The following is a 72,089-nucleotide window of genomic DNA, read 5'->3' on the forward strand; positions in this document are numbered from 1 at the left end:
CTGACCCTGAGACCTGCTGATCTAGGAGAATGCCATTGTGACTGCGCTCCATGATGTCACCATTGCCAAGCACTGCTCCTTCCATATTCTACAGCAGTAAGAGGCCACTCGTGTGTCAGGTGACTGGCTGAGCTGGAGTTTGTTTTCTAGGCAGCAAGCAAGTTCAGGACACGTGGATGGATTCAGGTCCAGGTGAGTGGGACTTCCTCTCTTCATGTCATGATGATTTGGGGACAGGTTGTCCCAGCTGTGTGGGCCTGGCCTCTCCTGGCTACTGCAAAGGGCCATGCTGTCTGAGTCTCTCTCTCTCTCTCTCTCTCTCTCTCTCTCTCTAGCATGTTTTCCAGCTTAAAAACATGAAAAATTTGATTCACTCTCTGAATACTAACAATGGGGATGTAGAACCTGAAATTAACTATACCACTTTCATATAATCTGTATAATGTAAAATATGTATAATATTGTACATTCCGAATAACAAAATACTGATTTTAAAAAAAGGTGAATTACATCTAAAGAACTGGAAACCATACTGTGCCCATGGATTACAGGATAAATGTAATAAAGGTGCTGGTTTCCCCAAAATAGTAAATAACTCTAATGCAATTCCATCACTATCTCAGCAAGATTTTTGTAGGTCTAGGTGCTCTTATTCTAGAATTCATACGGATAGTTAAGACAGTCTTGGGAGAGTGGGAAGAACAAAGTGGGAAGATTCACTGCAGTCAATGTCAAGTCTCACTGAGTAGATACAGTTATCAAGAATTGGTGACACTGGGAAAAGGACATAGACAAACAGAACAGAGAACCCAAATAGACACACAAATATGCTCAATTGAATTTTTACTCAGTATCACAGGGAATTCCAAAAAAGAAAGGATAACTTATTCAAAAAGTGGAGTTTCCCGCCTCTGTTACACATCAGAGTGCCTGTGTTTGATGCCCGGCTCTGCTCCTGACTCCAGCCTCCTGCTACTGCAGACCCTGGAAGGCAACGCCAAGGGCTCAAGTAATTGGGTTTCTGCCACCCACATGGGAGACCTGGAATGAGGCCCTGGCTCGCTGCTCTAGCCTGGCCCTTCCCCATCTGTTGCAAGAATTTCTGGAGTCTATCAGTGGATGGAACATATCTCTGTCTCTCCCTACTGTGATGTCACTCTGCTTTTCCAATAAATATATAGATCTTTAAAATATCTTTTAAAAAGGAAAATACAGGACTGCAAGCTGAATTTTCACAACAGGTGACCAATGCATAATTTGTGAGTTATTTAACATTCTATGCAATATTTAGATGCATTTGCATTTGTGATCAACCCAGATCAATTCACATGTCAGATGAATGGAAAAAAACCATAACAAATATATTTCATTCCATGGAACATTTGGGCTATGATACACTAAGGGGTCATTCAATGTTTATCTAGAATGCAAATGGAACTGGGCATTTGGGTGTTATTGTTTCTGGTACTTCTGTTTTTTTCTTGGCTAAATCTGGCAGCCCTATCAGGCTAAACTTGGATGCAGGGCCTTCTGTATGCCAATTTCACCTATGGCAAGTGTCAGACTGTCTTTTTTCCCTCTCTGTAAAATGGGGGTGGTGACTTTTATTTTGCAAGGCTGCAAGCTTGCCAAATCACACAGCTCCTCTAGCTGTTGTTGGTGGTGAATGCTTAGCAATCAACATGCATATCTAGGGATGATAGTTGGATCACTGAATCTTTTTTTAAAAAGATTATTTAAAATGGAGAGAGAGGGAGAAAGAAGGAGATGAGGGGAGAGAGAGAGAGAGAGAGAGCGTACGAGAGAGAGAGAGATCTTCCACTTGTTGGTTCACTCCTCAAATGGCTAAAACAGGGCTGAACTAGGTCTGGAGCCAGGAACTTCACTGGGGTTTCCCATGTGGGTGGTAGGGAGCCACGCACTCAGGCCATACTCCATTGCTCTCCCAGATACGCCAGCTGGACCAGACATGGAGCATCAGAACTTGAACCAGTGCTCTGACACGGGATGCTGGCATCACATGTGGTGCTTTAACATGCTACATCACAACACAAGTCCCTAATTAAACACATCTTGCTTGGTACTGTATCCCTGGGTTAAAGCAAGTGCCTACTAGCAATATTATGGGCAAATTTATATTTCACTTACATTTTGCATGTAGGCATTTATTTGAACAGCAGAGAGACAGCAAGCTTTCATCTGATGGTTCACTCTCCAAATACCCACCACGACCAGAGCTCGGCCAGGCCAAAGCCAGGAGCCAACAACTCTGTTCAAGGATCCAATCACTTGAGCCATCACTGTTGGTTCCCAGGCTGTGTATTGGCAGGAAGCTGGAGTCAAGAGCCAATTGCAGGACTTTACTCAAGCACTCCAGAGTGGAACATGGGCTTCTTAAACTCCAATTAAACACCTGCCCCATAGGTAAACCTAAATGGCCTGTGGAGTTGACAGGGCCAGTGTGGTTACACCATGTGTGACATGACAAGTGATAGAAGTGGAGGAGGAAGCTCCAACATCCTGGCTTTGCCTTCACTTTAACCACCCAGCTGGCTTTTCTGGGCTCAACTGTGTGCTCATTTCCTCCACTCACTGAGCTGGGACGTTTCCCAGAAGCCTCCAGGCTGGTTTTAGAAGAGATGACAATGTAAGCATAGGTGTCATTGCCTGTATCTGTGGTAACTGTTTGCTGAATTTCTAGGAATGAACTTTTGCCAACACCTGCTCAGTGTCAGGGTTTAGGCTTTTTATTATGTTATTCATTTATTATTATAATTATAACTATTATTATAAGAAAGAGAGACATAGATATCTTCCAACTGCTGGCTCAATCTCCAATGCCTGTAAGAGCCAGGCCATGACAGGCAACACCCTGGAGCCTGGAACTCTATCTGGGTCTCCCACATCGCTGAGCCATCATCTGCTGCTTGCCCGGGGTGTGCACTAGCAGAAACCTAGGATTTGAGGCAGAGCCAGGCTTCAAACCAAGGACTCCAATATGGGACATGCATGTCCCAAGGAGCGTCTTAATCTCTAAGCCAAATGCCCACCCCCAAGTGTGTATCTTACACCACTATAATGAGAATCAGAGAAGGGAAGTGCAAAGGAAAAAGCCTGTGTTTAGCGTGAGATGGGCCCAGGTTCTCAGTTTTGCTTCACTGGTAGCAGCATCTTACTTTGTCAACTCTCTTCACCACTGGGCCTCAATATTCCCATTAAATTAGGTAGAAAACCTATTGGAGGGCACCTTGTTCATAGAGTTTGTTCCTGCTTGTATGATTTACATGTTTCAGGTGCCACACAGAACATTCTAGGTTCATTCATGGCCTGAATTGTGTAGGCAGGCTCTTAGATAGCCACTGTTGATCCCCACCTCCTGGTACAATCTGTTTTTTAAAAATATTTGTTGTTATTTATATGAAAGACAGAGTCTCTCTCTCTCTCTCTCTCTCTCTCTCTCTCTCTCTCTCTCTCTCTTTCTCTCCCTCTCTCTCTTTAACACACACACACACACACAAACACATTTTCCAATCACTGGTTCACTCCCCACATGGACACAATGGCTCAAGCTTGGCCAAGATGAAGCTAAGATCCCAGAATTCAATCTGTCTTTCCTATGTGGTAGGGTCCCAAAATCTTTGGCCATCACCTGCTACCTTCCCAGGGTGTGGTTAAATAGGGAACTGCGTAGGAAGTGGAGTAGCCAGAACTTGAACTGGCCGTCTGATATGGGATCCTTCTGTTGCAGACAGAACCTTAACCCTGAAGTAGGGTCTAATTGTATTCCAGGTCTTTGCCTTCTACCTAGAGAAGCATTTGAAGCACAGAAACATGTACAGTACACAAAACGATAACATTTATTTAAGGTATCATAAAGGAAACATGAGCATGGGTGGGGAGTGGGCCAGGAGAAAACGGATGTAAGAGGAGAATTGGAGAGAGAGCACCTCAGCATCCGTCTCCCAAGAGCAGGACACACTTCTTCCAGTGCTGGCTGCTTTTGAGGTAGAAGTGTGGTGGCTATTCACATGGCACGTGCCCCACCCAGAAGGAAAGATGCCCCAGGAAGGGGCAGTTTATTGGACAAGTAGGATAGAATTACATGGGAGCAAGGGCTTGTGACTTTGGACTTCCAGCTCTGTGGCCCTAACCTAGCTACCTGCCTTATCCCATCTCATCCCCCCACAGAGATTTCCGACCCTTCATCTTAAGGGGGTGCTGAAGGATGATGATCCGTCTTCTGTAGCTACTTCCTGCTGGCCAGGGGCGTTGTCCCTACCTATCCAGGGTTCGGAAACCTCTTCTTAGCTCATCTAATCGATCCATCTCATGAGCTGGGAAATTTTCATCTGTCACGGCCAATCGCTGTTGCCCCTGCAAGGTCATCATCATTTTGAGAAGCTGTTGAATTCTGAAACAGAAAAGTTTGTCAATCAGGATGAGCATAATTGGAAAACAGATAAATTGCAAGCTGAATCCCCTTCAAGATAGGAGGAGTATATTTCACTGTTTCCCAAAACATGGGCATTGATAGATTGTCTTTGCCCAGATTATAAAACCATCTAGCGTAGCCATAAAGACTGGTAGTATCCTTTTCAGTGAATATACAACTGTTAGAGTAGGTGCCGTAGATTCCGTTAATCACTGCACACACTCCTGGTTTTGCCAGTATGCATTTTACGGCCAGCTAGTTGTCCATGACTGTCTTAGAGCACCCACAGACTCAAGTAATTGCTGTAAAATCTGGCCTGAAGTGTAGGCTCTAGTTTGGCCCACACAATAAACAGATTTTTAAATGGTTTTCTATGGCTTAGCAGGATCTCCTACTATCATACTACAAGAACTATGGAGTTTTCCTCACAACAGCAGCCTCCTGAGAGAATAAAAGATAGGCAAAATATGTGTGCCACTAAGTGTAGCAGGTGCAATATGATAAAAGGAAAGACTTTACTCACCCCTTTGCCCTTTGAAGATGTATTCGAGATGTTGGATGCATTCACAAGAGTGAGCAGACTTGTTCTCTGTGTGCACCTGTGAAAACTAAAGAGGTAGAACTGAGATCCTTGACAAATGTACCCAGCTTGGGATGCCCTGAATTTGACTTCAGTAGGAGTGCTGAGTAGCACCTGGTAGGATCCCTTTCATCTAGGCTGCAATTGATCAGAGGAAGAGTCTTTGCTCCAAGTGTCTCTTAAGCCTTGGTCTCCTGGGGACAGGCTGTTCATGACGTTTGGAACCTGGCACTGTGAGAATTTTATTACCACAGTCCATTAGCCTCTTGTATAGTAAAAAGATTAATAATAAACTTTTATCTGATCCTGTATCCCTGAGTGAAAGAAGGTGTCAGAGGTGAAGAAGACCTTTTTATATAGCATTTTAGTCAGGCAGTTTTAAAGCAGCCTTAGGTGCCACTTTGATCCTGAGGGCAATAGGTAAGAATTTAAGCCATGTTTCTGAGGTCTCTTGGCAAAGCTTCGCCAGGACTTTCTTAAGAATATGATTAGCTTTTTGACTTTGATGACTAAGGTCTCCAAGGGGTATGGAGATAAGAAAAACCTAAAGCAGTCACCACATGCTGAGGTACTTTCTTTATGACAGTATTCAGCCTGTACCCTCCAAATACCCAAGGAACTTCTGGCATTAAACCTTCTCTTCCAAAAGAGTGAGAGTCATATATTAATAATCCTCCAATCAGCGCATAGGCTTATGACTGAATGCCCACCTCCACTGCATCCTTCATGTAGCCTGGTTGAGATCATTCTGTGACAGGGCGCGGGTAGTGAGGATATTTAGTGACCAAAAAGCTCAGGTAGCAAAGCCATTTCTAGAACCTGCTCTGTAGCAGCGACTTTTGCTGCCTTATCTGCTAGCACATTTCCCTGAATAGCATGGTTATCTGTCTTCTTGTGTCCCCTGCAGTGGATGACATCTAAAGACTCCAGTGCTCCTGAAGGAGAGCTAACATCTCTTCTTATTTAATGGGAGAGTTCTTTGCAGTCAGGAGGGCTCTTCTTTTCCGAATTGCTCCATGTGCATGGAACTCAAGGAAAACAAACTGGAGTCTGGACATATTAACTCAGCTCTTCCCCATTGCAAGGCTCTAGTTAACGCAGTAAGTTTGGCCTTTTGCAATCAAGTGCTAGTTGGCAATGTCTGAGATTCTATCACCTGAGTAAGACCCACCATGGCATAACCTGCCTTTTTAACTCCATACTTCATGTAACTACTGCCGTCTATAAACCACTCAGTATCTCGATTTTCTAGAGTTTTTTAAACTGTACCCTTAGGAGTCAGTCCACAGGGACAAATGAAGAGTCATACACAGCTGAAGTTTCTGTAGAACCTGAGAAGACAAAAGTGATATGGCTCTCCACAAACCCCGTTATGCTTATACATGTGATTCAGATCTCTTGTGTTAGTTGTATTGGATACATTACAAAGTTTTTATACCCCAATTTGAGGTTCTCAGTTTTAAGCAACCTGCCTCCAGGGCTCCCTGTGGGTTGATCTATATCTAAGGGCATCTTCATTACCCAATGCCCCTATTAAAATGTCTTAATGAACATGTCTTACATAACCTGGCCATTGGAAGAGTGCTGCTGCTTTTGCAAAGGTGCCAACAACTGGGGAGCAAATGCATGTATAATTGGGGCATTTTTCCAGCATCCAACTTGAGCTTATGGGATGTCATCTCTGCAAGAAATGATCTCTAGTGGGGCACTGTTCCTCACACCAGGAGGAAAAGCTCCTGGGTTGTAAAAATAACACAGCCTATGCCTGAAGATCAGCTGCTAGAGTTTGTAAGCCCTGAAGCTTCTGAGCCCTGAACATTCTCTGGGGCTAGGACCAGCATATCTAGAGCTTGTGACCTCAGGTAGCATTGAAACTCATACCTGGGTGTGTATTCCAGGGCAGCAGAAACCAGCATAAAGCTAAGATAAATTGTAGTGCTGCTGACTAGGTACATGGCTAGCACTAGCTAAGGGGTCCACCATGGTCAGGTAGGGTCCACTTCCATCATCCACTGAAAAGCTGAAGTCACACTTGAGGCTTCCAGGGTTGGGCAAAGTCTCTCCCTCAGCTCCTGTTGAGGAACTCCTGCCATGTTAGGAAGTACCACCTGCTGACAGGGTTGTGGCACATATACAATGCACAAATGTTTTGAGGACCACTCCAGTCAGATGAAGAGAAGTTTGCTAGCAAAAGGCGAGTGCTTGGCCCATCTGCCCATCTTAATAAGGAACACACCATGATTCAAAATCTCAACACAGAGCTTTTTAGCCAGGTGTATTGCATCCAGTAGAAACTAAATGCCAAGCTCCAGGTTTTTCAGCAGCAAGAATGAATTTTAAAAACACACTACAAACTAGAAACAAAGGTTTTGGGCACAAGGCCACAAACTGGCCAACTCTCTTCCCATTTCTCTGTCCAGATCTTCCTTACAAAGACATCTCATAGTCGCCTTTCCTCCCCTATAGCTATAACTCAGGAACAAGGTCCCCACAACTGCATCTCAACAGATCTGCCTGAGATCAAGAGCAGTGAGACTGAGGAAGACACTTTTGAATTTTCACAAGAAGGTAAAAGCTTAGTATAGCTGAGACAGAAACAAATTGAATTCCACTTACCACTGTTGCTTTTTTGGTTCCCTGTTGGGCTTTCTCAGACACCTGGCTGGCTCACCCATAAGAAGTGAAGCAAGTGGGGCAGCTGAATGTGTATTCCAGGTGTGTGCCTTCTACTCAGGGAGGCATTCTAAGTACAGGCACATATACACTGTCCAGAATGATGAAGTTTATTAAAAAGGTGAGAAAACACACATGCATGGGCATAGGTGGGGAGTGGCCAGCAGCATAAATAGCTGGGGGAGGGGAATAGGAGAGGCAGCACCTCCTTCTGTCCTGGTCTCCAGCTGAAGAGCTTGCTTTTCCTGGAATCTAGACTAAGTTAAGGTCCCCATTCCATCTTTCTGCTCGTGTGCACCTTGGAAGGCAGCAGGTGATGGCTCAAATACCTGAGTTCTTTCCACTCCCTTGGGAGACCAGGATGGAGCTCCAAGTTCTGGGCTTCAGCCTGGCCCAGCCATGGCTGTTGTGAGCATTTGGGGAGTGAAGCAGAAGATGGAAGATACATCTCTCTCTCTCTCACTCTCTCTGTCTCTCTTTCAATCTCTGCTTCTGCCTCTGTAAATTTGCCTTTCAAATTAATAAATATTTTTTAAAATTAAAAATAAATATAAAGCTATTTCCTTATAACAAAAAAAAGATTTATTGATTTGGAAGGCAAAGTCTGTGGCAGGGAGTGGGAGGAGAGAGACAGAGACAGAGACAGAGAGAGACTCCTCCATCTACTGCTTCACCTCCCAAATGACCAGAACAGACAAGCTGGGCCAGGCCAGAGGCAGGAACTTCTTCTGGGTTTCCCATGTAGGTGGCAGTGACCCAAGTACTTGCGCCAACCTTCATGTCTTTCCCAGATGCATTAGCGGGGAGCTGGATTGGAAGTAGAGCAGCTGGAACATGAACTGACTCCAATATGGAGTGTGGGTGTTCCAAGTGGTGGCTTAACCACAAAATAGAACTGCCACCCAAATTTTTAAACAATGAATTGTCAAGTAGTCCATCTAGGTATATATACATCTAAGTATATATATATATATATATATCTAGGTATATGACTCCAAGAATTGGAAACGGGGGTGGGTGTTGTGGTGCAGCCAATTAACCTGCCACTTGGGAGGTCCACATCCCATACTGGAGTGTCTGGTTCCAGTCTTTGTTAATTTGCTTTCAATTCAGCTTCCTGCTAATACTCATGGGAAGGTAACAGATTATGGCTCCAGTTCTTGGGCCTCTGTCAACTATGTGGGAGACCTAGATGGAGTGCAGGGCTCCCGGCTTTATCCTGGCCTGCCTTCACTGTTGTGGCCATCTGGGGATTGAGGCAGAGCTCTCTCTCAGTCACGGTGTCTTTCAAATACATGAGTACATACATAATAAAAGAATTGAAAACAGGGTCTCAAGGAGTAATTTGTACCCATGTTCACAGTAGCATTATTCACATTACCCTGATATGCAAACAACCCATAGGACCATCAAAAGAAAATGAGTGTGGGAAAACAATGTGGTCCAACTGAACCATGGAGTATTATTCAGCCTCACTAAGGCAGGATATTCTGACACTTGCTACTGCAGGCATGAATCCTGAGGACTGGATACTACAAACCAGCCACAGAAAGACAAACACCAAGGACAGGCAGTTAAGATGCCTGTGTACCATGTCAGAATTATTGGGTTTCACTCTCAGCTCTGGCTCCTGACTCCAACTTTCTCTGTTGCAGACAGGAAAGTAGCAGCTGATGGCTCATGTGGTTGGGTTCATTTCATGCACATGAGAAGCCTGAATTGAGTTCCCAGCTCCTGGCTTCAGCTCAGTCCAGTACTTGCCATTACAGGCCTGCAAGGAGTGAACCAGCTGATAGGAGCTCTGCCTGTCTCTCTGCCTCTCAAAGAGCAAATACAATGAAATTTAAAAGAGAGAGCAAATACTGCATAATGCTTGAGACAGAGTTGTCCCATTCATTGAGACAGGAGTAGACCTGGGGGTGCCAGAGGCTGGGAAAGGGGGTTGGGAGTGTTTCATGTGGAGTAGAGGAGTGGCAGTGATGTCCACACAACCCTGTGAATGCTCTTCATGCCACTACTGCATACTTAAAAAGGGTTAAAATAGTAACATTTGTGTTTTGTACTATTAGCATAATTTAAAAGGTAAAAGAATTCCCCCACCCCAATATCTATCAATGCAGACCAAAGTTACTCAATTTGACTATAGCTGCCAATACTAGGCTGGGCTTGACAGTGACCCCAGACATCACATACCTAAGTGGGCCACTGGGGACAGCAGCTGCCAGTCATCCCCCAAGCAGCCAGTGGCCCCTGCACACAGCCCAAAACAGGATGGGAGACTATTTGAGTATAACCTGAGAGCCCAGTACATTCATGCTAGAAGGAAGGCTTATCTTCCACATGTACCTGGGCATGGATGCATCCAAGCAGGGTTTCCTTGAGCAAGCACATGGCTGGATTTGTCATCCCAGAAACTCCAGACCTCACTGTGTCACAAGGAATTTCAGAGCCTCCTCCCCAACTTTTTAGTGGTAACCAGAGCTCAGAATATGAGAGGTACTTGCCCAGTACTACACACCTTGTAGACGTGAAGGCAAGGTTTGTACAGCTCTTGGAAGTCCCAGGGCCTGGTCTCTTTGTTCCTTTTTTCTACTTTTTATGGAATCAAGGAGATGTTTATGCATATGGTTCTGTAAATTCTGTTGAATGCACAGAGTGTGGCTCTGTCCTCAGAATCCAGATAGACAAAGGCCCCTGAGGCTGGCACTGTGCCCCAGTATGTTATGCCTCTTCTAAAGGAGCTTCTATAATAAGTCCTTATAAATGGATACATTCACTACAGCATTTCAATGTCAGATGTCTGTTTCTCTGGTGCCTAGCAAATGGTCATGGATGCTAACCAATAAAAATGCTATTCTGCTGTCTACTTGAACCATGGGACAACCGAGAAATGTCACTGACCTGACCACTGAAGTGAGGTTATGCTCACCGGATCAGCTGCTAATCACATGAGACACAGGATCTGGTGGTGTGGTCTGGTCTGACGCCTGATCCTAGTTCCTCCTATGAGACCCATTGCCTTCACTCCCTGCCTGTTATTTCTTACTGCCTCCCCACAATCCCTCCTCCCAGACAGGGATCATAACTTCCTCTTGGGCATTTCCAGTGAATGAAGCTATGGGGCCACCTTTCTCCTCTGAATTCAGAGGTCTTCCTCTGGGTCTGGCAGGATACAACACACCCCCAGAAGGCAGTTCACGATCCTCCTGCAGACCCCCCAGCAGCCCTTGCTCTTGGCAGCTTTAACAGGTGAGGTCCCCGCCTCCTCATCCTGTTGGTTTTCTGGGAGGCTCTCGTCCTCTGCCACTCCCTGGGAACAGCTCCTGTCTGCTAAGTGGCCCTCACTGCTGCTGGAGCTGAGAGTGGATATGGAGGACACAGGGCTGTTGTACTTGAGGACTGGCCAGGGAATGTAGGTCTTCCTCCTTATCCCAGGTTGGGGACCATCTGTCCTCTCAGCCTCACTGCTGGTGATGCTGATAGTGGCTATGGAGGACAAGGAGCTGTTGTAGCTGAGGACTGGCCCAGGAATGTAGGTCCTCCTCCTTATGACAGGGTGGGGACTCTCTGACCTGCGGTCCTCACTGTTGCTGGTGTTGAGAGTGGACACAGAGGACACGGGGTTGTTGTACCTCAGGACTGGGTGAGGAGTGTGGATCATCATCACACCAGGTGGGGAACTGTCCATCCTGTGGGCTCCATGGCAGGCATTTAGCCCTGATGACTGGTTACCTTCGGGCAGCACTGGGGACATGGCGCTGGCTTGCAGACTGGGTGTCAGGGAGGCTGCTTTATGGCTCAGCTGAAAACCCAGCTCCACCAGGTAGCTTTGGGCCTCAGCATCCTGGGGAGATGCTAGAAGCTCCACTTCAGTGAGCTCAGGTCTTGCTGCTCCACTGAAGCCCTCCTGGGATTTCCCCCAGCTCAGAGCAGGGCACCAGCAGCCATCCTCCTCCTCACGGCCCAGCTGGAAGAGGAGGCCTGAGGGGTATTTTGGACCTTCAGTAGCATGCAAAGGACCTGGGAACCCCATGTACATTTCATTTCCTCCTCCTCTGAGGTAAGCCTTTAGCTGGGCTTGTCCCCACAGGGGGCCATCCTGTTCTCTGAGGCCCTCCTGAGAGCTCAGGCTCTCCACACTTCCACTGATGTCCTCGTCTTCAGTTGAACTCAGAGACTGTTCGGCTGCGTCTTCACTCAGTTTGGGCCCTTTCTGCTCCATGCGGAGCCACTTGTGGCCCATAGCATCTGCCACCATGGGCCTCTCAGCAGGGTCACAGGTCATCAGCCAGTCCAGGAGCTGCTCCAGTTCCCCACTTATAGAGGAGGGGATTAGGTAAGACCCAGCCAGGATGGCTTCCTTCAAGTACGCAAAGCTCTCCCCTTCAAAGGGCAGCCACCCTTTCACCATGGTGTATAGGAGCACACCCAGGCTCCACACATCAGCCTTGTACCCATCGAATTCCTTACCTAGGAATTCTTCCGGGGCACAATATTCGAGGCTGCCACACAATGAATTGAGTTGTTCGCCTTCAGTCAGCCTCTTGCTTAAGCCAAAGTCAATTAGTTTAATACACATGTTTCTGTCCACAAGGAGATTTTCTAATTTTATATCTCTGTGGACAACATGCTGCTTATGGCAGTATTCCACTGCTTCTAGGGTCTGACTGAAATAGTAACACGCTTCTCCTTCCTTAAGGTGGCCACGCACTGCAACTAACTTTCCAAGGTCCCCCATGCTAATATATTCCATAAACAGGTAGGCTCTCTCTGCCGTGTAGTCTACCTGCATTAGCTTTACAATATTAGGGTGATGCAGAGAATTCATAATCTCTGCTTCCACCCTTGCTTGTGGGAACTCAGAGGAATCCCTGTGCCCTCTGGCAATGATCTTCACAGCGAACACGGTCCCACTTTCAGTATGGCGGGCCAGCTTCACCTTGCTGAAGCTGCCCTTGCCAAGGGTTCTGAGGACATCATATCCCCGGAACACCTCCTCTGTGTGGGAGGATCTGTCACCACTCATTGCGGGGATATCTTGGTATCTAGTGTACTGGGAGTAACACTGGCTAGTCTCCTATAGCACCTATGGTGACCTGGCAATCCAATGAGAAAGAAACAAATGAATAAGTCAATATGTTAATACTACTAACAGGTAACACTACATTTACTATACTACAGACTAATTCTATTCACTATACTCATGTTACTAATATAACAAGAAAAAGAGAAAAAGAAAATATATTTAAATTAAATACACAGAGATAAAAAGAGAAAAAAAATTGAGTTGGGGAAGAAAACTAAGAATAAAAAATAAAAAATAAGCTCTTAAAGAACAAATAGACAAAATAAACTGCATATGATCTTCACTGTACTAATCAATAAGACGAATTCTAATTCACTATGTGATATTATGAACACAACAAGAGAAATCAAAAAAGGAATGAGATTTTTAAATAAAATATACACAGATAAAAAGCAAAAATTTGAGGGTGAGAAAAGAGAAAAAAACAGGACAAAATAAAGAGCACTGAAAAGAATAGACAAAACAACAATATATAACTACACTAATTATTAAGATTAATGCTGTTCACTATGCTAATATTTTGAACAAACAGTATATATGAATTACACTCTACTAATCATTAATTCAAACAAAATAATCAAGCGACAAAACAAAAACATGAAAAACCATAACTGAAAGTAAAACACCAACTCTTATAACTAAACTTACAATACTAATCCTCCTATGTAAAGTTATTACAGATGAGAAAAAAATGAAAAAGTTGAGATACACAAGAATAAACAATTAGAAAATGAAAAAAGAAAATAAATAGAAGAAATGACAAGAGATATCAAAAAGAAATGAGATTTTTAAATAAAATACACACAGATAAAATGCAAAAATTGGTGGGGGAGAAAAGAAGAAAAACAAAAAAACAACAAAATAAACAGCACTAAAAAGAACAGACAAAACAACAGAATATGAAGTACACTAATTATCAAGATTAATTCTATTCACTATGCTAATATTTTGAACATACACTATATATGAATTACACTATACTAATCAGTGATTCAAACAAAATAATCAAAAGTGACAAAACAAAAACAAATGAATGAAATAAACATGATAATAAATAAATAAATAAATAAATAAAATGACAGAAACAAATGAATAAGTCAACTAACAGGTAACACTACATTTACTATACTACAGACTAATTCTATTCACTATATTACTAATATAACAAGAAAAAGAGAAAAAGAAAAGATATTTAAATTAAATACATAGAGCTAAAAAGAAAAAAATTGAGCGGGGGAAGAAAACTAACAATAAAAAATAAAAAAATAAAGCTCTTAAAGAACAAATAGACAAAAAATAACTGTATATGAACTTCACTGTACTAATCAATAAGACGAATTCTAATTCACTATGTGATTTTATGAACACAACAAGAGAAATCAAAAAACAAATGAAATTTTTAAATAAAGTACACACAGATAAAAACCAAAATTTGTGGGGAATGGGGAAGAAAAGAGGGAAAACAAAATTAAAAAAAAAAAGAATAAAAGAAACAGCACTAAAAAGAACAGACAAAGCTGAAGAGCCAAAGTGACTCTATTTTGTTTCTTTTTTTTTAGTTTTTTTTTTTTTTTTTGACAGGAAGAGTGGATAGTGAGAGAGACAGAGAGAAAGGTCTTCCTTTTTGCCATTGGTTCACCCTCCAATGGCTGCCATGGCCAGTGCACCGCACTGTTCCAATGGCAGAAGCCAGGTGCTTCTCCTGGTCTCCCATGGGGTGCAGGGCCCAAGCACTTGGGCCATCCTCCACTGCCTTCCTGGGCCACAGCAGAGAGCTGGCCTGGAAGAGGGGCAACTGGGATAGAATCCGGCGCCCCAACTGGACTAGAACCTGGTGTGCCGGCGCCGCAAGGCAGAGGATTAGCCTGTTAAGCCACGGCGCCGGCCATGACACTATTTTGAAACAATAAAAATCAGCCTCTGTTTCCCATAGCAGACCCAAGACCTTGTATGAGCAGGCATTCAGGCATTCCGGAGGTATCAAAGCTTAGCAAGGACAGCTAGGCCTCAGCAGACCAAGGGCAGCTCAGTAGAGACTACCAAATGAGGTAACTTCCTGAACCCAAGCCAAATGGAGACTCCCCCACCCTGCCCAATCACAAAAGGCCCCTTACCTTAAGCCCTTCCTGATGTTCTCCCCTTTAAAAGTGTCCCCAAACAAAGACCTGGGCCTTTCCTTCTTCCTTGCTGCGCCGGTTGGTTGGATGAGGTCCCTGTCGCGGCTTGTACCTTTTAATAAAAACCTTGCTTTTGGATTTCACTGTGATTGCGTCGCTGATAGGTTCTTGGGGAATCTACTCATCTGGGCATAACAAAAACAACAGTATATGAAGTACACTACTTATTAAGATTAATTCTATTCACTATGCTAATATTTTGAACAAACACTATATATGAATTACACTATATTAATCAGTGATTCAAACAAAATAATCAAAAGTGACAAAACAGAAACATGGAAAACTGTAACAGAAAGTAAAACACCAATTCTTATACCTAAACTTACAATACTAATCCTCCTATGTAAAGAAAGTGATTACAGATGAGAAAAAGAAGGTGAGATACACAAGAATTCAAAAATTAGAAAATGAAAATGGAAAAGAAATAGAAGAAATGACAAGAGAAATCAAAAGAGAAATGAGGAGATATTTAAATAAAATAAAAATGCACAGATAATAAGTAAAAGATTGTGGGGGAAGGGAGAGGACAAAATGAACAGAACAATAAAAGAACAAAATAACACACTAACAAGAAATAGACAAAAGAGCAAAAACAACAAAATATGGAAAAACACGTAGCTTTGTCCAAGTCTCACTGGTCAGCATCCAACTGCTTCCTGGAAAAAACGGACAAAATCCTCTGCCCAGCCAGGGATTCCAACAGGCAGTTGGAATGACATCACAGTGTTCCTTCCCACGTCAGAGCAAGAAATGGACCAATCACGGTTGGTGATACTCTACGGCAGTTTCCAGAAGTATCTGTCCATTTGATTAAAGAGAAAGTACCCCCAAAAGATCTTTGCTTAGGTTAGTGATAGAAATTGATATTTATTTTTTTGCAAAATTAGCACATGTAGAATGTCCCAATTGCCTCTTAAAGTCTATACCCCAAATAGCCTTTCCTTTCTCTGTAACATCGGAGTGATAGGTCTCAACATGATGGGACCACTTTCCTGGCATCACAAAATGTTCTGTTGCCCGTGACAGCTCAGATGCGTTGCTCATATCTGTAGAGCTGAGAGGGAGGTATCTTCCATCATTTCCTCTATGTTCATGAGCAGATTGCTCATTGGAATCCCTGGAGGACCACAAGGCAGTGGGCTGATGTGGTGTAGTGCAGAAGGCCAAAAAAAAAAAAGTGCAAACTGAGGAATCTGTAGCCCACAAAGCTATGCTTCAAATTGTAGGGAGAAAAGCAAGACATTCCTAGAGATTTCAGTGCTTTTTTTGCTATTGTAACAAGACCTTGTCTTGGGTATTTGAAAATTTTCACACTGTAATCAAGGCTTGGAGAGTAAAATTGAGGACCAGCAGATCTAGTAACTTGAAAGGGCTCACCTTCTGCTTCTCTGTTGGTGCCATCATCAAAAAGTTGGTAATGAAATGGAAGGATGGAGGCCTGCTATTTACCATACATGTCAGAGTTGAAAGGGAGCATTGCACCCCTTTAAATACACGAGTATGACTGAGTTCAACATCCAAACATTAGGAAAATATGGCCCCTTTTTGAAGTGTCCTCACAAGGTGGAAGAAGTGAATGGACCCCTCCAAAGTCCTTGCAGAAAGTCCCTCATCCTGGGTCTCGTGTTGAGGTGCACTGGGTTAAGCTGCACTCTGCATGCCAGCATCCCTCTATGTGCACCATGTTAAGCTGCTGCTGGCATCTCTCTATGTGCACTTTAAGGATTCAATAAGTTGGGGGGCTAGGGAATGATACAATGAAGTTTGTGGTTTAGGAAAATTCCTCTTGGGATGTTAATACAGAACCTATAGGTAAAACCTCTTCAAGACTGGAGCCACTAAGAGGCCCTGAAGTGATAAAGATCTAGAGTCTAGGTCACAGACCCAACTGATTGAACAGAGGGAATGAGAGAGTTGGAAGCCTCCAAGATGACTCTTCTAAAATGACTGAAAAACACATAAGTGCACCTTAGAGAACTGTTTTTGAGAATGAATATTTATGAATATCCATAAAGAAAAAGAAACTCAAGGATCTAAATAACAAAAAATTATCTGATTATAAAATGGGCAAATAACCTGTACAGATATTCTCAAAATAGGATTTACAGCAACCTACAAGTATATGGAAAAATGTACAATGTCACTAGTCATCAGGGAACTGCAAATCAAAATCACCATCTTATTCCAGTTAGAACAGTTTGATCAAAAGATAAAAGTAATAAATGCTGGTAAGGGTGTAGGGAAAGGGGATCTCTTTGTAGGAATGGAATTGACTGTCGTTGTTTTGGAAAACAATGTGGCCAATCCTGAGAAACCTAGAAACAGAACTGCTATATACCTCAGCTATCCTACTACCGGGCGCATATCTATGAGTTGAAAGTATGTTGAAGAGATGTGTGCACTCATGTGTAGCATTGTACTATTCACAGTAACCATGATGTAGAATCAGGTGCCCATCAACTGGAGAATGGATAATGAAAATGTGGTATACACATGCAAAGGAATGCCAACAGAGTGGGAGACCAAGGCAACTTTGGCTTGCTGACAAGGACATAACAGAAGGTCTGTTCTAGCAAGGCATGAGAACAACAGCTGTGGTCCTCTTGGTGGTCTTAGGTTTATTGGGATCTACACTCTGCATAAGAAAGCCAGACCTTCCTGGTGGTTCCATTAATGATTGTTATATTTCTAATTTTAGGGAAGAACACATAGTCTCATGATCCCCAAAATGTCCATTGCTTTGTAGAATTTTAATCAAGCAGAATGTTAGTATAGGAGAAGAGGTTAATGCTTTATGCAAGTTTGATCTGTTTGTAGAAAAGAATTACAAGGTAACAGGCTCCTTGGTATATTCTTCCCACTAGAAAAAAGATAAATGTTATTAAAACTTTAATTTAATATATGCAACAAATACAACAATGGTTAGGATGTCAAAACTGTGGAATAGATCTAAGGGGACCTTTAGATAAGTACAAGAAAGAAATTAAAGAGTTACAGAAAGAACTGCAAAAGAGGGGATACATTGAAAAAAGGGCCTTCTCTGAACATTGGGGCTTCTAGTAAAGATTTGATTAGGAAGGTAATATTCTAGCTTGTGTAGCCAATTTCTGCATAGCTAGACTGCACTCCAGGCCTTGGTTTGTGTTGGCAGCCTGTTATCTCGCACCTGTCTGTGATAGTAACCCGTGCTCTGAACATGCCTTTGAAAATTGTTGTCTCACACCTGTGATTGTAACCCATGCTCTGAGTATGTCCTTGAAAATCAAAGAAATTGTGACTAGATAAAAATGAACAACAAACTTGCTATAGTAAGGAGAAAGAATCATTATGTGACTTATATAAAGAAACAACCTGGTACTCCAGAGACAGAGCCATGCCATCAGCCTTGCTGTGAGTGTGTCTCTCATTTCTTCCTGTGCCAACACCTCCCACACCTTCAGGAGCCCCTGGACCTGCTGGAGCTGGATTCCACCATTTACTTCAATTTTTATTGGTTGGAAAATTTAGACGTATAATTCATGTGCACTCATACTTCTTGCAGACTGCTGCTCTCTTTTCATACATAATCATTCTAAAATTCATGTTTTTGTCTTTTCCACCACTCTTTCCTCTCCCTCTATTAAATAAAGTAAATAAATACATCTTTTAACATGGCAGGGATTTGATGAAGCAATTGCAATGCCACTTGGAACACTCACATCCAATGTCAGAGTGCCTGGGGTTGAGTCCAAGTTCTGCTTCTGAGTTCAAGTTCCTGTTAATGTGCATCCTGGGAGAGAACAGGTGATGGTAAAGGTACTTACATCCCTGCTAACTACATGGGAGATGTGGATTTAGTTCCAAGCTCCTGGAATTAGCCTGGTCAAGTTCCTGGCTGTGGGCCGGCACCGTGGCTTAACAGGCTAATCCTCCGCCTTGCAGTGCCGGCACACTGGGTTCTAGTCCCGGTCGGGGCACCGATCCTGTCCCGGTTGTCCCTCTTCCAGGCCAGCTCTCTGCTGTGGCCAGGGAGTGCAGTCGAGGATGGCCCAAGTGCTTGGGCCCTGCACCCCATGGGAGACCAGGAGAAGCACCTGGCTCCTGCCATCGGAACAGCACGGTGCGCCGGCCGCAGCGTGCCTACCGCGGCGGCCATTGGAGGGTGAACCAATGGCAAAAAGGAAGACCTTTCTCTCTGTCTCCCTCTACTGCCCACTCTGCCTGTCAAAAAAAAAAGTTCCTGGCTGTGGCAGGTAATCGGGTGGTGAGCCAGTGTTTGGGATTTCTCTGTCTCCAAAATGAATAAATAAATATATTGACATATTTTTAAAAGATTTATTTATTTATCCAAAAGTCAGAGTTACACACAGAGAGGAGAGGCAGAGGGAGCAAGAGAGAGAGAGAGAGAGCGAGCCATGGTACAGTATGTGAAGTGTGTATTTTGAAGGGAGGTTTTATTTACTATTTTCAAATATGATTTTGAGGATATTTTGCATAGTTATTGAAAACTTATTTTTTTGCAAAATGTCCATTCAAATCTTTACTGATTTTAAAAGGCTTTTTTTGTTCTTTTAATTTTATTTGTTAGAGTTAATTTTAAAATTAGAGTCACATTTTTCTTAATTTTCTTTCTATGTATTTTTTGCTATTTTGAATAGTATCTTGTACTTTTTTAAACATACGTTTACTTATTTGAAAGGCAGAGTGACAGGGTTAGAAAAAGAAGCAGGGTGTTGGGAAGATGGTGATAGAGCAGCAGAACGTTCCAAGTTGCATAGGATAGTTAGTGAGCAGAGAGGATACAAGCCAGTGGCAGAATAGCCAGAAATTCATGGAGTGGCCCAGAACTCCACCAGAGACTGCTCAGGTCTACACTGGGGGAGCAAAGAGGAGGGGGAGGTGGTGGATGTGCAGCAAAGGAGCTGCAGAGGGAACAAGCAAAGAGGTGCTGCCCCCACCATCAGCGAACCATGGGGAGAGGTTGTGAGTCCACAGAGCTGTGAATAGTGGCAGGCAGGAAATCTTGATTAACTATGTTTGAAGCTCCAAGCAGGAAGAAGGAGAAATTGTAGGAGAACATGCAGAGAAATTGGGCTACCATGGTCTGTCTGTGTCTCCCCTCTACCCACAACTGGACTTACAACCAGTGGAGAGAAGCCGTATTGATAATTAACATTTTTGAGCGTAAGCAGAGGGCTTCTCAGATCTAGAAAATATGATGCTGAAATTCATATGGAGGCACAGGAGAGCTCGAATAGCTAAAGCAATCTTGTACAACAAAAACAAAACCGGAGGCATCACAATACCAGGTTTCAAGACATACTACAGGCCAGTGCCGTGGCTTAACAGGCTAATCCTCTGCCGTGTGGTGCTGGCACACCGGGTTCTAGTTCCAGTTGGGGTGCCAGATTCTATCCCGGTTGCCCCTCTTCCAGGCCAGCTCTCTGCTATGGCCCAGGAAGGCAGTGGAGGATGGCCCAGGTCCTTGGGCCCTGCACCCACATGGGAAACCAGGAGAAGCACATGACTCCTGGCTTCAGATCAGTGTGAAGCACTGGCCACAGTGGCCATTGGAGGATGAACCAACTGCAAAAAAGAAGACCTTTCTCTCTGTCTCTCTCTCACTATCCACTCTGCCTGTCAAAAAAAAAGACATACTACAAGGCAGTTACAATCAAAAAATCTGGGCACTGGTAGAAAAATAGATGGATAGACCAGTGGAACAGAACAGAAACCCCATAATTCAATCCAAAAAACTGCGACCAACTTATATTTGACCAAGGATCTATAACCAATCTCTGGAGCAATGACAGTCTCTTCAACAAATCGTGCTGGGAAAATTGGATGTCCACATTCAAAAGTATGAAGCAAGACCAGTACCTTTCACCTTATACAAAAATCCACTCAATATTGATTAAAGATCAAAGATCTTAATCTACAACCTGACACTATAAAATTGATTGAGAACATTGGGGAAACCCTACAAGACATTGGCACAGGCAAAGAATTCCTGGAAAAGACCCAAGACACACAGGGGGTCAAAGCCAAAATTAACAAAAGGGATTACTTCAAATTGAGAAGCTTCTGTAAGGCAAAGGAAATAAGAAAATGAAGAGGCAACCAACAGAATGAGAGAAAATATTTACAAATTATGCAACTGATAAAGGATTAATAACGAGAATATACAAAGAGATGAAGAAACTCCACAACAATGAAACAAAAAATCCAGTTAAGAGACGGGCCAAGGACTTAAACAGACACTTTTCAAAAGAGGAAATCCAAATGGCCAACAGACATGAAAAAATGTTCAGGATCACTAGCAATCAGGGAAATGCAAATAAAAACCACAATGAGGTTTCACCTCAGTCTGGTCAGCATGGCTCTCATACAGAAATTAACAAAGAACAAATGCTGGAGAGGATGTGGGTAAAAAGGTACCCTAATTCACTGTTGATGGGAATGCAAACTGGTAAAGCCACTATGGAAGACAGTTTGGAAAGACCTATAAAATCTGATAATAGGCCTACTATATGACCCAGCCAGTCCACTGCTGGGAATTTACCCAAGGGAAATGAAATCAGCAAACAAGAGTTGTCTGCACCTCCATGTTTATTTCAACTCAATTCACAATAGCTAAGACATGGAATCAACCTAAGTGCACATCAACCAAAGACTGGATGAAGAAATTATGAGATATATAAATTATACACAGCTGTAAAAAATAAATGAAATCCCATGATTTACAACAAAATAGATTAGTTTGGAAAACTTCGTCTTAGTGAAATAAGCCAGTCCCAAAGGGAGAAATACCATATGTTCTCCCAAATCTGTAAGAACTAATAGAACTCCTAAAACAAAAGCTGTAGAAGTGAAATTGACACTTTGAGAAACAACAACTTGAACAGCCCTCATCTTGATTGTCGAGGAACAGTTATTTTTATTTTTTATTTATTTTTAATTTTTCTTTTCTTCATGCTATATGTTGAACACTTAACATAGGGTTAATCTCATATATATATATATATATATATATATATATATATATATATCTCAATTGAAACTAGATCTCAGTAAAAGATAAGAGGAGGAATAAGAGAGGGAGGAGGGAGTTTGTAACTGTTAAGATGTATAGTTATGCATACAGTCCTATGGACTTACTTCTTTTTTAAGATTTATTTTATTTATTTGAAAGAGTTATAGAGAGATGTAGAGACAGGGAGAGAGAGAGACAGAGAGACAGAGAGACAGAGAGAGAGAGAGAGTCTTCCATCTGTTGGATCACTCCCCAAGTGACCACAATGGCTGGAGCTATGCCAATCAGGAGCCAGGAGCTTCTTCCAGATCTCCCACATGGGTGAAGAGGCCCAAGGACTTAGGCCATCTTCTACTGCTTTCCTAGGCATAGCAGAAAGCTGCATCAGAAGATGAGCAGCTGGGACTAGAACCAGTTCCCATATGGGATGCTGGTGCTTCATTCCAGTGCTTTAACCCACTGTGCCACAGCGCAAGCCCCCAGGCATACTTCTAAGGGTACGGTTTAAAAAGTTTTCATGGGACTCCAAATCCAATTAAAATAGGTGGTAAAATGCCATATTAATTGTTCAAGTGGGGGCCAGTGCTATGGTGCATTAGGTTAAAGCCGTTGCCTGCAGTGCTGTCATCCCATATGGGCACCAGTTCCAGTCCCAGCTGCTCCACTTCCAAACCAGCTCTCTGCTATGGCCTGGGAAATCAGTAGATGGCCCAAGTGCTTGGGTTCTCGCACATGCATGGGAGACCCATAAGAAGCTGCTGGCTCCTGGCTTTGGATCAGCTCATCTTTGGCCATTGCGGTCATTTGGGAAGTGAACCAGCAGATTGAAGACCTCTCTCTCTCTCTTTCTCTGGCTCTACCTCACTCTGTAACTCTTTCAAATAAATAAAATAAATTTTAAAAATGTTAAAGGAACATATGCATTAAAGTGAGCATATAGATATGATTAAGTGTTTGTCTAAATCTTAACTGAAAAATGATCCCGGTTAAATATAAGAATGAGAAAAGGAGAGGGAGGAGATGTATAATAGGGGACATGCTCAATTGGATTTGCCCCAAATGATGAAGTTAGAAAAGTTCCAGGGGATTCCGATACAATCTCATCAAGGTGGAACCTACCAATGCCATCTCACCAGCCCAGGTGATGAATTTCAGTTCACAACTGATCACACTGATAGGCCTAAGAGTCAAAGGAATCACACAAACAAGATTAATGTCTGCTAATACTAACTGATAAAAAAAAGGGGGAGAGAAGGATCCAACATGGGAAGCAGGATACACAGCAGACTCATAGAATGACAGATGTCCTAAATAGCACTCTGGCCTCAGAATCAACCCTTAAGGCATTTGGATCTGGCTCAGGAGCCTATGAGAGTATTTTAGGCATGGAATGCCAAGATACACTGGGGGAAAAAAAGATGAAGAAGAAGACCTAAATGAAGGATCTCAGCGAGTGTGATCCCAGTGGAAAGAATGGGGCCATCAAAGTAGGAGGTAACTTTCTCTGAAGGGAGGAGAGAACTTCCACTTTGACTATGGCCTTGTCGGAATAGGATCGAAATCGGCGAACCCTAAAGGCTTCCATAGCCTCAGCAACTCATGGCTAGAGCCTAGGGAGATTACTGATGCCATAAACAAGAGTGTTAAATTATTAAATCAACATCAGGAGTCACTGTGTACTTGCGTCCCATGTGGGACCTGTCCTTAATAGGTTGTCAAAGGTGAAGTAATGATATAACTAGTACTGAAACAGTATTTTTACACTTTGTGGTTATGTGTGGGTGCAAACTGATGAAATCTTTGCTTAATATATACTGAAGCAATGTTCTGTATATAAAGATAATTGAAAATGAAAAAAAAAAAAAACCTTGGTTTTAAATTGGAAATTACATAGAAAAATAATCAATCTTTTTTTAAAAAAATATCTTGCAGAATCTCGGTCATTAATGTGATGTACACTGTTATTTAATGCTATAACTAGTACTCAAACAGTATTTTTTCACTTTGTGTTGCTATGGGAGGACAAACTGTTGAAATCTATATATATACTAAACTGATTTTCTATATATGTAAAAAGAATTGAAAATGAATCTTGAGGGGAATGGAAGGGGAGAGCGAGTGGGAGGGGGGAGGGTTGTGGGTGGGGGCGAAGTTGTTTGGGGGGGAGCCTTTGTAATCCATGAGCTGTACTTTGGAAATTTATATTCACTAAATTAAAAAAAATAAAAAATAAAAAAAGAAATCATATAAATAGCACCAAGTGCCTGGTAATAATAATAGAATTAAAAAGGAGGGAATGTCCAACATGGGAAGCAGTCCACATAGCTGACTTACAGAATGATAGTCTCTTTAAGTAACACTCTGACCTCAGAATCAGTCCTTAAGGAATTCGGATGTGGCTAAAAAGTCCGTGAGAACATTTTGGGCATGGAAAGCCAAGGCACTGTGTCAAAAAATATCCAACATGAAGGATCTCTGTGACTGTGACCCCAGTAGAAATAAGGAGCCATAAAAAATGATGTACTTTTCTCTGAAGTGAGGAGAGAACTTCCACTTTGTTTATGGACTTGTCTAAATTCTGACAGAGGTTGTGGTATTAAAAGCCTTCCATAGCCTTGGCAGCTCATGGCAAGAGCCTTGGGTAATCACTGATGTCAAAAATAAGAGTGTGAACTGTAAAATTAACAACAGAAGTCTCTGCATTTACTCTCAATGTAGGACCTCTGTCCTTAATGAGTTGTACTATGAGAATTAACTGCCAAACTTGATCTGAAACAGTATTTTATATGTTGTGTGGGGGGGGATGCAAACTGTTGAAATCTTTACGTAGTATAGAGTTGATCTTCTGTATATAAAGCTAATTAAAATAAGAAAAGAAAAAGTAAGAGATAGAGGAAATAGGAGAGCACGAAGGGGAGGTGGAGGTGGAGAGAGATACCCTTTATGCTACTTTAATCCCCAAATACCCATAACAGCTGGGCTGGGCCAGGCCAAGGCCAGGAGTTGAACTCTATCTGTGTCTCACATGTGGGAGTCAGGAACCCAACTCTAGGCCATCATCTGCTGCATCCCAGGCACATTAGCAGGAAGCTGGATCAGAATATTTTAACATTCCATCCTAGGCACTCCAGTATGGGATGTGGTCATCCCAAGGGCAGCTTAACCCCTGCAAAATGCCCAGCTCTGAATGGTATCAGTACATTCTTAAGCACTGTACAGAATATTCATTATACTTTGTATAGAAATAGAATTTATTTTATACTAATCTCACACACTGCAACTTTGTAGAATTTATTAATTGGAACGGATTTTTTTTTGACAGGCAGAGTGGACAGTGAGAGAGAGAGAGAGAGAGAGAGAGAGAAAGGTCTTCCTTTTGCTGTTGGTTCACCCCTGAATGGCCGCCGCAGTAGGCGTACTGCGGCCGGCGCACCGCGCTGATCCGATGGCAGGAGCCAGGTTCTTATCCTGGTCTCCCATGGGGTGCAGGGCCCAAGCACTTGGGCCATCCTCCACTGCCTTCCCTGGCCACAGCAGAGAGCTGGCCTGGAAGAGGGGCAACCGGGAAAGGATCGGTGCCCCGACCGGGACTAGAACCTGGTGTGCCGGTGCTGCAAGGCGGAGGATTAGCCTAGTGAGCCGCAGCGCCAGCCGGAATGGATTTTCAGTGAACTATTTAGTATTCTTTTATACTTAGGATTACATATTTGTCAAAAAAAAATCAAGTTTTATTCCTTGCTTTGCAGTCCAGAATCCTTTTCTCCATTTTCACCACATTACTTCTTTTAGCAGAAACCTTCCTGATGATATGTAAAAGACATGCACAAGAAAATATTTGAGTCTTGTGGCCAACCATTTGGGGAAATCATTTTGCATTCCTCCATTATATGCGGTGTTTACTGTAGGCTTTCCTTTGGTGCCCTTTTTAAGATTTTGGTATTTTATACATTTTGAATGAAAAAGAAACAGGGACAACCAGAGGAAATAGAAAAAGTTATTTACACACAGAGATCTCTCCCATATGCTGGTTTCCATAACAGATTTTTTCAACATCCAGAGCTGAGTCAAGGCCAGAGCCAGGACATAGGAGCTCAGTGTAGCTCTCCCAGGTGGGTGGCACAAATTCAAACACTTGAGGCATCACCATTACCTCCCAGGATCTGCATTAGGAGGAAGTCAGGAAATAGAACCTGAAATTGAACCCTTGCACTCTGATGATCACATGTTCTTTAAATTCACATTGGGGTTTTTCTTAATATGCATTATTTTCTGTTTTTCTTTCTTTCTGAGATACTATTTTCTAAGAATTTTTGAGGACCCCTCATATAAGCAAATTCATTTTATTTAGCACAAAGATTTTAATTAATTAATACTTATATTAATTCATATGATTCTTCTTGCATCACTTTTGATAACTTTTATTCTTGTAGGTTTTTGGTCATATTCCATGTTTCTGAATTTTCTTGGAAATTGCGGGAAAAATAAAGTGAAAGAAGAATGCACTGGGCAATCTGCCATCACACTCTACTTCAGTTTATTCTGATGCAGCATGCAGAAAATAACTAACTACTCTATGTGCTACTCAGTTATTTTATGAGACAAATGAAATATTGTGCATTATGTAAACTGATACATTGTGCCATTTGACGTTGGGTTTTATCAACATGACAAACTGAATGTACATTTTCTTTTGTGTTCTAATTTAGATAATAACATTAAAATATGAAAAAACATAACATTATATGAAGAACAACATAAACATGCTGATCTGATGAACCAATGCTTAAATCTAATATGTTACACACCACATCCCTTTACATATATTTTTATGTAAGCATAATCATATTTTAAATGGATAAAATATCAGGGTACATAGGTTAAGCCACTGCTTGGGCCCCTCACGTTCTATTTGGAGTGCTCTTAGACTAAGTCCTACTTTGCTTCCTACCCAGCTTCTTACTAATGCACACCCTGTTAGGTGGAAGATGAGGACTCAAGTACTTTGATCTCTGATACTCACATTGGATACTCAGATGGAGTTCCTGGCTTTTCATTTAAGCTTGGCCCAATCCCAGCTTCTGAGCATTTAGTCCTCTCTCTCTCACACTCTCCTTCTCTGTCTTTTTCTTTCTGTGTTACTTCACCTTTCAATTAAATAAATAAGATTGGGAAATTTAGAAAAATTCAAAATATTTATAGCATAATGGTTCACTTTAAGAAGGATAAATTTATGTATTTTAAACTATAATAGGTGATACTAAACCTATCACAAACTGATTGTTAGTATATTGTAAACATATATATGAACATATAAATGATAAGTAACTTTACTAAATTAACAAGATATTAAGATACACTTAAAGACAATATTTTAACTAGTTCACACACAGAGAGAACATTGTTGCTAAATAGGAAGACATTTGAAACTTTCAAGATTTATGGGCCCAGTCATGTCATGAAGGCATAAATCTAAAAATCATGTACTCTATCATCTATGAAATGATAGAAAAACTACCAATTAAAGTGTTACCAAGAAGTCATTTAGACACATGCCAATTTTACTTAAGATTATCTCACATTACATTGGTCCAGAATTATTTTTCAGGAATCAGAGAATTATTAAGTGGGAATTGTGATTATTGCAGTCAGAACATGAAATCAGGTAACTAATTCAGCTAAGAATTTTTAAAAATTATCTTTATAAAACAGACAATATTAAATGTGAAATGTGGCATGTTCTAGATTTGTCTGAAATGTATAGGTATTTACAAATTTGTATAAAATGTAGCTTTGTATAAAGCATAAAATTATTTATAAAACATTAAATATGTCACCATTGTGAAATCATTATTAGTATAAAGTATATTACTTGGTCGTTAGATGTTCCAAGATAAGAAATTTAGTATTTCTTTCTTTAAAAAATATTTATTTATTTACTTGAAAGTCAGAGTTACACAGAGAGAAGAGGTGCAGAGAGAGAGAGAAAGAGAGAGAGAGAGAGAGGTCTTTCATCCGCTGGTTTACTCCCCAATTGACCACAATGGCCACAGTTGTGCCAATCCAAAGGCAGGAGCCAGGAGCCTCCTCCAGGTCTCCCAAGTGGGTGCAGGGGCCCAAAGACTTGGGCCATCTTCTACTGCTTTCCCAGGCCATAGCAGAGAGCTGGATCAGAAGTGGAGCAGCCAAGACTCAATCTGGTGCCTATATGGGATGCCGGCACTACAGGTGGCAGCTTTACCTGCCACTCCACAGTGCTGGCCCGAGAAAGCAAGTATTTCTTATGAGATCATGTTGTCTTGCATGAACTATGCCTGTGAAATATTCTACTCTTGTGTGCATTTGATGCATACATGCATATGATAAGACATATGCCTCATTTCCTCAAACTCTTACATTACATCCACTATGCTTACTTTCCAGTACAAAAATTATAAAATATGCAAGATCATCAAGAGGAACATTGGAGAATTTCCCAGAGGCCAACATATATCAATAGAAATATTGAGAGGACAAATCGAGCTGAAGGACTATTTTTGTCCCCAGGACAGTTGCTGAATACTTGAGCCTCAAATCCCTTTGGATAAACCAGATTTCCCTCTGGTGAACTGAAATAAATAAGAAAATATGCCAACTAGTGATTATCCAAAGGTTAGACATAGCCAACATGTGCACAAAATTGAAACTAATGAAGCATACAAAAAAATAAGCTACTAGAAATGAGTTTCACAGATTAGATAATAGAATTACATTTCAAATATTTAAATAAACATCAAAAATGAAAGAATTGAGATAATAATGAGCTTGAGAAATAAGAACAAGGAACAGCAAAATTGATCATATTTGGAAAAGAACCAAATAACCATAAACATTTGAAAATTATAATAAACAAATATAAAATACAGAGTTTAAACATTAAGTTAAACTCAGGTTTTCCATGCCTGAAATGTTCTCATGGGCTTTTCAGCCACATCCAAATGCCTTAAGAGCTGATTCTAAGTCCAGAGTGCTGTTTAGTTCATTTGTCATCCTATGAGTCTGTGGTGTGGCCTGCTTCCCACATTGGTCATTCTCTCCTTTTTCATTCTATCTATTGTTATTACCAGACACTTGGTCTTATTTATGTGATCCTTTGACACTTAATCCTACCTATATGATCAATTACACACTTAATATGACCATTTTAACATGTGAGATGGCATTATTGCTACCCAGCTTAATGGGATTTGGTATGCCATGACAAGTTTTTAGCTTTACCCTTAAGGGTAAGTCCCTGGGAATATGTGCAGAATTGTAAAGCTCCTCTCTCTCTTAGTCTCACTCTTATTTTTACTGGGGTTTATTTTCAAATGAATTTACACACCTATGATTATTTCTATGCTAGGTAAAGAGTTCCACCAATGGTATTAAGTAGAAAAAATAAAAGTAATAATAAAATAACAAACTGTTATTTGTCAGTCAAGACAAAGGCTGTTCAATTCATTGCTTCTCCTACTATCAACTTCCCTTCTGCAGATTTCCTTTTAGGTGCTCTGTTACTTGTCACAGATCAGGGAGAATATATACTATTTGTCCTTTTGAGACTGGCTTATTTCACTAAGTATAATGTTTTCCAGTTCCATCCATTTTGTTTAAAATGACTGGATTTCATTTCACAAATGAGAGAAATAATACATTTACATGAGAGATCCAGGAGCATTGTGAAGATAGGGAGTTAGAAGGAAAATTTCTGGTGGCATTATAGAGCCATCTGATGACATGAGATATACTGTTTTTGTTTGTTTGTTTTTCAGACATGCATGTGTTTCTTCCCTGCCATTAAGATGAGCCCAATGTCTGCTTACATTGCTGTTTACAAATGCATTCTTTATCAAGCTGGCATTGGAATCTCAGCCAACACTTTAATCTTCTTCTCTCACAATTCCTCAATCCTGCTGGATCGCCATTCTAAGCCCACTGACCTGACCATCTGTCACCTGGCCTTTGTCCACATTGCTTTGCTCATTACTATGCTGTTTTTGCACTCTCCAGACCTGTTTGTGTCATTGAATGTATGGAATGACTTCAAGTGTAAGGCTTTGTTCTACATCAGTAGGGTGACGAGGGGGCTCTCTATCTGCACCACCTGCCTCCTGAGCATCATCTAGACCATCAGTCCTAGCACCTCCTGGTTGGCACAGTTTAAGTATAAATACATGCATTTCATCTTCTATTTATTCTTCCCATTTGGCTGGTATGTTTGTCTTTCAGTATGACCACAATCTTCCACACTGTGGCATCTTCCAATGTGACTCAGACCAATGTGATGGCTATCACTAAATACTGCTCATTTTCCCCCATAAAGCATGGCATCACGGGCTTGATGTTCACAATGACCACATCCAGGGACAGCTTCCTTGTGAGAGTCATGCTGCTCTTAAGTGCATACATGGCGATCCTCTTACTTAGGCATCAGAGGAGGTCCCAGAACCTTCACAGCACCAGCCTATCCCCAATATCCTCCCCAGAGAAAAGGGCCACCCAGACCATCCTGCTGCTGGTGACTTTCTATGTGGTCATGTACTGGGTGGACCTCATCATCTCATCCTCCTCCCTGATACTGTGGACATATGACTCAGTCGTTGTGGGTGTCCAGAGTGTTGTGGTCCATGTCTAATCCACTATTAGTCTAGAACAGCTTACCAGTTCTGATAAGAGAATACTCATTGTTTTTCACAATATGCCATGGAAAAGCTTTTTGTTTTAACAAGTTGATGACAAAATGTTTGTCTTTCATTGGGCATGCTGTTTAGCAGTTAAGGTACCACTTGTGATGCCCACGTCCCATACTGGAGTGCCCAGGTTCAAATTATGCCTCTGTTTCTGATCCAGCTTTTTGTTAGTGCACACTGTGTTTGGCAGTACATGCTTGCTCAAGTACTTGGGTTCCTGTCACCCACAACATCAGAGTGACATCTAGAGATTTACGATCTTGGTTTTGGCCTGGCCCAACCCTGGTTGTGCACATCAGCAATGAAGCAGCAAATTTATGATTACCTATATATTTATCATCTATCTATCTATCATCTATCTATCCATCATCTCTCTTCTCCCTGACATTAAGTAAAAATAAATAATTTTAACAATGACTGTCTTGCGATAGCTGTATCTGAGAACATATAAATTATTCTACTGCAACAGGTTCCTATCTGATTAATTCAATTGTATAGAATTATACGTTTCTTATATCTAAATGCTTTGAGTCATATTTTGTCCGGAATTTACATTTCTTGAATTCAACATCCAGCATGATTTAAGATTTCCATGCATTTACCAGTTTCTTGTTTTTTCATTCTGATTTCAGAAAATCAGATAGGAAAACTTTTCTTTCTTCTTAAAGAAGACATATGCTTTAGACATATCTGATGGCAATCAAATCTTTCATGACTTACTTTGAAAAATATTTTTATTTTACTTTTTTAATTAAAAATAGGTAAGTATTAAAATGTAAACTGGATATCCATTTCTGTCTGCAATGTTAACTTTTGGTATCTATCTTTCTTGGATTATACAAGGGCTGTGTAGATTGTTCTGTCACTTTTTTAGGTTGTATTTCTTTTTTTCTATTCTCCAATTTTACTTCTACCTGGTTATGCAGTTTAACACTTATTTCTGTTTGAATGCTTCTATTTATTTATCTCTATTTTAATGCAATGAAATGCTAAATCAACACTTTATGTCTGATTGCTGTGTTTGGTATTTATAAGTTATTTTATTGGGTTATTATATCTCATAATGGTATCAATTTTCTAAATCTAAAGATACAAATAAATGTGTTTTATTCATTCTCATTCTAGTTTCATCCTATATATAACCAAATTTATATTTTCTACTGCAATATCACCCTGAGATATATTTTGGCAGCTCAATCCTCCAGTTAATCACTCTCATCACCTGAGGTGAATGTCTAACTTCTGTGTTTACTTTATTTTGCTTAATTTATTACATTTTTTTTCAAATGTTTACATCTGATTTGGTTCTTTTATAAATATGGCTAATCAAATTTGTGGTTCCCTCATCTTATTTTTTCTAATTCTCAATCCTAGTTCAATTTTTTTTCATTTTCTGTTTAATTAATTAAATATTTGAAACATAATTCTGATATATAATTTCTGTGAACCTTCATTCTTGTGGCTTATTTCTGTGTATGCTCCATTACTTCCAATTTGGTTTTCATATTTGGTATACTTTGATCCTTGGAAAGTCTTCAGTTTTCGTATTTCCTTGCTTAATCCAGTTGGCCAGAGGGAAAGTTAAGTGTTCAGCCAGTCTCCCTAGGATAACAATTGTCTCTCAGTTTGATTTCTCCTCTCTCTGTTGATTTATGTTTGATCCTGGGAAATTCTTCAATTTTCCTTTTGACTCTCTTGGACATTTTAAGGATGTTTGGAACTTCTTGAGTACATGTAGTTATTATATTTGAAGTGTTTTGGGAACATGTGGCATATATTTTATCACATGCATGCATATACCAAATGCACAGGAGTATAACATTTTACATAAATTGTTTGTGGCAGACAAAAGAGTCTTAAAAGAAATACCAGGTTTCTCATTATGCAACCTTTCATGAAAGAATAATGTACAAATCCATTAATAATGATTTCTAGATTTGCTTATTTTTAATGTTTTATGGGTAATGTTATGTTTTCTACACATTTATGGAAATCAAAATTTTTATAAGAGTGATTAATATAAGAATATGGTCATAATTAATATTTTTCATAAAAATATAATTTTAGAAGTTACTAGCTGAGTTAGTTACCTGAATACATTATTTTCATGTAATCATCAAATTCCTACCTACGACTTTTCTGATTCCTCAAAAATAATTTCTTTGCATTTTTCATTTGATACAATGGTTAAATAAGATGGTTTAAATAAACCATGAATTTTTTTGCATGACTTACTGATAACATTTTAATTGGTAGTTCTGTCACTTCACAGTTGAGAAAATATAGAATTTGTAGATTAATATTTTCCTAAAACGTTGAAATTTTCAAAATGTCTTCTTACTATTTGTAAATGGCATTCACTCTGTTTACTGGCTAAAATGTTGTCTATGTTCATATCTTACTAACCTGCTGATTTTTCCAATAACATTATTTAATTTTCATTATATTTATCCTTAGTATATACCAAAAATTGATTTGTGATAGTTTTGATGATGCTTATTATAATTTTAAATGTACTTCTTCATCTTCTTTTCATTGAATCCCCATATATTTATAAAATGTTACTAACATTTCCTAAGCTTATTTATTATTTAGCTGAATGGAAGAGGGACAAGAAAACGATAGAGAGAAAGAGAGAGAGAGAGAGAAAAAGAGAGAGAGAGAGAGAGATACAGAGAGAGAGAGAGATCATATATTCCATCTCCTGGTTAATTCTTTAAGTGCCTACAACAGCTTGGGCTGGGCCAGGCCTTAGCCAGAAGCCAGTCTTGGCTACACATGCAAATGATATATAATATGAGACAAATTAGTAATAAGAACTCTGATTCACCAAATTATCATATGTTCATACTGTTCTTCATTTATAATTTTATATTTTGTGTTTTTCTGATTCAAGGTTCATTATATAAATTTTGACTCAAAAGAGAATGTAACCTCAGTCTGTCATCTTGATAAAACACAAAGTCAAAGGGCAGACTTTATCAGTTTACATATGTACAATCTTGCATTTGTCTCATAAGTCAGTCAGGGGAAGCACATAGTGCAGTGGTTTTCTCTTTCCTACATCTGAGTAAACAGAAACAGTGTATTAATAGATTACTCAATGCCTCCTTTCACTTTATTTTTACTACATCAACTTTCATGGAAATTAAGAATAAGGAATAGTACAAATTAAGAAAAAGTCAATAATGACAAAAAATTATCAAACTTGATTAAAGAAAAAATATATTAACTCATCTATAGTATGACAGAAGATGCCAAATCATTAAAATCTTCATGCAAAATAATATGAAATTGCAAATATGAGGGATCTTCAAAAGCTCATGGAAACACATAATAAAAATCTAGCCATGAATTTGAGAACATTTTGCCATAGAATGAAATTTTTTATGAATTTTCCATGAATATTTGGGCTACTTTTGTACATAACTTGCTTAATATGTGAAAAACAATGAATATAAAGTTAATGGAAATTAATATGTGATCATCTTAAGCATCTGGCTAAGCCTACCACCATTTATGATTAAAACCATAAATAAAGGTTTGAAGATAACTTACCCAAGTTGATAAAGAATACCTGTGTGGGGCAGTAATTTATCTCAGAGGTTAACATAATTTTTAGGAATCCCAGATCCCATATCACAGTGCCTGGGTTCAAGTTCTGGTTCTATCTCCTATCTCCTCCCTCCTAGCACAGTCCCTGGGTAACGGTAGTGATGGTTCAAACAGTTCAGTTCCTGACACCCACGCCTGAGATCTGGATTGAGTTCTCAGCTCCTAACTCCTGTTCTTACCATACTCTGGCTGTTAAAAGCATTTGCCATGTAAACCAGCATTTAGAAGATAGCTCTGTGTGTAACTGTCTTTTTCTCTGTCGCTCTATCTCTCCTTATGTCACTCTGCCTCATAAATGTAAAAAGAAATATTTTTAAATAAGCACCTATGGGAAACCTACAGCAAACTCCATATTTAATGTAAATGGTGAAAGACTAAATATTTCCCTAGATGATTCAGCACAAGATGACAATATTTTATTGGGCACTTTTTAAAATGTCACATTGGAGGTGTTTGGTTTAAAAAAAAAAAAGCATGTGATAAAAGTGAGAAAAAGGACTCATGACTGCAAGCCAAAGAGTAAAACTTGATTTTCATGTAAAATACATAATCCTATAAAAGAACTACTGGTAAAATACATAATCCTATAAAAGAACTACTGGCCGGCGCCTTGGCTCAACAGGCTAATCCTCCGCCTTGCAGCGCCGGCACACCGGGTTCTAGTCCCGGTCGGGGCACCGATCCTGTCCCGGTTGCCCCTCTTCCAGGCCAGCTCTCTGCTGTGGCCAGGGAGTGCAGTGGAGGATGGCCCAAGTGTTTGGGCTCTGCACCCCAGGGGAGACCAGGATAAGCACCTGGCTCCTGCCATCGGAACAGCGCGGTGTGCCGGCCGCAGCGCGCTACCGCGGCCACCATTGGAGGGTGAACCAATGGCAAAAGGAAGACTTTTCTCTCTGTCTCTCTCTCACTGTCCACTCTGCCTGTCAAAAATTAAAAAATAAATAAATAAATAAAATAAAAAAATAAAAAAAGAACTACTAAAGAATTCACTAAAAATCCACTTGAATTAATAAGTTCAGTAAACTTGCAGTGAATGATATCAATATATAGCAGTCAATAATATTTCTATAAGCTAGTAATGAACATTCTGGAACAGTACATAAGAAAGTGATACCATCCTGAGATAGGCATATTTCAGGGGACTAAGCTGCTTCTTGGGATTCCTACATCTCATGCTGAAGTATGTAGTATTAAGTGCTACCATGTTTCTGATCCAGGTTCCAGCTAACCTACCTCGGATGCAGGAGGTGATGATCCAAATAGTTTGCTTCCTATCAACCACATAGGAGACACAGATGGACTTCCACCTCCTGACATTGGCCTGGCCCATCTCCAAATGTTGCAGGTAACTAGAGAGAACACCAGAAGTTAGAAGGTTTCTTTCTCTTTTTTTATTCTCTCTCCTCCCGCTCCTTCTCTTCCTCTTCCTCTTCTTAATGTTGTCACTCTACCTTTCAAATAAATAAATAAATCTTTTTAAAAAGCGTATGATAGCATCCAAAGTAGCAACAGAATCAGTGCATATCTCAGGAAAAAATTTTTAAAAAGTGATGCTGATTTCATAATGAACTCCACTACATAAAAGACAAATTTGAAATTAGTACTGATTTGAATTGACATGTTGCACTAACATACAAAAATTTTCACTAATTGTGTGAAATATTTTCAACATCACTGGTAATTTGAGAACAGCAAATAAAGCAGTAAAACAGTAAATAAAAATTTAAAAAAGTAATACTACAGAAGCTGAACAATGGTTCTAACAACAGTGAAAAACAATTCAAGGGAATGGAGAATATGGAATTGTTGAATGTTGCTGATAGAGAGTAATAAAATAGTGCAGCCAGTCTAAAAGCAACCTGGCAGCTTTTCAAAATGTCATAATAGAATTATCATATGTAGGGTTTGGCATTTGGTACAGCAGCTAAGATGCTAATCTGAGACAGCTACACCCCACATTGGAGTATATTGTTTTATAGCTCTGTCTCAGTTCTTAATTCTGGCTTCCTGCTAGTGCATTCCTGAGAGACAGAAGATGATGGCTCAATTAGTTGGTTTCCTGCCACCCAGTTGGGAGACCTGGGTTGAGTTTCCAGATGCTGGCTTCAATCTGGCCCAGTCATGACTATTTTAGGTATTTGGGGGAATAAACCAGGGAATGTGAGCTTTCTCTGTATGCCTTTGTCTCTGTTTCTTTCATTTTCTGCCTTGCAAATAAATAAATAAATATTTAAAAGGAGAATTAGCATATGATCCAGTAATTAAAATCCCACTGATATACCCAAAATACATGAAAACATGGATCCACATAAAGGCTCACCACAGCCCTTATCACAGAGCTAAATGTGAACATAATCCAAGTATCTACCAATGACTGGAAAAAGTGTGATATTTCTTTATAATACAAAACTCTTTAATAATCAAAATTACTTAAATGGTGATATGTTTCAAGGAGAAGAGATCTCAAAATGATTCAGATTACAGAAAGAAATTAAACACAAAATAATGCGTACTATATGGTTTTGATAGCCAGAAAACCAAAAATGGCTAATATCTGGGCAGAGAGTATAGATTAATGGTGGTCCTTAGGTTGGTTGGGGATGAGTGACACTCCATAGAGCCTCAAGGAGCCTGTTGCACACAGAGAGGCAAGCAGCATGGAGTTTTGATTGGATTAGGGAAAATATACCCTTACCTTAAATTGGTCAAGGCTGTCTCTAGACCTTCACATTTCAACCACATTTAGTTAGCAAACAAAGTAAAACCTAATTTAGAAATTCATTTTTGATAGCAGGTCAGTTTCAGGCAATCACTAGCAGCTACACACCAACCATGCTCAGGATGTGAGAATGAGGTGGATGCTTACCCTTAGCCTAATGAGCTTGATCTGTACTGTGCTTCCATGTGCCATTTGTAAACACTTCCTACATGGCCAAGCCCAGCTATGTGAACTTTTCCTGGCCCTGAGTGCTGCCAAGTCACAAGTCATTCTCTGTTCAGAAATACAAATTTCATTCCTTAAGTTTCTCTTCTAATAGTGTGCAACAGAATGGGATTATAATTATAGAACCCATTCATACACCAAAATGCATGTAAGTTCCACTTATAGTGTGTGAGTATTGTGTTACATAGATCATGTCAAACTTTTTAAGCAAATGATTTCTAAAATATTAAAGTGATTCAATTAATCAAATATTCAAGCATCAGAACTGGAAAAACTATGCATTTAAAAATATATTTATATATTTATTTTATTCATTTGTGAGGCAGAGGAACACAGTGGAGAGCTCCCAAACAGTGGTTCACTCCCCAAATACTTGAAACAGCTAGGGGCTTGGCCAGGCTGAAGTGAGGAGCCAATAACTCAATCCAGAATTCCCATGTAGGTGGCAGGGACACAAGTACTTTAGCCATCACCTGCTGCCTCACAGAATGCACAATACCTGCATGAAGCTGGAATCAGGAGGAGAGCTGGGACTCAAACCCAATCACTCTGAAATGGAAAGTGAGTGCTTCCAGTGTCATAGTTAGTGCCATTTAAAATACTTTCTATTGAAAACATTATTTATTTATTTGATTTAAGAAGGAGAGAGGGAAAGGGAGAGAGAGCGTGTGCTATTCATGTCTGATCTATTAAAAGGATAAGAAGGAAAGGGTGGAGGAAAAGGCACAGGTAGGACATGAATTGTGTTTAGAATGGTTACATGGACAAAGAGAATACAAATTTGCAAAATGTAAGACTGGACATAAATCATGTCCAATATTACTAGCCAATAAAAATGGAAGTAAAGGGTACACTCTATAACTATGACTGTTAGTGAAGTGGGGGAAACATATAATGATATGATCAAGGTTATTTGTTGAACTCTTTATTTACATTAGGATTAATCTTATAAAGTAAACTTACAATACATCTTTCTAAAAATTAAGAATGGAAATAGGAGAGAGAGGAGAAAGAAGTGTAGAAGTATGTATAGGAGGAGGGTAGAGTGGGGAGAATCACTATCTTCCTAAATCTGAATATATGAAATGCAAGAAATCTGTATACCTTCAATAAAATTTCAAAAAGAATATCCTTTTTCAAATAAAGCTCAAAAAAGCAATGTTATATAAAATTTTCTCACAGCATCTCTGTCTATACATGAAGGGACTTTTACATTGCTCTCTTCCTGGTAATAATGTTGCATTGTCATAAACTCATTCCACAAGAATTGTGTCACCTAGAACTGATAATAATATCAAAATTCATTACTATAACATGTATAAATTTGCAATTTTCTTTTTCTAATTTTTTTATTTTTCTAAATTTTTAAAAAATTTTTAATGTGAAAACATTTTATGTAGTTTATATATACAGATTTAGGAGCATAGCTATCCCATACTCGCTCCCACTCACACACCCACCCTCCATTCTCCTTCCTTTCTTATTCATTCTTTTAATCAACTTTCAGTTTATTTTAACCCTACAGAAAATAAAGACTTCAAAAATTGTAATAAGATAAAAAGCAATTCTTCAACAGTAGAGATAAGGGCTCTAAACAATCATTGAACCTCACAATGTCAATGTAAATTTTTGGTACTATATTAATGATCACAGATCAGGGAAAATATATGGTATTTTTCTTTGGAGGACTGCCTTATTTCATGAAGTATAATGGTGTCCAGTTTTATCCATTTTGTTGCAAAAGACAGGATTTAATTCTTTTTTATAGCTGAGTACTATCCCATACTAAATATATACCACCATTTCTTTATCCCATCATCCATTGATAGATATCTGGGTTGATTCCATATCTTAGATATTTGAATTTATCTACAGTAAACATGGGAGTACAGATAACTCTTGCATATGCTGTTTTCATTTTGTTTGGTAAATTCTCAGGCGTGGGATGGCTGGGTCATATGGTAGACTTATTTTCATATTTGTGAGATATACTGTCTTTGACAGTGGCTGTATTAGTTTACATCCCCAACAATAATGGATGAGGGAATCTTATTATAAGGGGAAAAACTGTTATAATCCAAAATTGTACTTTCAAAATTTATATTAAATAAGTTTATTTATATTAAATTTTATATTTATATTATTAAATTTATATTAATTTAGATTTATTAAATAAAAGTTAAAAATAAAAGTAAATTTAAAAAAGAAAGTTGACTACAATATGTCATGGTGAAGATCTTTTCTGATCATGTCTCTTAAGAGTTCTATGTACATCCTGTACTTGGATTCCCTTTCTTTCTCCAAATTAGGAAAGTTTTCTGTTATTATTTCACTGAATAGCTCTTCTAATCCATTCTCTCTTTCCACATATTCAGAAAGACTCAATTGTTGGGTTGTTTCATATTATCCAATAAATCTCCAATGCTGTTTTTAATTTTTCTAATTTATTTTTTATTTGGTCTTACCATTTCCCAAGATTTTTCCTCTAGCACAGATATTCATTCCGCTGCTAACAAAGTCTATTGTTAAGAATTTCCATTGTGGCTGGCGCCATGGCTCACTAGGCTGATCCTCTGCCTCCAGTGCCGGCACTCTGGGTTTTAGTCCCAGTCGGGGTGCCAGATTCTGTCCTGGTTGCTCCTCTTCCAGTCCAGCTCTCTGCTGTGGCCCGGAAAGGCAGTGGAGGGTGGCCCAAGTGCTTGGGCCCTGCACCCACATGGGAGACTGGGGGAAGCACCTGGTTGCTGACTTTGGATTGGTACAGCACGCCGGCCATAGTGGACATTTGGGGAGTGAACCAACGGAAGGAAGACCTTTCTCTCAGTCTCTCTCACTGTCTAACTCTGCCTGTCCAAAAAAAAAAAAGAATTTCCATTGTATTGTATTTGATTTATTGACTTCTTCATTTCTAATATTTGTTTCATTTCTCTTGAATCTTACAGGAAAAGTTTCCCTGTCATGTATGGATTTCTTTAACTCATGAATTTGTTTCCCACATCATCATTCTCCTGAATTCCTTTTCAGGCATTTCATCAATCTCTTTGTCTTCACATTTTTATTTGAAGTGTTGTTGTGTTCTTTTCAGAAAGTCATATTGTCTTCCTTATTCTTGCTTCCTGTATTTATGCATTATTTTCAGACATTTATCAATATACTTGTTGTTTTTCTCCTCTGATGGACTTTATACTTGAACTATGTCTCTGTGACTAAGTTGAATGTCTGTTCTTTAAGTGAATACCAGAGGCATCTGCTAGGTGTGGCCAGTGAACTCTGGTGAGAGCTCAAAGGTATGGTGAGAATCCAGGATGACACCCAAGATGGGCATGTCAGCAGGGGAGATGGTGATCATGCCTGTTGGTGTAATATCAGTCTCACCTCCTCTACTATTCCAAGGTGATCAATGACTGGGGTGATCCCACAATGGGTACAACACCTATCCATGCTGGCACATGAATTGCATAACGGATCTGTGTGGTACTCAGTGTAAGCAAGGAACCTTTGGCAATGACCCAGCCCACGCCATCAGGGACCTCTGAGCCTCTGATGCCAGACACAGTGTTTGCCCAGAGACCCAGATACACCCTGCGCCCTATCATGCAGTCACAGTATTCCCACAGTCACAGCTACGGGGTGCTGACCTGTATGTCTGTCCTGTCCAAAGAGAGAGCAAAAAGGTTCTCAGAGCCAGCTGCTCATGGGTGCTCTGCCTTGGGATTTTGAGTCTTGGAACCTGTGATATGTGGACAGGAAGGGGGCACCTCACAGTCCTATGTGGTTGCCTGGTCCCTAGTTTAACCCTTCAAGTGAAAGCCAGTGGGTAATGTGGATTTTTTCCTCACAAAATCCCCTGCACAAAAGCAACCACCACCTCTACTGGTGTCAAGAGGGCACCTTCTCCCCACTAGTGCCAGGCACCTTTGTTGGGAGCTTGAAGAAATAAATACCTTTTCTTTCACTGGATTAGGTGGATACGATGCCCTCTGTTGGGGCTCCATTCTAGACTCAGTGTGCTCTGCAAAGCTCTTCCCCATGCAAAATCACCAATGGCCTAGGCTGTGCAGTCTCTTCACACTGCGATTTCTGAAGCTGGCACCTCCTCCAGTCCCTGGCTGCAGGAGTCATGGGAGGTGTCCCCACTCATTGCTGCAGGTCTGCACCTTCCCCACTACCTCTGCATCCCTCTTCCTTCTGTAGAGTTTTCACCACAACTCTTCCCTGGGGATTCACTGCCTCTGCTTTTCTTCTGCTATTTTCCCATAGTCAAAAGCAGCCATCTTTTCCCCGTTCAGACATCTTGGAGTCTGCAATTTTTTTCATTATGGAATTGGGCTTGTGTGCCATCACACATTTTATAAAGACTTATGTGTGCTTTATTTAAATATAAACAAATGAAAAATCGTAGTAGGGATAATCAAATAAAACATGACTGGTATTCATCAAACAGCTCCAATTATTTTCATTATTTTTATTACTGAGGAATTTGAACACTGGCTTCATGAACAGTTTTTCATGTTTAATGACTATTTGTATTTTTTATAATATTCCAGTCCCATGCCTTTTTCTTCTTCTTCTTTTTTTTTTTTTTTGACTGGCAGAGTTAGAGAGAGACGGAGAGAAAGGTCTTACTTCCTTTGGTTCACCCCCCAAATGGCTGCTACGGCCATCACACTACGCCGATCCGAAGCCAGGAGCCAGGTGCTTCCTCCTGGTCTCCCATGTGGGTGCAGGGCCCAAGCACTTGGGCCATCCTCCACTGCCTTCCCGGGCCACAGCAGAGAGCTGGACTAGAAGAAGAGCAACCGGGACAGAATCCAGTGCCCCAACTGGGACTAGAACCCAGAGTGCTGGTGCCGCAGGCAGAGGATTAGCCTAGTGAGCCGTGGCACCGGCCCTGCCTTTTTATTCTACTAAAATGTTTTTTCTCATCAGTTATTAAGAAAATAACTTTCATTATTTTGCCATGGTTTTAACTGACAATCCCTGTTATCCTAGAAGTATTTGAGGGGCTGGCACCATGGCTCACTTGGTTAATCCTCCACCTGCAGCATCAGCATCCCATATGAGCACCAGCTTCTACTCCTGGCTGCTCCTCTTCCAGTCCAGCACTCTGCTGTGGCCTGGGAGGGCAGTGGAGGATGGCCCAAGTGCTTGGGCCCTGCACCTGCATGGGAGACCAGGGGGAAGCACCTGGCTCCTCACTTGGGATCGGCACAACACCAGCCATGGTGGCCATTTGGGGAGTGAACCAACGGAAGGAAGACCTATCTCTTTGTCTCTCTCTTTCACTGTCTATAGCTCTACCTGTCAAATAACTTTTTTTAAAAAAAAAGTAGTATTGAAATCAAGTATAACATACTATATATTTATTTTGTAGAAGTTTCAGTACTTCTAAAGGATGAAAAAATACATAATCTCACTTGAAATTTAATCCCCTGCTTTCTGGGTTCCCCACCTGATGGAAGAGGCAGAAGGTCAGGTCCCCGTGGAAGAGACCAGCTTGCACTTCCCCTCCAGAGCCCTGTCTACAGGCTCATTGGCTGCACGCAGAGACTTGAGCAGCCCCTGCATTGGCAGGCCCTGTCCACATCGGCACTGCTCACCATGACAGGCACCACGGCTGCCCACGACCTCCCAGGGCCATGCGGCCCTGCACGGCACCCACTGTCACTGCCACTGTGTCCCCCTCCTAGTCCTTGTCCTCATCCTCCCTGTCCTCTGCTGGCCCTGAGGACCCCGCCCCACTGGCCTCCCCGTAAGCTGCCCTGGCATTTGCACCCTGCCACGGGGGCCACCGCAGCCCAGGCCCGGGAACTGCATGAGCACGAGCGATGGCAGTGCCAGTGAGAGCCGCAAGAGCTTGGCTGCTAGGGGAGAGATACAGTGAGCCCTTTGACCCACAGAGACTGAGGCAGGCCCCCAGGCCTGGCTGTGCTCCAGTAAGCCCCCAGCCCCCACTCCCTAGCTCCCAGCAGCAGCCAGCGCTCTCTCCAGGGGCCCTCAGTCTCTGTGCCCTGTACCTCTCTCTGGCCACAGGCGTCATCCCCCCATTCCTCTCACCTCTGAACCCATGCACCTGCCAGGAACTTGCTTTCCTAAGGCAAGCCCTGCTCCTCCACCAGCCAGGGGCTTTTGAAGCCCCCAGACCCTCTCACTGTGGCAGGGAGACAGAGCTAGAGCTGAGCTCCTGAAAAGGCTCAGTCAGTGCTTGTGAAGTTAATGGATGAATGGTGCCCACAGTGTGACACTGGCTCTCAGATGCCAAAGCGGGGCTGTCTGATGGTCTTTAGGCCCCTCCCCTTCCCTAGCAGGCCCTGGTCTCAGGTCCCCACAGGAGGAAACCCGGCTTCGTATCCCAAGCCTGTCCTACTCACTTGCCGATCATCCCTGGCCAAGCAGATCCACCCGTGTCCTCACTGCCAATGAACAGAGCTACTCAGTCCTCCAACAGCGCATAGGTGAACTGCGGGCCTGTGGGGGCAGGATGGGGATAAGGTGAGGTCCTAGGTCGGGCAGGGGAAAATATGGATACAGACCTTCCGCTCCTCTGCAGAGGCACCTTGATGGTGCCCAACTCAGTGCCCTTGACCCCACACCTGGACGCCCTCCCCTGGGTTGTGTATGGCTTCCTCCCTCCTGTCCACCTTTCCTGATGACCACCTTAGGGTGATGGGGTCCCTGGGGGTGCCATACAGGAGGAGCAACAGGGGCTTGGGGGACCTCAGAGAAAAGTTGGGGTGATGGCCCTTAGAAATCAGGAAGGCCTCCCAGGGAACGGAACTGTGGGTAAGGTCTCGGAGGATGCATAGGAGTTCGCCCAGCAGGAAAAAATAGGCCAGCACCAGCCTCTGCCCACCCAGGTCTGCAGCTGCTCCAACTTTTGACAACGCAGCTGGCCCCAGGCTGCCCACTGTGGCCTGGTGAAGGTGAAGAGGAGACAGAGGCCTGTGCCTGGCCCATTCCTGGCCCTCGCGCCCCAGCCACAGGCTCACCTGGAGAGGAGAGCCCTGGAGTCCCCAGGACAGACAGGAGCCGCCATCACCTCCCAGGGATTCTGGGGGCCACCTCCCCCATGTCTACCTCCTGATGGGGGCCTCTGTCTTCTCTGACACAGTCCCCCAGGGGCGAAACACCCCTGCGTCCTTAGCACAACTGCCTTTCCAGGGAAGGCACTGTTGTGCCTCCAGCTCACCATGGCCGATGAAGGTGGCAGCTCAGTGCCTGGCACACTACCCACCTCAAGGCTGGCACAGTGGGCAGACACCTTAGCCCCCTACAGTTTCCCCCAGAGGCCCACAAGGCCCAGGACGCGCTGCCTCTGAGTTGGTTGCAGCCATGGGGAAAACAAACAGCACTCTGGCTTAAAAGGGGGAAAGAGCAGAGGCGGGCTTCCTGAGAAGGAGCTGCCCCTCGGGACTGGGCGGTTTCTCTGGAGCCGAGCTGGCCCCGTCCTCCTCCCTATGCTGTCTGGCCCCTGTGGGCAGCTGAACTGCAGCCCCTGACATGTGGGAGTGGCAGTGGCTGAAGCAGGTGAGCTTTGCATGCTCTAGTTCATCTCCTTTAACTACACCCTTGGGAGAGAGGCGCTGTCCTGGCCATCTGTCTTGGCAGATGGAGAAACTGAGGCATGCAACAGGAAGGACATGGGCCCCAGGCGGCAGAGCTAGAGCAGGACTGAGCCATGGTGGTTGTGGCTTTGGGGTCTGCCACGCCCAGCCTGCCCGGCCTCTGGGTTCTGCTCTCCCCCTCCCCCCCGCCCTACCAGAGCTGCCACCTGAGCTCCTCAAGGCCTCCTCACCTTTGATCTGTTTGTTCCTCTGTGGGGGTCCCAAGTCCAAGTATCCATGCTTCCCCCTGCCAGACCATGGCATCTCAGGGCCCTTCCTCTGTGGCTTGCGGAGGGGTTCCGTCTCCAGTGGGTGCACTGTTGCCACAGGCCTTGCTGTCTTGGACCCGGGCTCTCCCTCTGACACCACCTCTGGCCTGGCTCTGGGGGGTGGGGTGCTGGCTCCAGCCTCCTACTCTCTACTCATCCGACTTTTGCATCCGCACCATCCCCGTGCCCACTGGGGCTCGGCCCCCACTCTCAAGGACCAGCCTCCCAGCCCCAGGAGCTCTCGGCGCCCCCTTCCCCTAGTCTCGTGGGCTCTCCTCTAGGTCCCGGCTTCAGCATCCCACTCCTGGTGGCTGGGCCAAGGGGTCCAGGGCCGTCTCTGTGCCACTCTGGGTGAAGCCGCCATGCCTGCTGTGGGGGCTCTCTCCGTAGAGTGCTCCGAATCTGGCCCCCATTCTCCTGTGCCTTCTCCTGGGTCCTGGGGCTCCCCGCGGCCCAGTCTCTGGTGGCTTCTCCACTCCTGGGCAGTCTTGGACCCCCATTGTCTGATGCCTTCTCCTCCCTCCTTGGGGGCATCACCTCCCCATTCTCCAGCGCTTTCTCAGCTATCTAGGGGGACCCTGGGCCCCTATTTGCCGCCGCCTCCTTCCCCTCATTGGGGACTCTCTGCCCCCGCTCTCCAGTGCTGTCACCCCGTTCACGGGGAGCTTCAGGCTTGGGACTCTCTCCCCACTGCCCAGGGCTGGCAGGTCCCTGTTCAGGCCCTGGGGCTTTCTCTCTTTCCCCGGGGCCTCTCCCGGCCTTCCTGAGTCCTGCCTCCCAGGGTGTCCGCCCCTTGCCCCCTAGGAGGTTCCTTGTCAAATCCTCCCGCAGGGACATCAGCCTCTGCTCTGTGCTCACTTGGACTACGAAGGTCAGCTTCTCCTGGGATCCCGGGAGTGGGAAGGGACCCGGGTCTGTGGGCAGCCGGGGCCTCTTGGGTCGGGTGGCTCTGGGGAGCCTGTGGCAGAGGGACCTCTTCCTCCTTGGCCGTCCCCCACCTGGGAAGACTCCCTCAGGCGGAGAAAGGGGTCTCAGTCTTGTAGCCACTGTCCCCTGGCTTGGGGACTCAAGAGGAGGGGCCTGAGCTGGGACTGACCATGGGGGGGGGGTGTCGGGGGACGCAGCCAGGTCCGCGGGTGCCTGGGGAGGTGGTACCCGCGGGGAGGGGAGGGCGAGGAGCTGGAGTTGGCCCCCGGCCCGGGGTACTGGGGGCTGCTGCTTTCCTGAGGAGGTCCAGAAACACGGTGGGGGGATGGGGGAGTTTGGTCAGGGAGCCCTGTTTTGCCCACAGGGAGGAGTCGTCCTCAGTGGGGGGTGGGGACAGCCAACAGCAGGGTGCCCCCTCCAACTGCCAACTGCCAACAGCCCACAGCTTAATCAGGCTCCAGCGACAGGCAGGAGCAGGCCCCCTAGGGGCTGCACAGGGAGCACAGCAGGGGCCCTCCAGGCTGGGGCTTCCCCCCAGGGCTGCTGCTGTCCTTGCTGGAGAGCTGCCCTCCTCCTCCTCACTCCCCCAGCACCTCGGCAAGGTCTCCCGTCAGCATCTTCCCCACGCCCCAGCCCCTGGGATCCCAGCTGCTCAGCAGGAAGCTGCCTGATGCGGAGGACTGGGCCTGGAAGGGCTGAGGCACCAGGAAGAAGGGGGAGGCCAGGTCTCTGACACTAGCTGGGGACCAAGGGAGGGCCTGAGGGGCCTGGCTCCAGAGGGTCCCATCATTGGCGAAGAGGGGCTCCGGGTGGGAGCCGCGCTCCTACAGGCGCATGTATAGTACTCGCTGCTCACTGAGGGGCTACGGATACTGATGACAGGCAGCACGCTGGGTGTGGACAGCGCCTTGTAGACGGGATTGGAAGTGTTGGCATGGGGGCCCGGGGTCATGGTCGCGGGCTGCCAGGGGGCGCCGTGCTGCCCCGCCCCAGCCCGCCCCCCCGCTGGCCTTCTCCCACAGCACTGGAGATTCAGGCAGCGGCTGCTCTCAGCGATCCTGAGCACTTCATTGGGGTCAGCCCTGGGGAAGCCATTATCCTGAAGCAGGAACGGGGACGAGGTGCTGGGGTGCGGCGCGCTGTGCGACCGGGGGCCAGGGCCCGTCTCGGGGCGGGGGCGGTGGAGGGGGCGGCCGCTCGGAGAACAGGTAGGTGAGCTGCAGCTGGAGGTCAGAGGCTGAGGGGCACTGGGCAGGCGGCCGCCAGCTAGACTGCAGAATGCCCTTCCTGAGGGCGGGTGAGCGTGTGCAGGGTAGAAGGCTGGGGGGAAGGTGTGGGGTGGGGGGAGGCTGGCAGGTGTGAGGAGCCCTGCCTACTCTGAGCTGTGGGATTAGAGATGGAAGCAGCAGGCATCTGTTGGAGGAAACCGCTTCATGTGCCAGCCCTGCCCCTCCCTGCCTGTTTTCCTCCAAGTCCCAGGTGCTTCCAGAGGTGATGGGGAACCGGGCCCCTGGCAGGTCTGGGGTCCCTGCCGTAGTCAGCGTAGGGCAGCTTGAGCCTCGGTCAGGCCAGCTTGACGAACTGCTGGCCGACCACGGAAGGCCAGGACCTCCTCCTCCTCGGATAGTAGGGCTACTGGGAAGGAGCCCCTGTGAACACCTGGACTTGGGACCAGGGCTGGACAGTCTTGAGAGCAGAGCCGCAGCCACGGAGCTGAGGCGGGCTGTGGCCACCTGCAGGGTTTGGTTGATTGCTGGTCCACCCCTTGTCCCAAAGGGTTCTTGAGTTCACTGTGGGGCCTGTGACGGGTGCCGCACCTTGCCTGTCAATCACATGCTCCCTGGGCCTCCTATTCCCGCCTTATGGGCAGACACACAGTGGACATGAGGCAGGGTGGGCAGCTGCACAGGCCCAGGCCTTCCACGGGACTGCTGGGGTGAGCTCAGTGGACACAGGAGGTGGGCAGCTGGTGGGTGGGAGGGAGGCAGGAGGACAGTGGAGGTCATGGGTATGATGCACACACAGGAATATACAAACAGGCGTGTTGCACACACAAATGTAACACACAGTCATGGGCATGGACAGGAGTGTGTGTGGCTGTCCATGGCCCCCACTCTCGGACTCTGAAAGCTGAACTGTGCAGACCTCAGGGACCTGGCCACTCAGCGAGGGCAGGCAGTGGCGAGGGGACCCTGCCATGCCCTCTGCAGAGCCGTGCCCACATAGCCAGGTCAGAGGGAGACTGCACAGAGCAGACACCTGGCTGAGCTCATGGTGGGGACAAAGCAGGGGCTTCAGCTCCTGCTCTACATTCCAGGGCCATGAGGGGCAGCACAGCTTGGAGAGAGCAGTGACAGGGTGTAGCATGGGGGGGGGGGAGTGCCTGAGAACAAGGGAAGGCAGGGAATACAGGGGTGGGGGCTGTACAGGGTATGGCGCTGCAGGGGCCATAGTCCTTGCCCCCTCCCACCTGCTGTGATGCTGAGGTTCCCTGGTAAGAAGCCAAGAGGAGGAGTCTGACCACGGAACCGGGCTCGTGAGCGGGGCAGTGCTGCTTGTCCCCGCAGAACCCTGCACACTGCTGGGCTCCGAAGACGCTGCCCCGGTTTTAATTTGTGGGGGAAGCGACTTTTTACGTTCCTGGGATTTCCTAACAGCTGAACGACACAAAAGTGATGGGCAGCAGGAACTTCGCTCCTGGGTCCCTGACCCAATACCTCCTGGGATGGGGAGCTCACCAACCACGGGAGCAGCCAGGGCTCAGGCTGGCCAGAATTTCCAGAGTTGTGTCAATTTTTGCCTGAGGATGCACAGAGCAGCCGTCATCCTAGCCCCTGACCCCGCACTGCCCCCATCCTCCTCTCTGCGGACCATTTGTGGGCCCTTGTGCCTCAGCTGCGGCCCAGGAAGCTGTGCTGTTCCTCAGTGAAACTCCAGGAACTGGGGGTGCCAGAACATCCTATTTCTGACCCCAGCCTCCTGACGCTGCACTCCCACACGCTGGCCACGGTCACGTCTCTGCCGGCTCCCAGGGCGCCCTGCCAGCTGCCTCTCCACGAGGACAAACCCAGCCGAGCTTGTACACTGGTGGGACAAAGCTCCAAGCTGTGATGGACTCTGCATCAGCGAACTGGGGCCGGCCATGTGCCACAGCTGGAGCAGGCAGGCCCTCCCCAGCCATGGGGAGTAGGAGCAGAGAGCTGGCACCTCAAGTGGTCCTGGGAAGTTTCAGGTGCCACTGGTTTGATAGAGAGGATGGGGCGGGGCCAACGAGATCCAAGTGTGGAGCAGACTCAGTGGGTGGTGGGCGGGGCACAGAGACAAGGAGACCCTGCAGTGGACTAACCATCCTGGCACCCCCGTTCCCTAATATCCTCAGGATCTGCTCCCTCCTGTGGATAGAAGTCCCCAGGTGCCACGGTCCCAGCCCTCCCCCTGCCCGTGCGGGCTATACCTGCTATGCTTGCTGGCCACAGTGCCGCTGCAGGGGCGGACTGCTGAGGTAGGGGTCTGGGGGTTCTGAACCAGGGATGACTTGCCCAGGCTGCAGCAGCACCATCAAGGCTTCAGCCAAGGGTGGCCTGGGCCATCTGTTCTCCAATCCCGCTGTGCCCCTAGCCACACGTGTGCTCAGCTCCAGAGACCCAGCCTAACATGAGAGAAGCCCTAGACCGAGGGCCCTGCCTCCCCCTCCTGTCACTTCTGTCTTCCTCTCCCCAGACCCTGGAGAACAGCTACCCCCACGCAGCTAGGGACAGTGTCCTCCCCATGTCCCCCCCGGGAAGGTCAGTGACCACAACCCTGGAAGCCACTGGGGTGTGCGCTGTCCGATTCAGTCACTAAACCAACTCCCACTGCGGGGGCCCTGGAGAGGCCCATGTCCAGTGTGTCGGAGGCCTAGGCAGTGGCAGGGTGGTGAGCAGCTTTGGGGTCAGGGGGACAAATGGACCATCACAGGGGTCCAGATGATGCCAAAGGTCAGACCTCATAGAAGGAGCTGGGTCTGTGACATGGATGCTGCGAAACGGGGGCCTGGGGAGAGGGACTGCCGGGCCAAGGACACTGTGCCCATGGATTCCCCCTCCTCAAGGAGCCCCTAGGGACCAGGGCTGAAGAGGACAGCAGGCCCTGGCAAGAGGCCTTGCTGGCTCAGGTGGACCTCCAGCCCTGGGGCTGCTAAATGCAAAGTCCCTGGACTCACAGCATGCAATTGCAGCCCCTGTAGACCCCAGAGCTGGCCAATGTGCAGGCACCACCCTTCCTCCACCCCCATACCTTGTCTTCCCAGGGTCTGGCCGGCATTCACCGCTGCCCCAACCCACACTGCGTGAGCCCCTCCAGCTCAGTGAGACCCCACGGCTGGCAAACAGTACTGAGACCGAAGTCTCCAGGGGCTCAGTTCGAGTGGCTTCCCACTGAGTGTCTGCCTGGAGGATGGACTGCCTGGTGGGGCCGTGGAAGCAGCCTTGGAAAGCCCAAAAGCTAAGGGAGGGTGGGGGGAACCCCTCCCCCGGCAGAGGGGCCGCTGAGATAATGACCACCACGTGTCAATAAAAACTGAGCCGAGCCTCTCCTTTGCTCCCAGATGCTGGGAATCCAATTAGAGACATCTTAGAGCTGCTCTGGCAGCTCTGCCCACATCCTCCCCAACACAGTGGAGCCGAGGGTCCAGGTCCTCAGCCAGTGTTCTCTCTGCCACAGGGAGATGGCCTGGACACCCCATTTCACCACCCTGGGCCCCAGGGACCTCCTGGTCTACCCACACCCCAGTCAGGGGACGGAGCCCCCCCCCCCCCAGGGGCTTTGAGACACAGACCCGGACTCCAGAAGGCAAGAGACTTCCGGAAGGCAGGATTCTGGGGCTTTAGATACTGGACTCCCCACCCCACCCCCATGCTTCAACCTGGGACGGGAGCTTCAGCCATTGGTACCTGCCCCAGGGGGGATCCATCTTTTCTCCTGCAGCTCCAGGGGAGTCCAGGCCCAACAGCTTCAGGACCCCTCCCGGCCCACAAGGTAGGGTCTGCAGGGAGATGGCTGTTGGTACCACGATGGGGACGGGGAAAACTCAGGGTCAGTTGCAAACACATGACCCACAAGGTTAGGAGGACTCTGTTCTTACCCCCTTCCGCTGCCCAGTCACTCTGATTGACTGCCTTTGGATCTTCCTGACTGACCAGATCTTTGGGGACTGACAACCTGTGTGGCTGTCTGCTGCCTCTCCAAGCTGCTCACGGTGCATACCCCCCACTCCCACCCCAGGTGCAGACACACAGTGATGCCTCCTTCCCAACCCACAGGGGAAGTTCTCCCATGTAACGCCCCTCCCAGCGGTGCTGCAAGGACCCTGGCCTCGGGGCTCCCAGGGCAGGGGCTGCCACAGGTGTGGGCCAGATAGTGGCCAGGCCACAGGTACACTGGACTCGACCTGTGAGTAATCCGCTGGCAAGTCGGGCTGGGGTTGGGTGGGGTGGAGTCCCGTGGCTCCCAGGCCTCCCCCACACCGTTCTGGGGTTCGCGCACCTGGGGGTCTGGGCTGTGTTTCCCTGAGGTTTTCCAGGATCCGTGTCGAGGCACAGCGCCCCCTGCTGGCAGCCCCTGCGGGGACTCCACAGCTGGTTTCCCTCTGGGCCCACTCTGTAAACCTTGTGCAAGGTCTTGGTGATTTCTGTTACAGACAATCCTGGTGCATCTGCCCTGTATCTGCCTGCCTGGTTACCAGCACGCTTTGTCTCCTGGAGGTTTACTGAACCATCTTTTTCTGAATTTGGAACACCAAAGGCACACATCATGCAGAGTTTGTGTTGTGCACTGCAGGCTCTCCTCCGTGTGGTTAGAGTCTGTGACAGTGTGAGGTGGGGTTTTCTTCAGGACCCCATCTTGTTAGCACAGGCTCATTACACCATCTGCCTTCCCCCCCACCCCGCCTCGCCACCGGGATCGCAAGCCAGCTTCTCCGTGCCACTTGCCTTCTAAGTCTTGGCCTGCTCCAGGCTTCCTCGACGCAGGTGGGGAGAGGGCCCAGGGATGACAGAGGTGGCTTGGCCTCGCTGCACCCTGGCAGAGGTGCACAGACCCCAGGGCAGGTACAGTGGGACACCTGGCAGCCATTGAAATTGGTGAGGGAAGATGGCATTCACATTCCTGCACCTGCTCTGTGAGGCCACCATGTTCCCTTGTGGCCCCAAACCTCCCGTGAGTCCCTGCCCACTCCACCTGTGTGGCCTCAGCTCCCCATGTGAGCTCCCTCGTGGGAGGCGAGGGCTGCGCAGAGGAGCCAGGCTTGCTGAAGGCCTCAGTGGGAGGGAGGAGACTCAGCACTAGACCAAGACTCTGAGCACCCAAAGCAGCCGCCACCCTCCAGCCAGGGGGCAGTCACCCTCCTGGCTCTGCCACTGGTTTGGGGTCCTGACCGTGGAGGCACAGGTGTGTGGATCTCTGGGCTTGGCTCTCAGGCATAGGCCCAGGGCCAGATGAGGGGGCAGGGACTGTCTCCAGCAGGCCAGAGATCCAAGAGCCTTGGGAAAGGACAGGTAGAGGCAGAAGGGCCCCTGCAGCCCTACATTTGTCCCTCCGGGTCCCACATGCAGGTGCACAGGCCCTGCAGGGTCAGCTCTTTTTGTGGCCTCTACAGGAGCTCTGGGGGTGGGGGTGGGGGTGGGGCCTGTGCTCTTGTCCTCCATTCCTGTAAGGAGCCCAGCCTGTCTGGACAAGGCCCACCCTCTGGACCGTGCCCTCCTCAGCACCTCAGACCCCATCTCCCAATGCAGCTGTCTCCCGAGGCTGGGCGTCCACTTGGAATTTCCCTGGATGCACCTGAACCCCTGGCAGGGGAGGAGGAGGAGAAATGGGAGGGGCTGAAGGGACCAGCCTGGGGTGTGTTTGTGTGTGTGAGAGAGAGACTGGGGTGGGGACTCTGAAGTGGCCTAGTGGTGGGTGAGCAGGCAGAACACAGCCCTGTCCCTGCACACTTAGAGGCTGAGATGGGCAAGTGGGGGGGGGGGGCTGCCTGGGTGCTGGGGCTACTGCCCTGTGGCCCTGGGAAACCCAGGGGGGCTTCAAATCCCTCACAGGTACCGCCCACGGCTTCCCTTCATGCTGAGTCACCAAGACGGTTCCCCTCTCCCAGGCCAGAAGCCACTGCTGGAAGTCACCATTTTCACCCAGTGACCCCTGGCAGGCCCTGGGCCAGGGGTCCTGCCTGTGTGCTGCTTAGGGGGCGGAGCTGCTGCCTGCCTTGCCCTCAGCTGGAACTGGACCCGCAGCCTGGCAGCTTTGGGCCTGGTAGAGCTGGCAGTGAGGGTGGTAATGGACACCCTGGTCTCAGCATGGGAACAGCCACCCCGGGTCCAGCTGCTGAGCTGGAGGCCAGGGGGGCACAGATGGGGAGGCAGTGGGACTGGCCAGGCACTGCAGCCTCTGAGGGCATCACACCTCACCTGTGCACCCCCCCACCTGCATACACCCCTCTCACCTGTGCACACCCCCTCACCTGTGCACACCCCACCTTACCTGCACACATGCCCCCTCACCTATGCACATCCCCCTCACCTGTGTACCACCTGCAAACCCTCCCTCACCTGTGCACACCCCCTCACCTACACACCCCCTACCTGCACACTCCCCTCACCTGTGCACACTCCCCTAACTTGTGCAAACCCCCTCACCTGCACACATCAGCCTCACCTGTAACCCCGGCCAGGCCTGAGCATGCCTGGCATGTGGGGCTGACACCTCAGAGAGTAGCTGGTGTTGGTTTGTGGCAGCTGCAGTGTGGAGCTGGAAGGGAGGCTTTTATCTTTTCTCTGGCCCGCTGGTGAATCTGGGGCCCCAGCTGTTGCGGGGTAGGCGTGCAGAGCTGACGGAGAACTCGGTGGCCTTTCTGGGACTTTTTGGGATTTTCCAGGACTTTCTGGGGGATCTTCACAAACTGCAGCAGAGGCATCGTGCTGAGCGACTCACAGATGTCTTGCAAGAGCAAGCCTTCTGAGGCAGAGGGGCTTTGGGGAGGATGCACACTGGGAGGGGGCTGCTTCATCCCACATAGGAGGGGAGTGGAATGGCAGAGGGCGTAGCCCCACCTGGGTGAGGGCTGTGGAGGGGCCACCTGGAGCTGCAGTGAGCAATGGGTGTCCCTGTGGGTGATCTGGGGGAGAGGACCCCCAGCAGCACAGGGACCCCATCCTCCAAGGCTTGGGCAAGCCCAGGGGCAGCTCAGGTGACACCAGTGGCCAGATAGAAGGGCCCAGGAGCGAGAACAAGAGCAGCCGCCCTGCACCGAGGCTGGCTGCCTTCTGTGGGGGCTATGGGCCTCCCTGTGCAGGTTGTGTGCTGAGGATGGGGGCTGTCCAGGGTGGAACAGAAACTTGGGGGCATGGGGAGCCCACAGGTCCATCTGCATCATTGTTGGGGTTGACATCTGTGCAGACAGGGTGGGGACCTCCATGTTGTGGGATTTTTTTGGATGGACACACAGTCCTGCTCAGTCCAGGCACCTCCTGGGCGGGTACTGGGCCTCAGGAGGTTCTGGACAGGGACTTGGGGCTCCTCCCACCTTCCTGCACAGACTAGAGCAGGTAGCATGGGGAATACCCTGTAGGTGCAGGCACAGCCCCCAGGCGCCACTGTGCCTGCCACCTCAGAGAAAAAGAATACGAAACTGATGTCAAACCACAGGGCTGGTTCCCAGCTCCTGACAGAGGGCAGAAGTCCTCAGAAGCTTCCAAAACCATCAGATATCCACCTCCTACCCCCACCGGCAGCCGGGGCAGACGACACCCCACTCAGGCATCATGGATGCTAGAGGGTGTGGCCCAAAGGACGTGCTGGCCGCCAGGAACATCAGCCTATGCCAGTATCTGTCAGCCCATGGGGTGCACACATGTGTGGGTGGCATCCTGAAAGGTGGCTCTTGCCAGCAGCTGGGGCCTGGTCACAGAGCTGGGATGGCCTGTCCAGGGGGGAGTTAGCAAAGTGATGTCAGAACGCTGCCTGCTGCAGACATGCACTGGCTGGAGTTACCACCCATGCATGGGCACCCACAATCACCCATTGTCACCCACAGGCACCCTGGGGCACCAGGGACTGGGAGCAAACGACATTTGCTGATGGGCACAGGCCCCCACAATCACCCATAGTCACCCACAGGCACCCACATGCTGCACGGCAGCTACCCAGCAATGGCCCACCCCAAAAGTGGCCACCAGATCCACTGTCACTTAGACCAGGTCCCGTGGGGGATGGGCTTGACACCCCCCTCCCAGTGGCGGTCCGTGGAGGGCTCTGCCTGGCCGTGGGCTCCTCTCCACCCGCTGCTCCCCAGAACGCTTGCACTTCCTCCCAGCAGGCCAGCTTGGATCTAGCATGGATGTCCTGAGGGACTTTGGGTCTGGCTGGCCCTGGGATGCGGTCTTCATGAGGCCCTGACTCAAGCTATCTCCAGGCAGACACCACCTGTGCAGCCTCCCAGAGGGGATCCCATTGGCGAGAAGGGCAGCTCTGGGGACCCTCTCTTGAGTTCTGCTGCTTCTAAGGCCACCTCTCACCCATGGGCTGCAGGGGCCCTGTCACCCAGGGCATGAGTGGCCTTGTCCTGAGGTCGTGGTTTAGGGGGCACACCTGTTGCCAAAACCATGCCTCCGCCAGGCAGTGAAGAAGCCGGTTTGTGGTTTGAGGCCCAACCCAGAGCTCAGGGCTCAGGAAGCCTTTGTGGTTTGCAGTGACCAGAAAGGCTAAGCTGGACAGATGACACAGGGACATGGATGGGGGCCACAGGCTGAGGACAGGGGCCAAAGGGATGGGGGACGAGGGTGACAGGACAAGGACGAGGCTGTTTTGCACAAAGCCCTCATGGAGGTATGGGGGGTGTGTGGCAGGATCCTGGCAGACCCCAAAGTTTGGGAGAAGCTAGGGCCAGCACAGGGACACTCTAGGGACTCAGTTTCCAGCAGTGTTCAGGGACCCTGACTGGAAAGGCGATGCCCACTGTAAAGATGCAGGTCCCCCGCAGCCCAGCCCCACCCTGTCCTCGTCCCCAGGTTAGCAGACAGCAAGGGGCACAGGCACTGTGTTTTAAGTTGGCAAGGGCTGCAGGAGAGACGGTCTTGGGACTTGGTCTTGAGGCTCATGGGCCCCACCCCCCACGGCTCCCGACAGCGTACCTGTTTGGGGGTGAGCTTACTGAGTAGGGTGTCAGGAAGTATTGTTTGCTCCCAGTTCCTGCTGCCCAGGCCTGCGATGGACAAAGCCTGGAGACTCCCAACCCCAGGGTGGCTGGGAAGCAGGAGATGGGCCCCTCAGCACGGAGTGGGGGCATGGAACTCTGCGTCCTGCCTGGAGTCTGCCTGCTACAAAAATATTTAAATATCTTGAAATAAATCTTGAAAATGGTATCAAAGGCTGGCACCACAGCTCAATAGGCTAATCCTCTGCCTTGCGGCACCGGCACACCGGGTTCTATTCCCAGTCGGGGCACCAGATTCTGTCCCAGTTGCCCCTCTTCCAGGCTAGCTCTCTGCTGTGGCCAGGGAGTGCAGTGGAGGATGGCCCAAGTGCTTGGGCCCTGCACCCCATTGGAGCCCAGGATAAGCACCTGGCTCCTGCCTTCAGATCAGCGCAGTGCACCAGCCGCAGCATGCCAGCCACAGCAGCCATTGGAGGGTGAACCAACGGCAAAGGAAGACCTTTCTCTCTGTTTCTCTCTCTCACTATCCACTCTGCCTGTCAAAAAAAAGAAATGGGTATCAAAGATCTCTACAATGAAAATTACAAAATATTAAAAGAAGAAATAGAAGAAGTCATTAAGAGGTGGAAACATCTTCCATGGTCATGATTTGGAAGAAACAACATCTTCAAAATGTCCATACTACCTAAACTAATTTATAGATTCAATGTGATACCAATCAAAATAGCAACAACATTCTTCTCAGATCTGGAAAAATGATCCTAAAATTCATATGGAAACACAAGAGCTAAAGCAATCTTAAGCAACAAAAACAAAGATGGAGGAAATCAGAATACAAGAACTCAAAACATAGTACACGGCAGTAATAAAACAGCCTGGTACTGGCACAAGAACAGACGTGTAGACCAATGCAGCAGAATAAAAACTCCAGAAATTGATCCATGCATCCACAGCCATGTATCTTTGACAAAGGTGCAAAAATCAACCCCTGGAGCAGACAGTCTCTTCAGCAAATGTTGCTGGGAACACTGATCCTCTGTGTGCAGAAGTATGAAACAAGACCCCTACTTTACATCTTTCACAAAAATCCATTCAAAATGGATCACAGACCTAAATCTACACTATGAAACCATCAAATTACTAGAGAACTTTGGGGAAACGCCACAAGACATTGGCATAGGCAAAGAGTTCTTGGAGAAGACTCCAGAAACATAGGCAATGAAACCCAAAATTAACCAGAGGGATTACATCAAACTTAGAAGCTTCTGCATTGCCAAATAAACACTCAGCCACGTGAAGAGGCAACTGACAGGATGGGAGAAAATATTTACAAACCATGCAACTGACAATTAACTTCCAGAATCTATAAACAACTGAACAAACTAAACAACTACAAAATAAACAACCTAGTCAAGAAATGGGCAAAAGAACTTGAACAGACATTTTCCAAGAAAGGAAATTCAAATGGCCAATAGATGCATGGAAAAAATGCTCAGGATCGCTATACTTCAGGGAAATGCAAATCAAAACCACAATGAGGTTTCATTTCACCCCCATTAGAATGACTCTCATACAGAAATCAACAAACAATAAATGCTGGCAAGGATGTGGGGAGAAGGGTACCTTAATCTGCTGTTCGTGGGAATGCAAACTGGTACAGCCACTGTGGAGGACAGTATTAAGGTATCTCAAAAAGTCAAATATAGACCTTCCATATGACCCAGTGATTGCATTCCTGGGAATTTACCCAAACAAAATGAAATCAACATAAGAAAGTGTGATGTGTACCCCTGTGCTAATTTCAGCTCAATTCACAATAGCTAAGATATGGAATCAACCCAAATGTCCATCAACTGAAGACTGGAAAAAGAAATTATGGTACATATACACTATGGAATACTACACACAGTGGTAAAAATGAAATTCTGTCATTTGCAACAAAATGGATGCAACTGGAAACCATTACATTTAGTGAAATAAGCCAGTGACCAAAAGACAAACGCTATATGGTCTTTGGGATCTGAGGTAGCTAATGGAGTACTTAAAATGTAATATCATAGGAACAAAATTGACACTTTAAGATGTGATTATTTTGAACAGCCCTTACCTTGACTGTCAAAGAACAATGTTTTTCAGCTGGCGTTGTGGCTCACTAGGCTAATCCTCCGCCTAGCAGCACCGGCACACCGGGTTCTAGTCCTGGTTGGAGCACTGGATTCTGTCCCAGTTGCCCCTCTTCCAGGCCAGCTCTCTGCTGTGGCCAGGGAGTGCAGTGGAGGATGGCCCAAGTGCTTGGGCCCTGCACCCCATGGGAGACCAGGATAAGTACCTGGCTCCTGCCATCGGATCAGCACGGTGTGCTGGCCGCAGCGCGCCAGCTGCAGCGGCCATTGGAGGGTGAACCAACGGCAAAGGAAGACCTTTCTCTGTCTCTCTCTCTCACTGTCCACTCTGCCTGTCAAAAAATTTTTAAAAAAATTTTAAAAATTAAAAATTAAAAAAAGAACAATGTTTTTCTTGTCCATTTGCTTTTTTTTTTTTTCATTTTTCTTCTAGCTAATCGGTGACCTCTCTACTTAGTATAGGGTTAATCTTATGAGTATAAAAATTAGCTGAAAATTGACCTCTGCAAAAATAGGAATGGGACAGAAAAAAGGAGGAGGAAGAAAGGCACCAGTATGGGTCGGAGGACGGAGGGGGGAAAGAATCATGTTCCCAAATCTGCATAAAGTAAATGCATGAAGTTGTATTCCTTAAACAAAAAAATAAAATAAGCTTACAAGTATGTCAGTGTAAAAAATAATGAGGCACTGACTCTGTGGCATATTAGGCTAGGACTCTGCCTAGAGCAGCAGCATCCCATATGGGCACCACTTTGTGTCCTGGCTGCTCCTCTTCTGATCCAGCTCTCTACTAATGGCCTGGGTAATCAGTGAAATATGGCCCAAGTGCTTGGGCCCCTGCACCTTTGTGGGAGACCCAGAAGAAGCTCCTGGCTCTTGCCTTCAGAGCAGCCCAACTCCAGCTGTTGCAGCATTTTTGGGACTGAACTAATGCACGGAAAACTTCTCTATGTCTCTACCTCTCTCTCTAATTCTGCCTCTCAAATGAGTAAATAAAATCTTTTGTAAAAAATTGAAGGAAAAAGAAGGAAAGAAGGAAGGAGGAGGGTGGGAGAGATGGAGGGACGGTAAAGTGGAAAGTATCATTATGCTCTTAAAATTTTATATATGAACTACATGAAATTTCTTCCCTTTACATAAATTTTCAAAACAAGATTTATATGCTAATTTTAATAATCTGCAATTACTTTAAAATTTACAGCATATAAGTGAAATTCACTTGATTTCACTGGATTATTGTTTATAGTTTAGCCCTTGCTTTTATTCCTGCTGAACTATGGCCTTTTTTTTTTTTTTTGACAGGCAGAGTGGATAGTGAGAGAGACAGAGAAAGGTCTTCCTTTTTGCCATTGGTTCACCCTCCAATGGCCACTGCGGCCAGCGCATCATGCTGATCCGAAGCCAGGAGCCAGGTGCTTCTCCTGGTCTCCCATGCGGGTGCAGGGCCCAAGGACTTGGGCCATCCTCCACTGCCTTCCCGGGCCATAGCAGAGAGCTAGCCTGGAAGAGGGGCAACCGGGATAGAATCCGGCACCCGACTGGGACTAGAACCCGGTGTGCCGGCACTGCAAAGCAGAGGATTAGCCTGTTAAGCCATGACACCGGCCGAACTATGGCCTTTTTACTTCTTACTTGTTGAGCTAGTTTTAGTGCAGCATTAATCTTTTAAATTCAAGGTAAATTTAAGATGTTAACTCAAAAATGAATAAAAAATTTGAAAAGAATGACATTCATGGCTTTTTAGATTTTTGGTGTGTATGTTAAGAATTATGCACATAGGTGGGCCGGCAGTATAGTGTAGTGCACTAGGCCTCCACCTGCGGCCCCGGGATCACATATGGATGCCGGTTCACATCCTGGCTGCTCCTCTTTCAATCCGGCTCTCTTCTATGGCCTGGGAAAGTAGCAGAGGATGACCTAGATGCTTGGGCCCTTGTACCCACATAGGAGAACCAGAGGAAGGCCCTGGTTCCTGGCTTTGGATCTGCTCAGCAGCATTCCCTTCCAATGTAATCTACACTTTATCATATACAATAGAATATACAATTCCTAATATGCAATAAAACCTACCATTTTAAGCATACAATGTAATACACACTTTATTCTCCCTGCCTCCTGCTCCTGAAGGAATGAGTTCCTGGGCCTGTGGCCAGGGCCCACATAGGGAACATGCACAGATTTCCACAGGACTTACCTGGTGAGGATGGATGACCCTGTGGACTCTGGTGAATCTACTGCCATGCCTCCTCCAGCAGTGGGACCGCTCTTCCTGCAGTTGTGCTTCTTCACCATTCACCTCCTTGTTCTGAGGACCCACACCAGCACTCAGCACCCACCTGAAGAAAGCAAGCCGCGATGTGGGACTCCAAGCAGGCAAAAGGGCAACAGTGCCCCTGAGCAGCCCGTATATAAACTTGGTAGCCAACGGAGTACATCAACTCTGGATAGCCACCCACAGGTGCCAACCAATTAGAAAGCAAGGACCGAGCTTCTGCAGCCTTACCTAGGGGTCATGGCTCCAGACTGCCAAGCAGATCGTGCTGTGTGGTTCAGGAGGCAGCAGCTGGAACCTCCAGAGTGGCAGGGCAGCAGGCCATTTTTCTAATGGTGTCAACTCTATATTGTCCTCTAGGAAAGTATCCAAATATCCCTAAGCCAGTACTCATACAAGTACAGTGATGTGGGGCAGTCAGCTTACACTTACAACACCAGGTCAGAGGAGTTAAAGACTTTATCCTGGATTTAAGGGACTCCTCTGCAAAAACTTGTGAGAGTAAAAATACTTCTACATGCAAATACTCCTCAGACAGCACCCAACACATCCAGAACTCTGTGTTAACCTCAATTGTTGGGATTTGTAGTGCCATGCTTTGTAATTATGTCATTTGTGCTCACATCTTCTTCATCCAAAATCTCCATGAAGAAAGGGATCTTCTCAGCTTACTCCCAATTCCAGAGCCCATGACTGTAACCCTGTAGACTATTTAGAAATGAGTCCTCCAGCCAAGAACTCACTTACCTATGTCAATTTTGGCATCTTGGTTGTGTGGACGTTAAACTAGAGGTCAAGAGGTCTGGGTTCTTCTGATCCATGCCTGCCACGAATGGAAGCCCAAGGTCCCCAAGTGAAGGCTACTGCTGCAAAACAGAGTGTGCTGTTAAATAATCCAGTATGCATTGTGAGCAAAAGGCATAGGAATATGTCCTTAAGGATACAGGTCAATCAGCATGGCAAGGTCCTACAGGATTCCCCTCTTGATCTCATGGTAATCATATCTAAGTCTCTCTACAGAGAGTCTCCAGGATTGGTCAGTAGCTCAAAGGGATGGATCAGGTCTGTCATCCCCCTAAACACAACACTGAGCTGAGCCACAGCACACAGAACACACCAGAATTCCTGGAACTAGTAGTGTATGAACCCCCATGAGGAAGCCCACAGAGATGTGGGAAGAATGCTATGGAAACATCTCTGTATGAATTGATCAATACTTTAAGTACAGTGACAAAGACATGTATTATGGTCTACAGGGGACTTAAGAGATGGACACATTAACACTGATTGGGCAGAAATCAGGGAAGACTTACCCTCAGGAGTGACATATGCACTGGAGGCTGTAAGAAGTAACTGATTTTTGTGTTTTGGACCTGTTGCAGGAAAGGGGAAGACAAGCCTTCTGGGTCAACACTTGCATCCTGGGGGATATCCCTCAGTCTCCCAACTTTAGAGACCATTGGGAGGCTGATAAAATCTGGATACCCATCTCTCCCTAAGCTGAAATCACTTATGTTCCATTTATCTTCTAAATTCACTCCCCTACATGACATTCTCAAGTATTTTAATAGGAAGCACCAAACTTACCTGTTCCAGTTCTTGGTGCCTGTGTCTAACTCTATCCCTCTTCCTTTCGGTGCTCACTCGCTTGCTCTCTCTCTCTCTCCACACACATACACACACACTCACACACACACACACACTCTTATCCATCCATATCTGAATAAACCCAGGAGCTCAATTAATCAAGTTTTATTGACTTTATATCCAAACCTGATTTCAATTCCATCCACTTCTTCATATCAACTTCCTGCAATCAATTGATACACAACGATCTCTCTTCTGGACCACAGGAAAATAATAATTTCAATACTCTTGATTCATTTAGCAGTCTTGTATTAATATATCTCTTATTAGAATCTGACATATTATACCCTTAACCGTCTGTATTCCATTTTCCATACTGCAGATTCAATGTGCTTAAAATTCTTAAGTTATATCAACTAATATACTCCTGGTTAAAATTTCCTGTTGGTTTTCCATTACTGTTTTAATGACAAAATCGTATGTCATCTCTAACAAACTTCCTATAATTTCTTGAGTAAAACTTTTCTATTTCACAGACCATAAGTAAAGAATTATCTTCCCTTAAGTTCATAAAATGAACTGAAGATCCCACGTAGAACATTGATCTACGAACACTCACGGACATGTCATTTCATTGGAGCAACCAGTAAGTTAGAAACTGTGAACAGAATCAACTCTGGAAAAACTCTTTATCATAATGTGCCCATCACATCCACCAGAAATGTCCATGTTTAAAGGAGTGTTTTTAACAGTTTGCTGTTTAAGAAAATATCAGTAACACTATGAACATAGATAATGCTACAAAAACTTCAGCAACCATGCATCACAAGAATTAAAGTCTAAAAATATTTTGATAAGTTCACTCTAGAAATGAACTACTGTATCACCTAAAATAATTTTGAGATGCCAAGGACTCTAATTTCCAAGGTTACCACATTTTAATTCCCAAACTGTCTAGTTCTGAGAAAAAAAAGTTTTCAAAGACATAAAGAAATGCTGTGGCTCACTCCGGTAAGCAAATAAATAACAGAATGCATTTTCATCTCCTCACAGCTAAGAATTTCCCAGAAGGTTCTTCCAGCTGGTCTGAGGTTGACACAAAGAGCTGCTCTCAGAGACTCTGGGCCTGTGGACATGGAAACCCCAAAGAATTTGGGCCCAGCAGGTACCCAGGAACCAGGCCTAGGTTCCCCTAAGCATATGACCAGAAATCTCATGCCCTGCATGCTTGTGTCTCTTTCTTGACTCATTCATCTCTTCTTTTGATCATAGATTTGTATTAGTGCAACTCTATGGTAACTTTTGATACTGGCAGTTTAATATCATAATATTTGTTCTTTTTCAAAATCTGCTTGATCATTTCATGCTTTATGTATTTTCAAATTCATTTTGAATTAGTGGATGAATTTTCACATGAATGCACACACTCACAGCTGTAAGGATTTGATAGCATTTCTATATTTTTTTAAAATTTTTTATTTGACAGGTTAAGTTATAGACAGTGAGAGAGAGACAGAGAGAAAGGTCTTCCTTCCATTGGTTCACTCCCCTAATGGCCGCTATGGCCGACGCTGATCCAAAGCCAGGAGCTGGGTGCTTCCTCCCGGTCTCCTGTGTGGGTGCAGGGACCCAAGCACCTGGGCCATCCTCCGCTGTCCTCCTGGAAAGGAAGAGGGGACTAGTACCTGGTGCCCCAACCAGGACTAGAACCCAGGGTGCTGGCGCTGCAGGTGGAGGATTAGCCAAGTGAGCCATGGCACCTGCCGCATTTCTATATATTTTAAAATCAATTTTGGAGAAGGTATATTACAAAACATGGTTTTTAAATCAGTAAACATTCTCTACTTCAACCGGATCTTTTTTTTAAATTCTCACAGTAATATTTTGTTCTTAGCATAGGGGTATTACATGTCTTTTATTAAATTTTTCCCAGGGCCGACACTGTGGCGTAGCAGGTAAAGCTGCCACCTGCAGTGCTGGCATCCCATACGGGTGCCAGTTCTAGTCTCAACTTCTCTACATCTCATCCAGTTCTCTGCTATGGCCTGGAAAAGCAGTAGAAGATGGCCCAAGTCCTAGGGCCCTAGCACCTGTATAGAAGACCTGGAAGAAGTTCTTGATTCCTGGCTTCAGATCAGTGGAGCTCCTGTGGTTGCAGCCATTTGAGGAGTGAACCAGCTGATGGAAGGCCCCCCCTCCTCTTCCTCTGCCTCTCTGTAACTCTGCCTTTCAAATAAATCTTTTTTTAAAAATTCCCAAGTATTTTATGATTTTTAATTCTTTTGTAAATTATTTTATTTCAGTTTCATTTCTTTCTAATAGAAATATCTGTGAATTTTGCATGGTTACTTCATATCCTGAGGCCTACCTTAATACACTGAATTTTTCTCAATTTTCTCTTATATAATTCTAATATATGATGAATAAATAAAAATAATAGCTTTTCCATTGTTGGTGTTAATATTTTGTTGATTTATTTCAAGTACTTAACTTTGCAAATTATTAATTTTTCTATTGTATGGTGTCTGCTATGATCATTATTATTTATATGAAATTGTTTCCTTTGGGATATTTTCTCTTTCTCTTTGGCTTTTTATTATTTACATACTTTTAAAATTTTAACCAACAGATAAAAATTATACATGTTTATAGAGTACCATGTTATATTTTGAGATATGTAGAGTGTTCTTTTCCACAGGTTCAAATCAGGTTAAACAAATCTATCTCCTCAAACAGGAATCATTTTGTATGCTGAAAATATTCACAATCCTATCTTCTAGTATTTTTAATGGACAGTACATTATAATTATCTGTAGTCAACCTACTGTGAAACAGACCACCACTTCTATTTCCTGTGTACAGCTCAGTATAGCTATAACATGGAACCCATTAATCAACCTTTCCCTATTCTCTTTCCACCTGTTTCCCAGTCTTTGGTGGCTGCCAATCTGCTGTCAATTTCTAAGGGATCAGTGTTATCAGATTTCACATAAGACTGCCATTGTGTTTGTGTTGCTGTGCTTCTCTTACTTCACTTGACATAATGACCGTCAGTTCTATTCATGTTGGGGCAAATGACAGCACTTTATTCTTTTTAAATGGTACAGTCGGGTATATGCTCAACATTTTCTTTGTCCATCCATCAGTTACTAACTACTTAGGCTGTTTCTATCTCTTGGTTATTATGAAGAGTGATGAATAAACAAGGGAATGCAGATGTCCTTAGGCAAATGGATTTCTTTTCTTTGGAATTCCTATATCATAAAGTATGTCTATTTTTCATCTTTTAAGGAACATTGTACTCTTTTCCACTATGGCTATACTAATTTGCATTCCCAACAACACTGTGCAAGGATTTCATCTTCTCCACGTCCTCTGAGGCACTTAGGTGTTTTTGATGACAGCCGAGGTAACTGGAGTGCTGACTGATATCTTACTGTGGATTCGATCTCCATCGCCCTGATGATGTGATGTTGAAAACATTTTCATGTCCCTGATGGTCACCCGTCTTCCTTGAAATAACTTTTGCTTAGATCTTTGCATTTAATAATAGAATTGTGTTATTTTTGCTATTGATTTGAGTTTCTTACATAGCATCACTAATCCCTAAAGTATACCTTGCAAATATTTCCTCTACTCTGTAAGTTGTATCTTCACCTTATTCTTTTTTTCCTTTAGAATGCAGAAGCTTTTTAATTTGATGAAATCACATTTGACTATGTTGGCTACCTTTCTTAGACTTTTGGGGTCTGATGAAAATAATGGGTGCCCATTCCAATGTAGTGAAGAATTTCCTCTGTGTTTGTTTCTACTAGTTCATGGTTTCAGGTCTTAAATTTAGATCTTTGATCCATGTTAGTTCATTTATGTACATGTTGAGAGATAGCATCTAGTTTCTTCTGCTGCATGTGATACCCAGTTTTCCCAAACGATTTTCATTGAAGAGACTATTGTTTTCCCAAAGTACATTCTTAGCACCTTGACAGAGGTCACATGGCAATAAATATGTGGGTTTATTTCTAGGCTCTCTGTTCCTTTAGATTTCTTTAAGATTTACTTAGAAAGGGGGAAGAGGGGGAGAGAGAGAGGAGGAGAGGAGAGGAGAGGAGAGGAGAGGAGAGGAGGGGAGGGGAGGGGAGGGGAGGGGAGGGGAGAGAGAGAGAGAGAGAGAGAGAATATGAGCGAGAGAGCACTTTAATCCACTGGTTCACTCCCCAAACGGCCACAACATCCAGGGCTGAGCCAGGCCAAAGCCACAAGCCTGTAACTCCATCTGGGGCTCCTAGGTGGGTGCAGGAGCCCAAAGATTAGGCACATTAGCAGGGAGCCGAAACAGAATTGGAGCATCTGGGATTTGAACTGGTACCTACATTGGAGGCTGGCTTTGCAGACAGCAGCTTAACCCACTGCACCACAATATTGACCCCTGTTCCTTTGTTGTATGTGCTTTTATGATATTGTCATGCTGTTTTAATAAGCAGAGCTTTGTGGAATATTTTAAAGTCAGTTCCTACCACTTTTCACTCAAGATCACTTCAGCATAGTCAAGTAGTGTATTTTCTATTTTTTGGAAAATGTTCTTGATATACTAATAGGGATTATATCGAATCTGTAAATCACTTTGGGCAGTATGAACATTTTAACAGTGAACACACCAACATTGAGCAGGTAGTCTGGGTCTGGAAGGCACAGTTCAGCAATTCTTCTGACACTTGGATCCAGCTGCTGTCAGCTTTGGAGCATGAGCTATGAGAAATGCTTGCACTTCAAACCTAGGTATTTTTATTGCCTGAAATGCCATTCAACACCAGCATGTTTGTGAATCGTACATCTTTCAATTTGTTTTATTTATTAGGCTTCAGCCATTCATCAGGCACTATGATGCAAACTAGAAAGACATCACCCTTGCCTGTGACTTTAGAGAAGTAAGGAGATAAACACAATGAGTGGTAGCCACACATTAAGTGTCAAAAAGAACCCAAAGCAAGGGTGGATATGATGGTTCTGCAGTTTCCCTGGGTTCCCAGGATGCTTCACCACTCACCCTCCAGAAGAGAACTTTCTAGAAAGGGCAGCAAGTGCTGTTTGGGGAACTCAGGATGGGGCAGAGAAGGAAGTGAATGGGGCACATGGGTAGGCTCATGGACACAAGTAGGTGTCTGTGGATTGAGGAAAATGATGGTGCATCCTAAACAGAATGTGGCATGGAGAACATTCATTCCATAGGGTCTCTGGACACTGTGGTCTCTGTGTCAGGGAAAGGTTAGTGGTTACAGCAGGTGAGCAAAAAGAGGCTGGGCCAAGAGGAGGTGACACGCAGGAGGGTGTTGGAATGGAGACGTCAGAGATCCAGATCTAAGAGCATCCTTGGTGATGCCTGAACAACTGTCAGACAAAGGAGCAGGCCTTCTAGTGAGAACCCGGTGCTACCTCACATCCCTGAGGGGTCCTGTGCCTGAGCCCAGAACACAAATGGGTCTGGGGTTATCAGTGACAGGGCCAGGTTTGAAGAGCAGGTAAGGGTGGCCTGGAGCTATGGTGCCAAGGGATGGATTGAAACATTAACCTGACTCACTTCCATTTCTTTTACAGGGCACATAAAGATGGCAGCGGTGGAGAAAGACAGATTGGGCCCCACACACATACTACCTGACATCCCACAGAACAGAAGTGACCTTCCTCAGGTGAGTCCGACCACCTTCCTCCTAAACAGCATTAACCCTACGTTATATCAGCAGGACCAAGTCAGGCAGTTGCCCCGTGACCCTGGGTGAGAATAGACAGACCTTTCATTCCCTGGTCCCCCACCAGCTTGGGGCACCTCATCTCAGCATCATCTGGAAGGACTGCTCTGAGGGGGACTTGAATTCTTGAATGTGTGTGGCTTCCTGCCATGCTGGGTAGACCTAACACCTGACTCACTACCTGCACCCCACCTCCATCTGATGTTGAACATAATCATGGAGCTGTGAACTCTGCCAACCTCCATCTGTACCCCTAGAGTGTCCCAGGGAAGTGTGATGGGGAAACTGGGGAGCATCTACAGCAACTTTGATGCCAGACTCATTCCATTGGTGATAGTGACAAGGACTTGTATGCTCATATGTGGAGCAGCCAGGCCCAGTTGGAGCAGAACCCACACAGCTAGGACATACATATATGCTTAAACACACACACGCACACACAAACATACACAAGCACACATGCTCACTCACAGGAGAGAGCAGTTCAGGCTCTGCTGGGTTGGGAAGAGCAGAAGCTGCTGGAATGCAGCAGGAGCAAGCCCACAAAGCTGGACCAAACCCACCAGGTTCTCCACACTCCTGCAGGGGCCAGAGGTGATCTGGAGGAGCACGGCATTAGGGTAGGCTGAGCTGCTGCTGGTGACAGGGATACCTAACATTCGCTGGTGGTCTCCCCAGCACCCAGCTCTCCGGGGTGCTCCTGCCCCCTCCCCCACACTTGCCAAGCCCTTATTGTCAGCATTGGCTTCAGTGTTACCTGTATGTGTCTCAAGTACCTGTGCTGAAATCACACTGTTTTTCATCTGTGAAACACTGTGTCCTCACCTGCACCCAGAATAGCGGCCCTGCTCCTCCCACAGACAGACTAAGTGGGGCTGACACAGGACAAAAAAAGGCCATGCTCAGCCACCTGCTCCCTTCTCTGTCATCCCAGGAAAACTCTCTGGTGACCAATGCAGACAGCACCACAGAGGAACAGGACAGGAGCAGAGTGGGAGGACACAGAATCAATCAGCAGGGCTGATACCTGTCCTGTGTCAGAAGTTTGTAACCATGGGAGTCCTGCTTACTACAGGGGTGGGCACAGACTGAACTCAGGGAGCTGGGTGAGGTGTGTGGGGGGAACTCATTGCACTAACTGGAATTCAAAATGCCAAGGCTTTGAAAGTTGTTACAAGGGGTAGCATTATGGCATAGCAGATTAAGCTACTTCTTGGAAACGGGCATCCCATACTGGAGGGCTGGTTTAAATCCTGGCTGCTCCACTTCCAATTCAGCTCCCAGCTAATGTGACTGGGAAGGTAGCAGAGGATGACCCAAGTACTCAAGTCCCTGCTACCCATGTAGACTACAGAATGCCTGGCTGAGATCTACCTGTTGCAGCCATTTGAGGAGTAAACCAGAAATCTCAGAAAAATCTCTCTCCCTCTTTTTCTCTGTTGCTGAATTGCAAGTAAAACAAATAATAATAATGATAATCAAACACTGTTACAAAATAGAGGTGTATTGGAGGAAGAGGACAGGTTACAGGCAGAGCCCTGCAGAAGGTTGGGACTTTATCGAGCAGGTGACAGAGGGTGGTGGTACAGCTAGGTCATAGCACATTCGCCACAGTTCTTCCCTCTTTTCTGAGCCCTGGAAAGACAACAGCAGCCCCCTGTAGAGAGGGTTTTGTTTATTCTGAGGTTGAGGAGGCTGACACTCGTCCCTCCTGACCTGGGAGGGCATCTCTGGGACAGGGCTGGTAAAACTCCACAATGCTACCATTACTCAGAACCCCCCTTTCCATGTTCTGTGGCAGTTAGGAGGCCAACACTATGTTGGGGGACTTCAATACTCCACTCTCAGAAATAGACAGATCAAGAGGACAGAAGATCAACAAGGAGACAGTAGATTTAAATGACATTATAGCCCAAATGGATCTAACAGATATCTACAGAACTTTTCATCCTACACATAAAGAATTTACATTCTTCTCAGCAGTACATGGAACCTTCTCTAGGATTGATCACATACTGGGCCATAAAGCAAGTCTCAGCAAATTCAAAAGAATTAGATTCATACCATGGAGCTTCTAACATCATAAAGGAATGAAGTTGGAAATTAGCAACTCAGGAATCCCTAAGCATATGCAAACACATGGAGATTGAAAACATGCTCATGAATGAACAATGGGTCATAGAAGAAATCAAAAGAGAAATCAAAAACTTTCTGGAAGTAAATGAAGAGAACAGCACATCATACCAAAACTTATGGGATACAGCAAAAGCAGTGTTAAGAGGAAAGTTTATATGAATAGGTGCCTACATCAAGAAATTGGAAAGGCACCAAATAGATGAGCTTTCAAGTCATCTCAAGGATCTAGAAAAACTGCAGCAAACCAGACCCAAATCTAGTAGGAGAAGAGAAATAATTAAAATCAGAGAAGAAATCAACAGGATTGAATAAAAAAAAATTACAAAAAATCAGCCAAACAAGGAGCTGGTTTTTTGAAAAAATAAACAAAATTGACACCCCACTGGCCCAACTAACTAAAAAAAGAAGAGAAAAGACCCAAATCAATAAAATCAGACATGAAAAAGCAAACGTTAACAACAGACATTACAGAAATAAAAAGAATCATCAGAAAGTACTACAAGGACTTGTATGCCTGCAAACAGGGAAATCTATCAGAAATGGATAGATTCCTGGACACATGCAACCTACCTAAATTGAACCAGGAAGACATAGAAAACCTAAACAGACCCATAACTGAGACAGAAATTGAAACAGTAATAAATGCCCTCCCAACAAAGAAAAGCCCAGGACCAGATGGATTCACTGCTGAATACTACCAGGCATTTAGAGAAGAACTAACTCAAATTTTTCTCAAAATATTCAGAACAATTGAAAAAGAGGGAATCCTCCCAAATTCTTTCTATGAAGCCAGCATCACCTTAATTCCTAAGCTGCAAAAAGATGCAACGTTGAAAGAAAATTACAGACCAATATCTCTGATGAACATAAATGCAAAAATGCTCAATAAAATTCTGGCCAATAGAATAGAACAACACATCAGAAAGATCATCCACCCAGACCAAGTGGGATTTATCCCTGGTATGCAGGGATGGTTCAATGTTTGCAAAATAATCAACGTGATACACCACATTAAGAGACTGTTGAAGAAAAACCATATGATTTTCTCAATAGATGCAGAGAAAGCATTTGATAAAATACAACACCCTTTCAGGATGAAAACTCTAAGCAAACTGGGTATGGAAGGAACATTCCTCAATACACTCAAAGCAATTTATGAAAAACCCACAGCCAGTATCCTATTGAATGAGGAAAAGTTGGAAGCATTTCCACTGAGATCTGGTATCAGACAGGGATTCCCACTCACACCACTGCTATTCAATATAGTTCTGGAAGTTTTAGCCAGAGCTATTCGGCAAGAAAAAGAAATTAAAGGGATACAAATTGGGAAGGAAGAACTCAAACTATCCCTCTTTGCAGATGATATGATTCTTTATTTAGGGGACCCAAAGAACTCTACTTAGAGACTATTGGAACTCATAGAAGAGATTGGCAAAGTAGCAAGATATAAAATCAATGCACAAAAATCAACAGCCTTTGTATACACAGGCAATGCCATGGCTGAGGAAGAACTTCTAAGATCAATCCCATTCACAATAGCTACAAAAACTATCAAATACCTTGGAATAAACTTAACCAAGGATGTTAAAGATCTCTGCGATGAAAATTACAAAACCTTAAAGAACGAAATGGAAGATACCAAAAAATGGAGAAATCTTCCATGCTCATGGATTAGAAGAATCAATATCATCAAAATGTCCATTCTCCCAAAAGCACTTTACAGATTCCATGCAATACCAACCAATCAAAATACCGAAGACATTCTTCTCAGATCTGGAAAAAATGATGCTGAAATTCATACGGAGACCCAAGAGACCTCGAATAGCTAAAGCAATCTTGTGCAACAAAAACAAAGCCGGAGGCATCACAATACCAGATTTCAGGACATACTACAGGGCAGTTGTAATCAAAGCAGCATGGTACTGGTACAGAAATAGACAGATAGACCAATGGAACAGAATAGAAACACCAGAAATCAACCCAAACATCTACAGCCAACTTATATTTGATCAAG

The 72,089-nt window shown here is 45.0% G+C and overlaps 2 pseudogenes; one reads left to right on the top strand and one right to left on the bottom strand.

Annotated features, from left to right (window-relative positions):
* Positions 1-29,792: 29,792 nt before the first annotated feature.
* LOC133750509 (vomeronasal type-1 receptor 96-like) lies at positions 29,793-30,706 on the top strand (annotated as a pseudogene).
* An 11,937-nt stretch (positions 30,707-42,643) lies between these two features.
* On the bottom strand, positions 42,644-53,975 carry LOC133750510 (serine/threonine-protein kinase LMTK3-like; annotated as a pseudogene).
* Positions 53,976-72,089: the final 18,114 nt, after the last annotated feature.

This window comes from Lepus europaeus, chromosome 21 (genome assembly GCF_033115175.1).
Source record: "Lepus europaeus isolate LE1 chromosome 21, mLepTim1.pri, whole genome shotgun sequence".
In the NCBI taxonomy this organism is placed as follows: Eukaryota; Metazoa; Chordata; class Mammalia; order Lagomorpha; family Leporidae; genus Lepus; species Lepus europaeus.